This window comes from Phalangium opilio, unplaced genomic scaffold (assembly GCF_054372755.1).
Source record: "Phalangium opilio isolate 3A_F unplaced genomic scaffold, DU_Popi_V2 ptg000002l_1, whole genome shotgun sequence".
Lineage (NCBI taxonomy): Eukaryota > Metazoa > Arthropoda > Arachnida > Opiliones > Phalangiidae > Phalangium > Phalangium opilio.
In genome coordinates this window covers 9,397,465-9,469,553 of record NW_028324144.1, presented here as the reverse complement: position 1 = coordinate 9,469,553, position 72,089 = coordinate 9,397,465, and the positions used below count along the sequence as shown (strand labels likewise).

The following is a 72,089-nucleotide window of genomic DNA, read 5'->3' as shown; positions in this document are numbered from 1 at the left end:
TACGCCGGGAAAGAATCTCAAAGTCGCTGATACTTTGTCACGAGCATACCCTGCTCTAGATCCTTGAGAAATTGAAGACCTACAGGCTAGAGAAGACGTCCAAGTACACAGTATAGTAGCCCAATTTCCAATGTCGCCTGCTCGAAGAGCTCAGTTCGCGGAAGAAACAAGAAAAGACGAAAACCTGACGCTACTTATGAAATATATGAGACATGGTCGTCCCGCAAAACTCCATACGGTGCCTGAAGAGGTCAAGAAAATGCTATCTGTACTGCCAGAACTTAGCCAAGTTGAAGGAATCATATTAAAGGGTCAGCAAATAGTAGTTCCCCATACGTTGCGTCAGTACGTAATGACGCTCGCTCACCAAAGCCACCTTGGTGAAGACCGCACAGTGGGCCTAACCAAAGAAGCTGTCTACTGGCCAGGTATGGTACGGGAGATACAAGCATTAGTTCAGTCATGTCCTACCTGCTTACGTCACCGCAATGCCAATCAGAAAGAACCGCTGGTTCACCATGAAATACCGTCCAGACCTTGGTCCAAAGTCGGCACGGACATGTTTCATGACAAGGATTATCTGGTATGCGTTGACTACTACTCCAAATATTTTGAAGTTGTCAGAGTAACAGACACAACGAGTACAGGCGTGATCCTCAAGCTCAAAGATCTATTTTCACGGTACGGCATCCCCGACACCGTAATATCTGACAATGGACCACAGTATTCGTCAGCCGACTTCGCAAAGTTTGTCAAAGAATGGGCCTTCTAGCACATCACTTCAAGTCCCCGATACCCTCAGTGCAATGGGTTAGCGGAGCGCACAATTCAAACTGTCAAGAAGCTCCTGAGAAAGCCAAACATAGTGGTCAAGATGCTCACGTAGCCCTTCTAGATTTTCGCAATTCTAAAAATCCACAATTAGGATTTTCACCAGCCCAGATGATGTTAGGCAGAACTCTACGCTCCACACTGCCTATCGTAGAAGCTCAACTTCTTCCCCACACCGTCCCGCCTGAAGAAGTCATGTCAAAGCTTCAGCGTTATCAAGACAAGGCCAAAGAAAACTATGATCGCCATACTAAACTCCAATCTCAACTCCATCCGGGCGACTCAGTCTTCATATATGAACATAACGAGAAAGTATGGAACCCTGCCAGCGTCGTCGATCAGCACGACCAGCCGCGGTCCTACGTAGTCAAGACGAACCAAGGTAGAACCTTACGAAGAAATCGCGTTCAACTGCTACAACCACGAAGAGCTCCCGCGTTAGACGTCCCGAACTTTGATCTTCCCACTGACGTTCAAAACCCCAGTCCATTGGCACCTAGCAGTCCGTCCTCCTCTCCGGAAATTCTAAAGCAGTTTGAAGATTACTGTATGCCGAGGAAGAATATCCGAGCTCCCGCGTTAGACGTCCCGAACTGTGATCTTTCCACTGACGTTCAAATCCCCAGTCCATTGGCACCTACCAGTCCGTCCTCCTCTCCGGAAATTCCCAAGGATACAATGAAGAGTACACGAAGTGGTCGCCAAGTCAAGTTGCCTCGTCGTTTACAAGATTATAAACTTTAGATTAGTGACATAAAAAAGGAAGATGTTGAAATATGAGTTAAGTAATGATGTATGATAGTTTCCAATCCAGCATTACTACTCCTAGTGATTTAGGCATGTTCATTATCCACTCCAGTATTAAGTACTCCTTGTACCCCTTAACTTAGAAAATTGCCAACGTGCTAGCCACCACTCCTCATGATGTAGTCTAAGAGATTAGACGTCCGTAACTTCCCATTTGTACCTCTCTTAATTTTTACCTCTCCGAGTGACGTAGTCACGGAGATGTATTACACTGGACGTGTGGGTGTGTCTGTATCTGTGTGTCTGTCACACCCCACGTGGCCGCGTTCGCAGTTTGCGTATCGGAGCAAACGTGTTCCCAATTTCCGGACTGCATTGACAGTTCACGGAAATTTGGAAAATTGCGTTTGTCTCCGCTGGCTATTCTACTTGAGTTCCCACACCACGAGGTTTAGTTTTCGTCTACTCCACATGGACACTAGTCTGTACTTGCTGGCTTCCAAGCACCACCACCATCTTCTGTTCTTTGTCCATTCCACATGGACGCCAGTCAGTACATTCTGGCTTCTTTTCCTTCGTCATCGTTTGGTTTCAAGATATACGCGGCGATCGGCTAGGGTTACGAGAAACGTCTAGCCTCCCAATGGCAGGGCTTCCACCACTGGTTCACGCGAATGCGTTTTTATCTATTGTTATAATGGAAACGAATCGTAAATATGCCCCAAAATTTGAAGAAAGCGGGCAAGAGGGGTACCCTTCACTTTAAACGTCAATATTAGCAAAGTTTCGAAAGATAATAGGAACAACTTTATTTTAAACGATTTATCTATTTTTAAAGTTATTTACTGGCGATTAAAATAATAAATATCATTTATATTTAATTAATTATTTAAGATAAACTTATTTCTATGTAATGACACAAGTGAGAGTTTATATAGACCGAGTAATGAAGATTGCATCCGAATCGAAACACTACACGCATATCAAAGTTAATATAAAGCGAGTAGGATGATAAGATCTCTTACAAAACGATAACATTTCCTTTTTGCAGAATATTAAATGGAAATATTTTAAATATTTTTCGGCATTACGATTCTTTAAGTAGTTGTGTAGCTATAAAGCTCTGTTTCATCTCAATATTCCAAGAAAATCTTTTGATATTAACATTTCAAATTTGGTGTTTACTTTTTAATTCAGCTTTACTACTTTTATATATAGTGTAAACGCATTTTTGTATTCATTAGATAATGTGGATGATAATTCTTCATCTATACACAAGTGTTAAAACGATTGGGTCTGTGAAATAAGATACCCTAGTTATAAACCAGAAATGACCTTGTTTCGCATCCTCTTAAAGGAGGTGTTAACGGTTCAGGATGAGCCGAAAGTTAAATACAGCCTTCAGTGATACATTTTAGGTCATCATTAGAATTATTGAGGATTCAAAGGAAATTGTTAAACGCTTAAGCCTTTGCTAAAATCCTTGGCAATATTTCGCCAATTTGAACTATGTATTTCCGGTTTTTCTCATTGGCTGGTGGACCTGTGTTTAGGAAGTAAATTCGTCTCGGCTCGGAGAGGTTTATTTTAGTTTCCCAACTTGTAATAATAAACAACTGTTATCTTTAAGTGTTGTCATTACGCGAATAGAATAGAACCTACGAGCAGATTATACAAGAGCTACGATAAACCTAACAATAGCAACACTCACTGGTGGGCTCGACCAGCCGAACGCGCTAACCACTGCGCCACGGAAGCTTCAAAAGAGAATGATCGTCACGTATTGTGGACCTTACTTCTAAAACTTCATAACAACGCTCAAGGGTGGGCTCGAATCACCAACCAATCGGTTAACAGCCGAATGCGCAAACCATTGCGCCAAGGAAGCGTATGAAACGAATGATCGCCATGTAATGTGGAAAAATTATGCCTTTTTACGTTATATCTAAGACGTCATAGCAACGATCCGGGTGGGCTTGAATCACCAATCTTTCGGTTCACAGCCGAACGCGCTAACCATTGCGCCAAGGAAGCTTAGAAAAATTATAATTGTCACGTATTGTAAAAAAACATTGACTCACTTTTTACGTCACTACTAAGACTTCATAGCAACGCTCCCGGGTGGGCTCGAACCACCACCCGTTTGGTTAACCGCCGAACGCGCTAACCACTGCGCCACGGAAGCTCCGAAAATGAATGATCGTCACGTATTATGGAGAAACTTACTTCTAAAACTTCATAACAACGCTCCCGGATGTAGGGCCCTGGGAATGGGTAAGATTCGCGAAAATAGAATGTCGAATCGGATATTCGAATCGTGAAGGACGTTAGCCGAATCGAATATATTAGTATTCGTAAAGGTCGAATACAAATAAAGAATGGGAAAGCGTAAGGCAACGTCCGCCGATTTGAACATCGATCAGACGTGGTCCTCGAATCCCCAATCGAATCATTTATGCTATTCGGTTAAATATTACGTTGAATTATAATGTAAATTGGTACACATATTATTATATAACAAGACGGCCCAAGGGCTCGTAATAGTAGCCATATCGTACGAGTGAATAGCCCCTCTATACCCTACCCTAATGAGTTGATAACCCCTCTATACCTTACCCTAATGAGTGAATAGCGCTATCTTTTTCAATGCTTAAATGATTTACCGTGCATAAAATCAGAGTGAATAGCCCCTCGATTCCCTACTCTAAACAGTGATTAAATTATAACCGTATAAATTTACTTATGCTGTAATTCTAATATTCCGGCGAATCGAAGAACAGATAGTTTTTAGTGATAATCCCCTCGATGAGTTTACAACATAGACTTATGCCGATGCACACTTATCGCATCTTATAAATTTCCAACAAGGACTTATGCCCAGAAACTTTTGAAAGAGAAAGTTTAGTTATAGTGATTACGCATTTTAGTGATTATCCCCTCGAATTACCTTAGCAATGCTAAAATGATCAAACGCATAACGCTCATCTATGTTAGCTCTATCTAAACCCACATTTGAATAAACCGCCAAAACGTTCCAGTCAAACATAACATAAATGACGATAGCTACCGAACGAGAACGAAACGGGGAAAATCGTTATCTATTTAATTAGCACATACATAAAAAGAAAATAAATATAAAAACCCCAAACATACAAATTCATAAGTATCCGACCCCACAGATAAAAATTCAAAAGTTTCCGACCCCACAGATTAAGAGGTACCCCACCCCACATCACCCCGACATTTTAGAGATAAGAATAAATAAAAAAAACTCGAAGTTTCTATCAATGGTTCAGTTGGTAGAATGTCTGCCTATTGCGCCAGCGATCCGGGTTCGATTCCCGGGTCTGACCTGAAAAAGTTTTAATTAAAATTAAAACTCTAACCGAGCCCAGTAACCCCTATGGGTGGGTTGTGGTAATATAAAGTTCCTTTTAAGCTAAAATCTGACGATAACGAAGCGACAACCCCGGCCACTACTACTACTACTACTACTACTACTACTACGACGGCTCGGGTCAAACTAAGAGCCTATCGTATACTACGATATGGCTAAAAAAGACTTGGTTTGCCCAAGCCTAAAAAACAAAACGAGAAGAGTTTTTTCCAGTTGACTGAAGCGCGGATATTTTATTTTTCTATATAATACTTTACAGTTCCATTTTCGTAAAATTTTATCATGAAAAATCTGAGATAAGTAATTTTTTATTTCAATTAATTTATAGGAAATAAATCCATTACCAGTAAAATCAGGAGATTGAATTAAATTCTAAAGAGTAGTAAAATACGGATGGGTCAGTCCACGAGACCTCACCGAGTGATGTCACCATGGGTTAACCAATTTTTTACGCATGCTTTAAGTAGCCCCTAAAACTACGTTTGGCGGGTTTTTAGAAGTAAATACCCAATAGTTTTTGAGATATGACTCTTTAACCAATACCCCTGATTTTTGCCTCGTGCGGTTGACAAATTTGGGTCTCTTCACATAAGGTGGAATAACTTTGCAAATATTCAATATACTTTCATGAAAATTTATTTTTTAATGTAGTTTAACACGGGCAATCGACTGGTGTTGCTCAAATATTACTGAAAATTCGCTTTTAGGCGTTATTAGCGCATAAACCGAGAAAATATATTTTCGGGGGGTCCCATTCGCGGCCCAAAATGGCGATGTCAGAATGTGACATTCCCAATTCTAGGAGCTGTTTTCACAAGCCAATGGGCAGGCCTTTCTATTGATACCAAAATATTTCTATATATTTGGTTTTCTCTACGATTTCCTGGCGAAATGCTGATTTCATGATTTCTCCTAAAATTCAGAATATTGCTCTGGCTACCAAATTTAATAAAACGGAATAAAAATTTATGAAACTCCCATAAATTACAATTATATGCGCTTATATGTCTAATAAACATGTAAAGTCTAAATTTCAGTATGCTTTACAGATAGGTATAGAGTATGGCAGGCAGATTTGCTTTGAAATATACAGTGTGGAAGAGATCAGAGTAACACCTACCTTTGTGGAAAACCCCCAAAACCCCTGACGGACTACTTCACTGAAGTACATTTTCGAACTCGTATACAGGGTGTGACATGTGTCATTGTATGCAAATGAGAACGTGCAACAAGTATCATAGTGAATATCGTTTAATGATACGCACTTTGAAACGTTAAAGACCTACGATTAAGCTTAGGAACTAAGGCATCACACTACCAATTAAAGGGCTGTTTGGTAAACCCATCAGTGTAAATGTTCGATGTGCGGCATGTGCCTACCGTCGTGGTGTAGGCACTCTTCAAGACGATTGTCCATGCCTAGAAAACGTAAAAAATCTCAAAAACTATTGGGTATTTACTTCTAAAAACCCACCAAGCGTAGTTTTAGGGGCTACTTAAAGTATGCGTAAATTTTGACTTCACAAATACCTCTATATTAGAAATTGAGAATTAATCCCTTTTTACCTCTCCGAGTGACGATGACGTCACGGAGAGGTATTATACCGGCCGTGTCTGTCTGTGTGTGTGTCTGTCTGTCTGTCTGTTTGTCAGACCCCACGTGACCGCGTTCGTAGTTTACAAATCGGAGCAAACAAATACCCGATTCCCGGAACGCGTTCGCGGTTCACGGAAATTTGGCCATTCATCTACCAACACCATTCTGGCTTCTTTTCCTTCGTCATCGTTTGGTTTCAAGATATACGCGGCGATCGGCTAGGGTTACGAGAAACGTCTAGCCTCCCAATGGTAGGTAGGGCTTCCACCATCGGTTCACGCGAATGCGTTTTTATCGTTTGGTTTTAAGATATACGCGGCGATCGGCTAGGGTTACGAGAAACGTCTAGCCTCCCAATGGCAGGGCTTCCACCACCGGTTCACGCGAATGCGTTTTTACCTCTCCGTGTGACGTATGTCACGGAGAGGTATTACACTGGACGTGTGTGTGTGTGTGTGTGTCTGTCTGTCTGTCACGCCCCACGTGACCGCGTTCGCAGTTTGCGTATCGGAGCAAACGTGTTCCCAATTTCCGGACTGCATTGACAGTTGACGGAAATTTGGGTTTGTCTCCTCTGGCTATTCTACTTGAGTTCCAACACCACCAGCTTTGGTTTTCGTCCACTCCACATGGACACTAGTCTGTACGTGCTTGCTTCCAAGCACCACCAACTTCTGTTCTTCGTCAATTTCACCTTGACTCCAGCTTCTATGCACCACCATCTTCTGCTCGTCGTCAATTCCACATTGACACCAGCTTCTATACACTACCATCTTCTGTTCTTCGTCAGTTCCACATTGACACCAGCTTCTATGCACCACCATCTTCTGTTCTTCGTCAATTCCACATTGACACCAGCTTCTATGCACCACCATCTTCAGGTCTTTTGTCCATTCCACATGGACGCCGGTCAGTACATTCTGGCTTCTTTTCCACCGTCATCGTTTGGTTTCAAGATATACGCGGCGAGCGGCTAGGGTTACGAGAAACGTCTAGCCTCCCAATGGCAGGGCTTCCACCATCGGTTCACGCGAATGCGTTTTTATCTATTATTTGGTTTTAAGATATACGCGGCGATCAGCTAGGGTTACGAGAAACGTCTAGCCTCCCAATGGCAGGGCTTCCACCAAAGGTTCACGCGAATGCGTTTTTATCTATTATTATAATGGAAACGGATCGTATATATACCCCAAAATTTGAAGAAAGCGGGCAAGAAGGGTACCCTTCACTTTAAACGTCAATATTAGCAAAGATTCGAAAGATATTATGAACAACTTTATTTTAAACGATTTAACTATTTTTAAAGTTATTTACTGGCGATTAAAATAATTAAAAATAATTATATTTATTTAAATATTAAAGATAAACCCAAGTACCGAAGTCGTTAAATCATTGCCTCCTATATCTTTCAAGGCCCGTGCATTGCGTTATATTTCCTACATTGCCTCCTGTATCTATCAAGGCCCATGCATTGTGATATATTTCCTTCATTGCCTCCAATATCTATCGAGGCCCGTGCATTGCGATATATTTTTGAGAACAACAACCAAAATGGGAAGCTCCTCTCAGAACCATAATAATTTGTTTTCTCAGTTATATGAAATGAAAATATGGATAATATTTTCGGCAATTCGATTTGAATGGCTCTTTCTGATGTATCATTCTCTCAGCACTGTTCATAATGGACAGGAACGTAGAGATTCGAGACACTAGGAATTACGATAGTGTTTCAAATCCTCTGTATTGAGGGCTTAAAGGCTTGGAGTGAGTCGAAAGATAAATACACATCCTATTTTTTAGTTGTACCATGCGTACCACAATGTTGCCAGGCGTTTATTGAAGGATGCTTGGGTACTTGGTACAGACTGTTACGTCTACCAAGTTTCCTAGCATCCAAGAATAAATAGGATTCATAGAAGCCAGTGTTAAGGGCATGTCATGGGTCAAGTCGTTAAATATATCGACGCAGTTAAATAGCTGATGGCATTATTTTATCCACTTTCCCATTGCCTTCGAGTGGAAGTTCAACTTTGGCACGGACGACAGATGGCGCTCTTAAACTTCTACCCCCAAAAATCGTTGTTGTCTGCTCGTTTTCCCCTCCCGCGTTTTTTCGTTATAAACTTATGATTTAACGAACTGTTAAGATAAAATTTCATATTTCCTAAGACAGATAAGCTTCTACTCCTTTCATATTACTCCCAGTTAGATTTAATGCTTAAAAAATATTTTCAATAAAAACACCGCTTCCACTAGTGGATTTATACTCCTTGTTAGATTAGTGTAGGTGTAGAGAGTAATCATTACAAACGCTAAAAAATATATTTTCAAAAATGAAGAACATAGAACATTTATTCTATATCAAAAAATATTTTGGTGGTAAGATTGGTTTAGAAACATCCAAACGGCTAGATATTGGTAAAAAAAGACATGTGTAAGCTATTTGTAGATGAGATAATTGTTTTACATGTTTTAAATGAGACTAAAACTTCCACTATTGTGTCTAAAAAAGTGTTGGCCATGTATATTTTTTAAATATGACGGAATTGCGGTTGATATGATAGCGCCCTATTTGCGAAAAAAACCTTTTTTTAAACAGTTGAATCATTCTTTGATAGAATTTCGAAAAAGAAGTTAAGTGTTAGATTTGCTCGATTAATTTTGTTCGGCAAATAATATAATTAAGCCTTACGTATTACTGAAGGAGATTGATTTTGCCAACCTTTGTGAGTATTTAACTGTTTAATAATTATTTTGGTTAAGTGGGAGCCTAGCTTATGTGTGATTGGGTTGTGGCTTCCATGATTTGGGCACATTTGCTTTTTGTGTGGCAAGGTATGATTCAGCTTTGATATGGACAAATGTTACAAATCATACTGGTAGACTAAGAATGCGGTTGAGGTATAGCGAGAGAGTAGAGTTTCCACAGCAATTGAGAGATATTGAAAAGGCTTGAACAATAGACTATTTTAAAATTCAATTCCTGCACTTGCAAAGAATTAAAAAAAGCGATAGATGCATATAGTTAGGTTGTTTAAGGGGTAGTGATAGTCATCTCCACTCGGAGAGGTAATATTTTGGCTTTCCCAACTTGTTATCTATTATTATAATGGAAACGAATCATATATATACCTCAAAATTTGAAGAAAGCGGGCAAGAGGGGTACCCTTCACTATTAGCAAAGTTTCGAAAGATAATAGGAACAACTTTGTTTTAAACGATTTAACTATTTTAAAAGTTATTTACTGGCGATTAAAATAATAAATATCATTTATATTTAATTAATTATTTAAGATAAACTTATTTCTATGTAATGACACAAGTTAGAGTTTATATAGAACGAGTAATGAAGATTGAATCCGAATCGAAACACTACACGCACATCAAAGTTAATATAAAGCGAGTAGGGTGATAAGATATCTTACAAAACGATAACATTTCCTTTTTGCAGAATATTAAATGGAAATATTTTAAATATTTTTCGGCATTACGTTTCTTTAAGTAGTTGTGTAGCTATAAAGCTCTGTTTCATCTTAATATTCCAAGAACATCTTTTGATATTAACATTTCAAATTTGGTGTTTACTTTTTAATTCAGCTTTACTACTTTTATATATATTGTAAACGCATTTTTTATATTCATTAGATAATATGGATGTTAATTCTTCATCTATCCACAAGTGTTGAAACGATTGGGTCTGTGAAATAAGATATCCTAGATGTAAACTAGAAATGACCTTGTTTCGCCTCCTCTTAAAGGAGGTGTTAACGGTTCAGGATGAGCCGAAAGTTAAATACACCCTTCAGTGATACATTTTAGGTCCTCATTAGAATTATTGAGGATACAAAGGAAATTATTAAGCGCTTAAGCTTTTGCTAAAGACCTTGGCAATATTTCGCCAATTTGAACTATGTATTTCCGGTTTTTCTCATTGGCTGGTGGACCTGTGTTTAGGAAGTAAATTCGTCTCGGCTCGGAGAGGTTTATTTTGGTTTCCCAACTTGTTGTGTTTAATTTTGACTGTTTATACGCGTTATTAGGACGCTTGTTAAAACAGTTATACATTTTTCCGTCGAAAATTTCACGAGTCATCTCATATTACACTTAAAACAGCTTGATTTTTTGAGGTTTTCAAAATTTCTATTATTATCAACAAATCCAATTTTACGTTTAATTTGTCACTTTTACATCTAATATGGGTAAATTCATTAACGATTTTCATGTGGTTTTCCCCTTTTTAAAGGGAATTTCAAAATTTTATAAGGCATTGTATAGTACACTTCAAGTTTTAGAGGCGGTATGCTGTCTTATCTTTGAGGGCTACACAAACCAGAGCTGTGCTAATTAATTAGTTAGCTAATTAAATTTCTAATTAATTAGCATCATTTACTAATTGAAAATGGTAATTGAATTTGAATTACCTTAGTGCTAATTGAGAAGTAATTCTGATTAATTTGTATGCATCGGAAAGGTAATTATCTAATTAAAATTTAATTAGATTTAGGATTAAATAATTAGCCAGCATCGGAAAGGTAATTATCTAATTAAAATTTAATTAGATTTAGGATTAAATAATTAGCCAATTTTATTTTCAATTAATCTTTTTCGTTAATTTGTAGTAAAAACTAAAAATTGAGGAATTTATTCACGATTCATCTGTTTGAATTTGAAAAAGGGCAAATAATATCGACGAGGAAACCTTCGTGCTACACAAAATTTTTCAGCTCCTCAAAACAATAGAGAATACTGTCGCGTAGGTAAAGTACGAGACGGGTTTTAATCAATGTAAGGTATAAGTTTTATTCGACTTGGCAGATTATTTACAAACGTATGAACAACTCAAAAATACCACGTGGACGGTAGTACGGTACAGTAAAATCAGTTCCCGGTACACACTCTCTCGGAGCTGGGCTTTTCAGCCTTTAGGTCCCCGGGAGAGAAGTTAGGGAAGGAGCCTAAGAGCGAGCTGGGCTTTTCAGCCTTGAGATCTCGCCTAAGGGAAGGTTACCGTAAGAAGCGTCCTAACACTGGATGAATCGCCTTTTATACCCGGTGGTCCTTTGTTCGCAGAGAAGGCGTTCTCTATGGGAGAGTGTCGTTAGAGGCGCTCGATACTTTCGTCGCCAGAGGCGCTAGTTAGTTAAAGCGCGCGTGAATTCAAAACGCTATTTCACCTCCGCGTGACAACTCCCCCGCGGGAAAAAAGCCGTCCCGGCAAACAAAAAATAAAAAATATAACACTAAGAAGGAACCAAAGGGGAAAAAATAACAATAGTAATAATAATAAAAATAATAATAATAATAATAATAAAAAACACTAGTTAAAATCAATGATGGCGTCGGATGAGATCTCTTGCAGGATGCGCTGACGGCTAGTGCGAGCCTCAAATGGGGTAGAACATGGGTCCACGTCGTTGAAACAACGAACGGCGAAGTCACAAACGTAAATTCCACTATCGGTGATGGGTGGCCGGGCCACGGGGATGGTCTCAAACGATGACGGATCGAAATCCAGAATTCCGCGGAGTCTAGCTTCCTCCGCCAGGTATACCAAGACGAGAGCGAGAAAGGAATGACTAGCCGCCAGGTCCACAAGATGGATGCGGGATCGGTTAATGTCGACGACTATGAGATTCCAGTGGTGTGTCGCAAGGTATGGGAAAGCCAATATGCGGTGGGCAAAGAGTTCAGGTATCTGAGTTGTATAACACGTGGCGCGCGAAGGTGAATTTACTTCTAAATAATCGGCGAAACTCGTGGGATATGTGAACGCTGAGAAGTCCGGGAGGGCGGCCGTGCGATGGCGGAGATAAAAATCCAAGATGGATGCAGGAATAACGACCGTGGAAGAGTCTGACGGAAAGGCACTTAGTGCCTGAAGATCCTGAGTATTTAGTGAGATCCCGTATTTGTGGATGTCGGACTCTGGCGTGGTGGCTAAGATCCGAACAGCGGGAATGGCGGTGTTTACTGCGGCAATACGGCGAGCGGCACGGCGAACATCACGACGATTTTGTTTCTCGGCCAGGCGGATGACCCGGGGGTGAAGCGGATCCGTGTGTTTTAGGGCCTTGGTCTCGATCTGGGACAGGTTTCGGCGGCGTTGGCGGGAAGGTTTTGTCATGGCGGAACGCGGGAACTGGACGGGGCGACTGTAAACGTAATGTGGTTTCCAGGTAAAATGGTGATGCTAACGAAAACGTACGAAAACCCTTTCTTTAGTGATATGATAGTCGGTCCGGACTGTTTCGAAGCCGAGAGGATCTTCGAAGGACCGAGGGGGAGGAGTCGATACGGCGCGGCCCCCGCGTGCTGCTAGATACCGTCAGTGGGGGTGTGGGGGGCTGCTCCCGTGTGGGGGAAGGCAGCGGGCCTGAGAGTTTAGAACGGGTTATATTAGCTGGAGCGTCGTCGGCACGGAATTCCCGAATTGAGGGCGTAGTTGAAAACGAAACCCGCAAGGTGGCGGTAGGGCGGGTCATCGCGTCCAGATCTTTTCGCGGGAAATATGGTTTAAGGCGTTCAACGGAAACCACGTCAGATTTGGAACCTTCCGAGTTTGTAATTTCGTAGTTGTTGGCGGCCGTCTGTCGACGGATCCGGTAGGGCCCAACGTAATTATGAAGTAATTTTTCTGACAGACCCGGTACACGGCGTGGAGTTTTGAGGTACACTAAATCGCCTTCTGAAAATGTTATGTCGCGGCGTGATCTATCAAATCTTTCCTTATCTTTTTGCTGGGCTATGGCGTGACGAGATGCTGCTAAGTCGCGAGCCCGCTGGGCGTACAAAATATTTTCAAACCCAAATTGACTCTTGATAGTGTTGGCCGGAAGTTGGAGAGCCGCGTCAAGGCGAAGGTCGGCTTCGTAACCATGAAGTAAATAAAACGGAGTGTATTTGGTTACGTCGTGAGTGGAACTGTTATAAGCAAATACCAAAAATGGGAGGAAACGGTCCCAGTCACGATGGTTTCCAGCGACGTAGTGGGCCATCATATCCGCGAGCGTTTTATTAAACCGTTCGGTTTGGCCATTGGTACGAGGGTGGTACGCTGTAGTCCGATGGTGATCGATGGAAAAGAGTCTATTTATCTCGGCAACCAGTTTATTCACGTTCTCGGTGCCTCTGTCTGTGATTATTTCTCGCGGCGCGCCGAAGTGTAAAATCACGTTTTGAGTGAGGAATTTGGCAGTCTCCTCGGCGGTGCCTCGGGGTATAGCTTTGGCCACCACCATACGGGTGCAGTAGTCGGTACACACGAGTATATGGGCGTTACCGTCGTTCGATTGAGGAAAGGGACCTAGTTTGTCCAGGCCTATTCTGGAGAAAGGCTTCGACGTAGGGGGAATTGGTTGAAGCAATCCGGCCGGCTTGAAGGGGTAAATTTTCTGCTTCTGGCAGGGTTCGCAGGACTGGACGTAGTGGGTGACGTGGGCTAGCATTTTGGGCCAGAAAAAGCGAGGACGAATTCTTTCCCAGGTGCGTTTTGAGGCCCAGATGACCGGAGGTCACGTCGTCATGAAGAGCATACAGTATGGCGGTGCGGATTTCCTTGGGTGCGACTAGAGCCAGTTTCAGGGTGGTATCCGTTCGTACGCGACGATGTAGGAGTCCGTCCACTAGTTCAAAGCATCTGGCAGCTCGGATGAGTGGCCGGGAGGCGGTAAGGGGTCGGGACTCAAGGAATTCGATGATTGCCGCTGTGTATTTGTCCTTAAGTTGTAGGGCACGGATGTCGTACCGAGAGAGGTCCAGGTCGCCATTGTTGGGGGTTGAACTAGCGAGAAGAGAGTCATGGATGTCGGGTGCTGGTTCAAAGGGGGAACGGGAAAGGGCGTCAGCGTCGAGGTGACGTCTCCCATCCTTGTACTTGATCACCGGATTAAACTCTTGAAGTGTCAGTGACCACCTGGCAAGGCGACCATTGGGGTTTTTCACTGACGTGAGCCAACACAAGCCATGATGGTCCGTTACGATGTTTAGGTCCCGGCCATAGACGTATGGGCGGAATTTCTGAGCCCCGAAGACAATGGCAAGACATTCTCTCTCCGTCGGGCTATAATTCTGTTCGGCCGAGTTAAGTAGACGGCTTGCATAAGCGATGACTTTCTCCTGGCCATCAATACGTTGTTTTAGTATTGCGCCAATCCCGTATGCGGATGCATCCGTGTGAATCTCGAACGGTGTCTCCCAGTGAGGGTGGGCCACGATAGGCGAAGAAGTGAGGCAATCACGTAGATGTATGAAGGCTTTGTCTTCCGCCGAGCCCCACACAAAGGGCGTGTCTTTCCTTGTGAGTTCGGTGAGTGGTTTGGCGAGATTGGCAAAATCTTTGATGAAACGACGATAATAACCTGAGAGCCCCAGAAATTGCTGTACCTGCTTCACTGTCTTAGGTTTTGGAAACTTGGCTACAGCTTCCAAGTTACGGGGATCCGGGGAGATACCGTGTCCATCTATGACGTGACCGAGGTAGACTATTTTTGGTTTGGCGAAATAGCATTTGCTAGGTTTAATTTTCAAGTTGGCACGCTGGAGACAGTTCAAGACCTGGTCCAAATGGCTTAGATGGGATTGGAAGTCTTTAGAGTAGATGATAATGTCATCTAAGTAAGCCATCGTTATTTTCCACATTAGGTGCCCGAGAGTCTTGTGCATGAGCCGTTGAAAGGTCGCAGGACCATTGCATAGCCCCATACCCAAAACGTTGAATTCGAATTGACCATCTGGCGTGACGAACGCTGTTTTCTCCTTGTCGGCTTCCTCAATGTCAACTTGAAAGTAACCCGAGGCTAAGTCCAGAGTAGTAAATAGGGTAGCCCCAGCCAGGCGATCGAGGGTATCATCAATGCGAGGGAGGGGGTGAACGTCTTTCTTCGTGACGAGGTTCAGCTTCCGCCAGTCGACGCAGAAACGCCATGTGCCATCTCGTTTCTTTATAAGGATGACGGGAGCAGCCCAGGGACTACAGGATTCCCTTATAGTTCCGTTGGAGAGTAGTTTATTGACTTCTGTTTGTAGCACTTCGCGTTCTTTAAGCGATTTGCGGTAAGGGTGGGACCGGACCGGGGCTGCGTCACCCGTGTGAATTTGATGTTTGATGAGGGATGTACGACCTAAGTCACCTTCAAACTTGGAGAACACATCTGCGTGGTTACGTAGGAGTGATGTTAATTGTTCTTTTTCGGACGCAGTCAGGTTCGGGCCGACTTCAAGGTTGGGTGGGATATCACCTACCCCCTTTTTGTCGTCGGGTGCGTCCAGGAGATTTACTTCTAGTACTTCATGAGCGCGTGCTATGGTGGTGTTGCGGTTGAGAATGACCGGGCGGCGATGTGGATTAGCCACGCGAATTAGTGCATGTCCATTCCGGAATGAGGCCAGGGTTTTGCATACCAAAAGCCCATAACGCTGGAAGGAGGATGCTAGAGGTTCGATCATCAGAGCGCCATTGACTTGGGGAACAGTGACTTCCACCGCTACTTCAGACGAGGCAGGGATGGTGATGTCTTGGCTAATGCGAGCGAGGTGAGAATGGTCGAATAACGCATCTGGTAGGGGAAAGGTCTCATTGCCGATAGACACGGAGCGGGTACGAAAACTAAGTTCGACTTTATTCTTGTCACAAAATTCTAACCCGAGTAGGAGGTCGTAACCGAAATTGTCGATGAGTAGAGCATCGATTTGGTGGGTTGTAGTCCCTAACCGGACATCCACTGTGGTAGTGCCCAGTGGGGAGATTAGAGATCCATCTGCTACTCGTAGCTGTAGAGAGCCAGCAGGTCGGCTTATGAGGCCCAAGGTGCGAGCGAGGGCTGGCCTGATTATATTCTTCGTACTACCGGAATCGATAATTGTGGTGATAGGTTGATTGTTTATATGGGCGGAGACTGATACTAAATTGTGACTGGGACTGAGTAAGAGAGGGAATAATTCTACACTGGACGGTTGTTCTCCCTCTCTTAATACCGCCGGTGGCCGTTTCCCGGATGACGGGAGTTAGGGTGAGGAGACGGGCTTCGATCCCTGTTCCAGTTATTTGACGGTCTATTAGATGGATACGGAGAGGGTGAGCGAGATCGACTGGTGTTGAACTGTGGGCGGGACGAGGAACGTTCGCGTTCATGGTTGTCTCGAACGTTAGTGGCTTGAGGGCATTGCGCAGCAAAGTGGTCACGCCCACCACACAAATAGCATCCAGGATCACGACGAGGATAACCCGGGCTGGAATCCCGGCGACGAAGTTCCTGGCGGAGCTGTCCGACCTCTCTTCGTAGGTCTTGAACCTCTTTACGAAGGGCTTCGACTTCTTGTCCAGTACTAGGATGCAGAAGGGCCGGAGTAGTATTAGGTGTGTCCAACTTAGCGGTGCGGGCAGTCAACGTGGTGAGTAATTCCAAAATTTTTCCGTCGTTGGAGCCGTAAGCAGGGGTGAGAGGCATAGTGCTCACCGTTCGGAGGTTATCCAGGAAAGCGGACGTTGTTGTGGGATTCATCAGAGTTAGCTTCTCCTTATATTCCGGAAGGAGGCCATTGAGGAGAAAATTTATTTTTTCTGCCTCGGACATGTTAGGATTTGCTAGCGAGCAAAGGCTGATGGTATTCCGATAGTAGGTGACTGGGTCACCACCAGGCAGTTGGCGATGCGCCAATAATTCGGTGAAGACAGCGCGTGAAGTTCGTCCGAATTCTCCGGTCAAGCATGTTTTCCATTGGTGCCAAGTGTTGAGAGGGTTTGCGGCATGGTTCCGGAGTTGGGTGGAATACCAAGGGCGGGCAGCTCCAATTAAGACCGAGGGCAAGAGGGAGATGCGGTCGGCGTCAGTTTTACCCTTGGTACGTTCTTCGAAGATAGTTATAAAATCGTGAATGTCTTGTCCATTAGGGTCGAAGCTCGGTAGATCTCGGTTTAGAGTTAGGGCCGCTAGGGCCGCTAGGGCGGCAGAAACCGCGGCAGCGATGTCAGCTGGGGTAGCCATGGAGGCTGATGACGTCTGGGATTTGAGTCGACGAGTTGGCGGAGCGAGCGCACAAAATTCAGGCTCTAGATTTAATGCTCGTCTTGAAAATCGTATTTCTTCGGGCACCCTAGGAGGGGCTGCCAAAGTTGACGGAACCGGAAGTAACGGATATTTGTCGGGGCTAACGGGAGAACCCGGAGCGGAATATATTTCCGTGTCGGAAGAGGAGCCGCTAGATGGCGTTAGGGCGCGGCTCATCGGCCGGTAGAGCGAAGCGGGTGACGGTGAAGTGCCCCGCGCCTCCACCACTTTGTCGCGTAGGTAAAGTACGAGACGGGTTTTAATCAATGTAAGGTATAAGTTTTATTCGACTTGGCAGATTATTTACAAACGTATGAACAATTCAAAAATACCACGTGGACGGTAGTACGGTACAGTAAAATCAGTTCCCGGTACACACTCTCTCGGAGCTGGGCTTTTCAGTCTTTAGGTCCCCGGGAGAGAAGTTAGGGAAGGAGCCTAAGAGCGAGCTGGGCTTTTCAGCCTTGAGATCTCGCCTAAGGGAAGGTTACCGTAAGAAGCGTCCTAACACTGGATGAATCGCCTTTTATACCCGGTGGTCCTTTGTTCGCAGAGAAGGCGTTCTCTATGGGAGAGTGTCGTTAGAGGCGCTCGATACTTTCGTCGCCAGAGGCGCTAGTTAGTTAAAGCGCGCGTGAATTCAAAACGCTATTTCACCTCCGCGTGACAATACTAGTACTAGTATTCTCTCTTCCCGAATGAAATTCCCCCACAGTGAAGTCTAACAAACTTTGGTGAACCCTAACTGCCCCATTTCGAAATTTCTACTATTTTTCCTTCTTGAATTAATAGCAGTGCTAATGGATTGGTTACTCAGGAGTCCATTATAGTAACTGTGGCAAGAAAATGAAGAAATGAGACAAATCTTAACATGACGGAAGGCTTGAGGCTTATCTCATTTTTCGAGAATAATTCAAGGCTTCCGTACCCATTTTTTGAGGGCGTTAAATCGTTAAACTTTGCATTTCCAAAGTAGGAAATCCATGGGCACTTTTATAGTTTTATAATTACTTATGGTTTCTTTTTTACCTTAATTAGACTAGTAATTAATTAGAAATTTGTAATTCTAATTAATTAGCTTGATAAATAAGTGCCTAATTTCTAATTGAATTGAATTTGTTTCTATGTCTAATTTCTAATTGGCTAATTAATTAGGTCATAAATATTTATCTAATTGCTAATTCTAATTCAATTAGTTGTCAGCTAATTAGCACAGCTCTGACATAAACTTATATATTGCCTACATCGTATAATTTTATTCTTACTATTATTATCATTTGAAATTAAAAGTTCTTAAATGTTTATTAATACAGTAATACTAACTGGCAACACTAGTGCCTTTCCATAGTCGTTTTATATAAGAGCTGCTTAAGATAACAAGTATTCGTGTGCTTATCTTCTCAAAATGAAGAAAAGGTGCGTTTGTGTTTAATTTTTTTTGAATATTGATAAAATACCGCTTTTATGGGACCTTCACTCATACCGGAAGTAGTAGTGCGAGGACCGATAAGGGGGCGCTATTATCAGTCCGTATGCAACACAAAATAGGCGATGTGTAATTTACCGCCTTTGTGGGGACCACCATAAAAACTAATTTTAAGCAATTTAATTAAAAAAATAAATACGGTCCCCACAGGATTGGTGTGTTTTCTCGTCGCGGTCCTCATAAGTATAGTAATGCAAACGCACAAAACACTATCAGAAAGCAAGGTCTGCTTCCATAAAACACCTACCAAAAATGTAAGCGACATTTAAAAATGTTTTGAAGGTAATGAATTTAAAAGGTTGAGTTACATTATTTTCCTAAACTATAAATGTAATGCTCCACAGAAGAAATGTTTCATTAAACTTAACATTAAGGACATAAAATGTAAACAAACTTTTAAAATGTTTTCAATTTAATGAAGTTAAAAGGTTTTCAGCAAGCTTAATTTGAATTGTTTATCTCTATTATAAATCTAATGCTCTTCAGAATAAATGTATCATTAAACTAAACATTAAGTACATATAATGAAAGCGTGTTAGGGACTATGGTAAGGCTGGTTTTCACTGGCCGAAAACGCGGGAAAAAAAATCAAGCTTTTTTCAGAGGCAAATTATCTCGTTTTTAGGTTGGTAAGCGCGGAATTGGTTTTCTATATTTTAAGAAAATTTTACTGAAATTTATGCAGTGGCTAATAGGAAGAGACGAATTCTTAACGACGTAGACGTGGTTTTGGTCAGCACCCGAGAAGTGCTTTTTGTGCCATTTTTACCTCTTCAAGTGAAGATGTCGTCACAGACGTATCTTTGTGTGTCTGTCACCGCGTTCGCAGAAAGCAATATTAGCTTCTATTCCATTATCATCGTTAGCGTTAAGATTTACGCGGCGATCGGCTAGAGTTACGAGAAACGTCTAGCCTCCCAATGGCAGGGCTTCCACCAAAGGTTGCGGGTTTTATGTCATTTATAGTGAATGAATCGCCTTATATAACCGAAATTTCCAAAAATTATTACGCTTGAATTGAAACGTCAACAATAACTATGTTTAAAATGATTTTAGGAATAAAGTTTCTTAAAACGATTTAACTACATTTAAGCTAAGGTATCGACGATTAAAATAATTAGTATCATTTATATTTATTTATTTATTTAACGAAAACCTCTTAATTGCGTCTCGACTCGGAGAGGTTTGTTTTGGTTTCCCAACTTGTATTGAAGTGAAGGCGTATGAATTGTCGAGTTTGATTTTTAACTATAGTTAAGTTCCGCTTCGTCGTTATTCATATGATAAAACTGAGACTTTTCGCAAAATTAATGGGTTGCTAACTTGCTAATAGTACAATTTACAACATTTAAGCTAAGCCATGGTCTCCACAATGCAGCTCGCGCTAATAGTTCAATTTCAATGAAAACGAAAAAAATGGTGAAAATGTCTTTTGGTTCAGTGAAACTTTGGTCGGTGAAAACAAGGCTAAAAACCTATTTTCACCGACCATGGTAGATTCAGCTTTAAAGCGGTTTCGTCTTGATGATATAGATATGGATTTTATACTTACGTTATTTTCATGAAGTAATCAGAGCGAAACGTCGATTTAACAATCAAATAATATCATAATAACAGTAAATATGGCCCTTTCAATAGAACATTTCCGATAACTTAGTATAGTTACCTACCAACTGTCCATCTTACATATTTGTTTTGCGTGAATGCAAAATGAAGAAGCGCAACTTCAAAGCCATATTACCCGTTGGTGTATATAACTGTTGGCTCTGTTTAGCAATTGATCAGTTCTAAGAAATATTTGACAATGATTATCACGTTTTGTTTGGAAACACGGCTACATTACCTTATTTGATTATCCTATTTAGTCTTGTTAAGTTACTTATGTCTCTGCTAAGCGTCCCTGAAATGAGTTCAAAACGCGAGTGTTTATTAGACTTTTCGCGGCATATCGAGTCCACACGTTGAGAGTATAAAATTTATTCTCGTATTTTCTGTAGAAAGGATGAGTTCAGAAAATCCTCTTGATATGGATAGGCCTAAATACTAGGAGTAGAAAACAAATTTTCTCAAATTTGTAGATATAATTCAAGTGGAGAATGCTAACAATTAGACTGATTTACTTAAGTTGGGATTAAATTGACTGAAATGTTTTTAAATGGTTATCAGACTTTAAATGTAGACTTTTACTATAATTTTATTTTAGAGCAGTTTTGAAGACAAACTTAATTGGAAATGATTATTAGTGCACCATACACTTTGGCAAGTTAAAGACAAATAATAATACTTTTCTTTGAAAATAAGTAATGATTTACACGTTTTAGGTTTTCAAAAAAAACGCACTTCCATGTGTCAATTACGCCAGCGATAGGTAATCAATTTCTACTGAATTATGGGCACTTATTTCTTGATTTCATAATATTAAAATTCTGATCCATGGTTTTATTAAATATAATTTTTCAAAATGAGTACTGCTACTTCATGAAGTTCTTAAATGGTTATATTTAAGTTAAAACACTGGAGCTTTCGGATCGTGGTCCCTCTGCAGCCGTTATTCCGTTCACAATGATTAACTTGCATTAGTAGAACTAGTTTTAAATTTAGAAATATTACATTTCTTGTTGTTTATTTATACCAGAAATAAAGAGTTCAATGGATCCTTAATTACGGTGTTAACCCACGAAGTAAGTATTTCCTTGACCTTTTGTTACTTCACCTAAATCATAGATTTCGCAAGAAATGTTTTTCAATTATTTAAAATCCAATGTCCCCGATACCAGCTCTTGCCGATACCAGTTTTCATCCATTAGCCAGACATGCTGCTGTCCTTAAGTTTTTAGCGCGTTAATTTGACTTTCTTAAATTTAAATATTTCAGAACGGTATTGTTGATGACATTGGAGGAAGAGACGATATATTTCATTTCCTAACCAAAAAGTAAGATACACCTGTCATTATCAACAGGTAGGACTTAAAGAAAAAGGCAATAACACTGTCCGAATTCTTAAGATATGTTTCCACGGCTTGTGTTTAAGTTTCAATATTCTAATTATATAGCATAGGCTTATGAACCGGTAGAATATTTTATTCAAATCCGAATATACTTGGCAATGTACTTTTAAACTTATAAGGGACGCGGATAATTATCGCGATGCCAGATTGATACTCAATTTAGTACGTCACTGTTGCCCGAGTTCACAAGAGTATATCGAAAATCTTTGTACTCAGTGAAAACGGAGAGAACGTTCATTGCTGCTTTTTCTTACTCCTGGCACTAACACCATTAACAACAAGTTGGGAAAACCAAAATATTACCTCTCCGAGTCAAGAAGAGTACTCACAAACTTATTTATCTCCATGTGGAATTATTTCTCTTTTTTATGAGCAATTGCAGAAGTTAAAATTTATGAATTATTAAAGCAGTATTCAAAGCTTTGCGAAAATACATTAAAGCATACGACATTTTACATCCAATAAGGTTATGTCATGTACACATGGAAATCAGTCAATGGGGGAAAAACAGGAAATGATGAGTATAAATAACATTTATGTGTTTGTAAAGGCCCAATTGTCTACGCCTCAACAGCATTCCCTTTATGATCACAGCTACATTCACGTCTGGATTCTCGTGTAAACACCATCCTCTCGTTTCACCTCAACTATATTCTTAGTAGATATAAAAATATTACGACCAGACCTTTCACTGATCTGATGACCACCATGATGGTTTCTTCTATTATAAAATCTAAACCAGATTATTTAAATGTGTATTTAGCTTTCGGGTCACTCTGAAACGTTAATGTCTCTTCATTACAGACACCCATATTTTATTTCACTTTTGGGCCTCAATTCTCTACTCTTTAGTTCACTAGGCCTATGTAACACGGACACAAACAGACAAAGACATAGACTGCTGATTATCTCTTTCCGTATTAATTTTGAGTTGAGAAACTAGATTATCATAAATATTAAAATAAATACAATTATTATTATGTATATTTTCTTTGTTAGTTGTTCGCCTTATTGAGCGTTACATCGTTTTAAAAAAGAATAATTAGACATTCTTGAGAGACTTGACTAATATTGACGTTTGAAATGAAGGATACGCCTGTTGTTTCGCCCTATATATATAAAGGTTTTAAATCTTAGAAATGGATAAGAACAGGGAAATTGCGTGAACCTTTGGTGGGAGGCTAGGCGTTTCTCGTAACCCTAGCCGATCACCGCGTATGTCTTAACCTTATGGATGATGTTCGAGATTGAAACCAGTAAGTTCAGACTGGTGTCCAAGTGGAATGGACAAAAGACCAGAAGATGGTGGTGTTTAGAAGCCAGTAAGTACAAACTAGTATCCATGTGGGATGGGCAATAGACCGGATGATGGTGGTGTTTAGAAGCCAGTAAGTACAAACAAGTATCCATGTGGGAAGGGCAATAGACCGGATGATGGTGGTGTTTAGAAGCCAGTAAGTACAGACTGGTGTCCATGTGGGATGGACAAAAGACCAGATGATGGTGGTGTTTAGAAGCCAGTAAGTACAGACTGGTGTCCATGTTGGATGGACAAAAGACCAGATGAAGGTGGTGTTTAGAAGCCAGTAAGTACAGACTGGTGTCTATGTGGGATGGACAAAAGACCAGATGATGGTGGTGTTTAGAAGCCAGTAAGTACAGACTGGTGTCCATGTGGGATGGACAAAAGACCAGATGATGATGGTGTTTAGATACCAGTAAGTACAGACTGGTGTCCATGTGGGACAGACGATGGAGTAACCGCCAATGTAAGTGGAATAAAATTTTCCAAATTTCCGATCCGGAAATTGAGAACAAGTTTGCCCCGATTTGTAAAACTGCGAAAACAGTCCCCTGGGGTGTAACAACAGATAGACACACACACAGACACGTCAAAATTAGAACCTCTCCGTGACATACGTCAGTAGGAGAGTTAACAAGTACGAAAAGTTGGGAAACCCAAAATATTACCTCTCCGAGTCAAGAGGACTACTTACAAACTTATTTACCTCGATATGGAATTATTTCTCTTTTTTTGAAGTAAAATTTACGAATTATTAAAGCAGTATTCCAAGCATAGCGAATTTACAGTAAAACACACTACATTTTACATCCAAAAAGGATGTGTCTTGGACACATGGAAATCAGTCAATGGGGGAAAAACAGGAAATCAAGTGTATACATTTTGGTGAGATATAACCTTTATGTGTTTGTAAAGGTCCAATTGTCTACGCTTCAGCTGTTTACCCTATATTCTCATAGCTACATTCACAACTGGTTTACAGTGTAAACACTATCGTCTCGTTTCACCTCAACGATATTCATAGTTTGCCAACATGAATGTTAACGTTAAATAACATCAAAGCTGATTTGTTGTTAGACACACTGAAAGTCAATGCGCACAATAAAAAGAATGAAAACTCCGTAGCTACAACCCGATTACGATTAGCCCTTTTACTGATCTAATTGCCACCATGATCTTTTTTTTCCATTATAAAATCTAAACCTGATTATATAAACGAGTATTTAACTTTCGGCTCACTTATCACAGACATGAAAATCAAAACCCATAGTTTACTTCACCTCGGGCCTCAATCAGTGGCGTAACTACATGGGAGCAGAGCCCGCAACTGCGGGCGGGCCCATGGCTTTTGGGGGCCCTTTCGAAATTTTCCTTAAAGACTGATTGTCCCATATTTTTTAAAGTTCCCTACAATTTCTCAAATCGTCCAATAAAGTCCTATAATTTAGTGATTTCAAAGTAATTATTTATGATCCCCGCTGTATGACGTTTTAAACGCAGAATTAGTGATATGTCGTTTGGTCAGATCAAAAAATCGCGGAGCTCGCTCAGGAATTCTCGATCTTCAATTGTCACATAATTGAATTTATACGATTTTTTAATGTTTTTATTTGAGATGATGATAATTACTTTGCATTCTGAGCTGAACCCAAAATAACACAATTGAATTTCGCCTCTGACCTTTCATTTAAATATCTAAGCCCACAGATTGAACAGAATTATAGCACAGACCTTTAAAATATTATATAAAAAAGGACTTGGTTTGCCCAAGCCTAAAAAACAAAACGATAAGAGTTTTTTCCAGTTGACTGAAGCGCGGATATTTTATTTTTCTCAGTGGCGCCGCCAGGGGGTAGGCTGGGTAGGCTACAGCCTACCCGTAAATTTCAGAGGGGCCCCGAAATTAGGTTCCCATAATATTAAAATACCATTATTACAATAAAATGGGATATGGGTTAACACTTTCGTGTTAAAAGTTTTTGACTAGCCAATATATATATATATATACTGATGGTATATTTTTTTGAATGGTCTTAAGGCGGTGTTTATCACGATCCAAGAATTTACGTGTATTTCTCCAGAAAGCGAAAATAATTTTAAAAGCAAAAGTATATAGTATCACTATCTCTATATATTTAATATAGTGTGTTACAATTTTAACATAAGTAAATTTTTGAAAGTAAGAATTACGGCCCAGGTAATTGTTTTGTAGGTCAGGAAAACGAGGCGCTAACCACTTGAATTTTCTGTACTCCAATTATGGTTTAGGTTTGCGTTATTGTGGGGCTACTCACTCAAGTTTTCTCTTTCTGTCGCACTTTTACAATTATAAAAGAAGGTAAATTATTAATGTACAGATTACGGGAAATCATTTTATCACAGTTAAAGATAGCGCATCGAGGGACCAATCAGTCTGTTTTTCTGTACTTCAATTAAGGGTTTACTTATGCATTACGATTAATCATTTTTGTACTGTTAAAGGGTGGACAAGTTTCCTATTTGTGTCGCACTATTATAATTATAACAGAAGAAAATGAATTGAACTTAGGATTACTAGTAATCATTATATCACACTAAAGGGTAGCGCGTCGAGGGGCTATTCAGTGAAATTTTCTATTTGTTACGATGTGTCTAAAATTATGAGCCCAGCCCTTGGGTCATCTTGTTTGTTTCGCGCTCTTTACATAACCTTCTCTCCCGTTCCTTCTGGTCCCATAAAAGTCTGACTCCTTTAAGTAAACCGATTTTCCCTTTCCTCACCGCATCGACAGTGCACAGTGACCTCGTAGGGGGCTTTACTAAAAATCCCCTTCTCTCTCCGACTCCGTGTTTTTAATTTTTTCGCAAAATGTAGTTTATATAATTATATGTCTATTGTCTGATAATACTGAACTTCAATACATTAAACTTCTCTATATGAATAATATGATAAAAATAGTTGTTAATACACCACTTCGACACTCTGTTGTGCGCATGCCCGATACCCCGCGCTCGAAGCGCCTCAAGGGGAAAGACTGGAAACTGCTCTTTGTTACCCCTACTAGCAAAAGCGCAACCCCACGCGGTTTTTCCCTGCCCATCTTAATAAGTACTAGTTCGCAGTAGTCCGCTGTGGCGCCCTAGGTAATGTCAAAGTGGTGTATTTAATATTATCGTCGCTGTGCAACTAAATTTTTCTCTTGAAATTTTATAAGGGGCCCCCAAATCTTCCTTAGCCTATCTGTAAAAAAATCCTGGCGGCGCCACTGAATTTTTTCTATATAATTTTAAAGACAATCCGTATTTTACTACTCTTTAGAATTTAATTCAATCTCCTGATTTTACTGGTAATGGATTTATTTCCTATAAATTAATTGAAATAAAAAATTACTTATCTCAGATTTTTCATGATAAAATTTTACGAAAATGGAATTGTTGTTGAAAAATCTGAGATAAGTAATTTTTTATTTCAATTAGTTTATAGGAAATAAGTCCATTACCAGTAAAATCAGGAGATTGAATTAAATTCTAAAGAGTAGTAAAATACGGATTGTCTTTAAAATTATATAGAAAAATAAAATATCCGCGCTTCAGTCAACTGGAAAAACGTTTTGTTTTTTAGGATTGGGCAAACCAAGTCCTTTTTTATACAATATCTGTTCCTTCAGTCTTTATTTGTATTAATCTATTATAAAACAATTTTTTTGCCTGAAATGCGAAATTTTTCACTTCTAGGACGAGGTTACAAATGGTTCTACACTTCTACTAATTCTTATAAGATACGGCTCACAATTCGTTTTAGAACCCGAGCTTTATAGTCAACTTCAAAACCAACCTCCTGCCACGATTTTTAAACTATCGAAGCCGTATCTTTTACAGTCCACTTTACGATTGCAATTATCCATGACATTGCGTTCACTGCCCTTGTACGTTTACAGTGAGTGGCACCGTGGCCAGTTATTTAATTAATAGCGATTTCCACTGACTGCTCCAAAGAGTGCTCTCAGGGTTAGGATGACGTAACTGCCCTCAGCGAGTTTTGGAGAGAATTGTTTCGTCAGTGGAAGACGATCAAGAGGTCCGAGCGGGCTCTGAATAATCAAAATTGACGCCGGAGACGAAATTTTAATAAAGTGTGTATATCTTGACGCAAATGGGCTGAAACCAATTAATAGACTTAACATTTCAATTAATTTACAAAAAATCTATTTTGAGTAATGATCGACAACGTCTCTGATATAATTATTGGTTTTAGGATGAGGCGTAATATCTTTAAAGTAATGATAAAACCTCGTATTCTTCATCTTCAGAACTTTCAGAAGATGATTCCAGAAATAAATAAGCATTAGCATAAGTCTATAATGCCTCTAAGTAGAGAAATGGCTGCTACTCCTATGACAATAGTGTTTGTCTGGCTCCCTTTAATGAATTCTCTCCGTATCATCTATCACCTCAATTTCAATACAAAATTGTACTGCCTAGCCTAGCGTTTCTTTTATCCCTTTTAGAATGTTTCAGGACTGAAACCGCCTCTTTCTCTCTCGAGAGAGAGAGATTTGGGGTTGCTTAAGTAAAATTCGTTCTCCCCAATGCCTGCCTATACGAAACGTAAAAATCTCCTTTAATCCATTGGATGATTTTTTATAATGTGACCAATTTAGTAATCGTCTCGACCGCTTGGTGGCTGCACCGCGACAGAAATTTCAAAATTTTCTCTCTTCGGATCTTAGCGCTATACGAGTTCTGACGTCACAGTAGCCTGCGGAAGATGCCCAGTTGTAACCCGTATTTGTGTACTTAGAGGCATGATAAACTTATGGCATTAGCGAGAGCCTGTCTTCTATGAGATACCGCGTGGTCCGCCATTTTAATTTTATTACGTCATACTCGAGCACCGTCGCTCCGTCGAATTTTTCAGAGCACAAAAGAGCAATTCTCGGGCAGTTTTTGGGGTCAGTGGGAAACGCGATTCTGGGCGAGTGTTGCACTCGTGTTCCCAGTGGCGGACGAAAACGCGCCGAGAGTGCACTTACAGTGCTCTAGTGCAGTCAGTGGAAATCGCTATAAAATACCTAGGCCACAGGTCCAGTTTTAAAAAAATCCTTATTTCCAACACTGATCCATATATCCTTCTAGCTTTTACAATCACCCATTGCATAGACTCACTCAATAGTCTGCCTAAGCATGGATTTATAATAGAAGCTTACGCTTCCTTGATATTTCACTCACCTTGAAACGCGCACAACATTAATTCCTCGTCTGAAATAGTACCAGCTTGGCACGCGCGTTTGTGACGTAGAATTTGAGGCAAATTCAGAGGGGGGGGTTGAAGTTTTTCACGTGATCGAGTTCTAATTTTTAATAGCGCGCGAAATTATTTTTAGAAAAGCGCACGCGCACGCGCGCCGAAAGAAAAAAGTTTGCCTCAATTTCTACGTCATCAGCCCCACAGTCCCCACCAGCGCGAATTTTTATGACATAAATGTGTTTAAAATCAAAATGCCTTACTGAAGGCTACAGTGAAATATCCATGAAGCGTAAGCTTCTATTATAAATCCATGGCCTAAGTAAGGCAACTTAAGCCTTGGTCGAAACTAACATCTTAAATATAAGTTAAAAAGGTATCTTAAGTATAGAATTTCAACCGAGACACATAATTAAACGAAAATTAGACCCGCCAGAGAAGTTTTTGATAAATATAGTGTTATATTTATTGAAAAATATCAAGTTAAAGTTTCAAGGCGGTGAAATGGCAAATTAGCGTCGTCTACTGTAGAGTAATGAACAGTTAGCGTAGTCTGCTGTAGAATAATCTTTTGAGGTACTAACATTTTTAATTAAATTAACATACCTAGACTTAATTTTGATGAAACTTGAAATAGGCACACCTTGAATAGTTACTTGTTAATTTGAAAGTATTCCGAAACGTACCTTCGCTTTAGTTTTTAAATGATTCGATGTGCTGGAGCACCAAAAACGCCATGTTATTCCTATGGGAAAATCGGCGAAAATCTGTGAATTTTCATTTAACATTACGGGAGGGTGTGGGATCTTATCTAGAAGGGCCTACCGGCCCTCTAGAATGTTCAATTATAAAAAGAAGAGTTTTGAAAATCTGTCATCTCTGAAAACATCTCCGCCTACCTGACCCTTTTAAATAGCTTGATTTAGTCATTATCAGTCACTTTTAAGTCTCTTTTTGCTAACAGTTTCATTTAATTAATAGTCACTGTTTCTAAATCTCCGGTTGAGCCCTTCAGTATTTGTTTAGATCTAGGTGCTATTAACGCTTATTTAAAGTCTTACGTTCTCAATAAAATAAAATTATCCACACTCTAAATCTAATCATTTATGAGTCCTGTATAATCCTATAATTTGATTAACCTTGTCCTGTATAATCCTAAAGTCTTCTGTTTGAAGAACTTTTAACATTTTTGTTGAGTAATCCTCTGAGTTCAGAACTAAAGTTTTCCTCCCTTTGTCCGCTTGCACGATTTTTGTCTCTTTTTAGTACTTTTAGGGTATGTTGTTCATTCTTGCTCAGATTGAAGACATTCGCGTTTTTTGAAAAGTGGTTCTTTATTATGAGTGTTATGTCCTGTTTTGTTTGATCATTTCATTTTAATTTCCGTAACTGTTCTTCCGAATGCGCACATATTTCTAATAAATCCGTTTTTGGTTGACAAATACCAAAGGTTAAGCCTAGAACAGATGAAATGAAAAAAACGGGTGTAGTGTATGAAATTAGATGTAAATGTGATGAAAAATACACAGGACAAACAAAACGACAACTGAAAAAAGACAAACGCAACATAAATATGCTGTTAAAAAATACGACGAAACCAACGGACTGGCGACCCATATAAAACAGAACAACGACCATCAAATTGATTGGGATTTAACTCGGGTTCTATGTCAAGAAACTAATTGGTCTAAACGATGTTTTATGGAATCAGTATATATTAGGGATAAAGGAAATTTAAACTTAGAACAAGGTTCAGTATAAATTTTAAATTTTTAATAAACATATAAAATTTACTCCATGAAGTAGCAGTTCTTAAAAAAATTAACAATATTAAAAATAAATACTACATATACACCAATCTGTAGTTATTGGCTTTTAACAACATCATCTACTAGTCTTCCATCCATACCAAATAGACTCCAACCTTGCATTATTGGTTTCAACCCCATTGTCATCGTTACGGTTAAGATATACGTGGCGATCGTCTAGGGTTATGAGAAACATCTAGCCTCCCAATGACAGGACTTCCACCAAAGGTTCACGCAATTAGGGTTTTTCTTATCGCTTTCTATAAATCTATAGCCTTAACTTACAAAAAAATGTGAAAAGGGTGTTCTCTTGAAATAAAACGTGAACAATAGCGGTGTTTAATATTATTTTAGGAATAACGTTTCCTATAGCTACCTAACTAAAATTCAGGTAAATTACTGACGTTTAAAAGAATTCATGTAAATTTCATTTATTAAACTATTGAATAAAAACTCTTCGCTGGGAACGGCACCGGTCAAAGTTTACAGAGTAATATAGACTGCATCTGAAGTCAAAACACTATAGGCATTTCATAGTTAATATATGAAGCGAGTAATAAAATCATGAAAACTCTAATCAAAGTTAGTTTATAATAACGAAAATTTAATAAAAAAACAGAGAAGGAAAGTCGATTTAGGATAAATCTAACTATCAGTAATAACAAGAATGTAATTGATATAACCATTCTGGAATGAAGATGTAGACTCAAGCCCATAAGAGGGTGGAACTTCGAACACCTAGAAAAATATGGGGGTTTTCACAAAATGGAATCCCTGTATCAATAAGCCGCTAGAGGCCGCTAGCTCGCCACTATATAATAGGTAATAAAATAGGCCTCTCGGTTCTCTCTAAAAATACCAACAGAGAAGTTTGTGATATAGATCAATAAAGACTAAATGTTTACATCTCTCAAATCGTCTTCGAGTATTCACGATAAGACTAGGTAGTATTAGATTAAGAACTAATACGTTATTAAAAGCAGTTAACAAGTTAAGCTAGGGAACAAGAAATCTTTACATGGTGCCAGAATTCGTCTTATTCACGCGTTTTTCTTTCACACGGCTTCCGCGTTGTTAAGCCTCGGTTCTCTTAACGTCGCACTTTGTTGCTTTTCCGAGGAAACGGTATGGTTGAACATGTCAAATCTCCCCCGGAGCTACGGTTACGGTCGGGGAATGCCCAGCACGCATGGCGGGTATTTCTCCAGCGCTTTGAACTTTATGAAATGGCTACGGAACCTGCTACTGCTCGCTCCGATAAGCAAAAGCTTTCGTTGTTTTTAACGATTGCTGGCCAAGAAGCTATTGACATATATAACTCGTTTACATTTGCCACTGCAGCGGACCGCACTTATGATAACGTGGTCGCTTTGTTTAAGGCTTACTGTACGCCTAAAGGTAATGAGTCTCATGACCGTTACGTGTTCCGGTGCCGTCTACAAAAGGAAGGAGAACCCATCGAACAATACGTCGTGGCGTTGCGTCTATTAGCCCAGTCCTGTAATTATCAGGCACAGGAAGACTCGATAATAAGAGATCAAATATTGGCGGGCGTCCATGAAGTCAGGGTTCGTAAACAATTACTAGCTGAAACAGATCTAACATTAGCAAAGGTGATGGCGATTTGTCAAGCGTCAGAGACTCTGGATCAACAAATGAAGTCTTTCACGGACCAGGGATCCTCAGCGACAAATCCGCTAGTAAATTCCGTTAACAAAGGCAAACAAAGAAAGCGCGGAAACAAAAGGCAGCCTGAAGGGGGCAAAAACCAAGACCAAGGGAAATCTTCCGGGTATCGACCAAACGAAAAGTCCCAGGGCCAAGGGATAATACGAAACTGCTATCGTTGTAAGGGCAGCCACGAGCGACTTAAGTGTCCAGCGTTTAATAATCAATGCTACAACTGTCACGGTAGGGGTCACTTTGCCAACGCTTGCAAAACTAAAGCCACAGGCAAGATACACGACGTACAAGCAGAAGGTGAAGATGATTTCTTTATCGGAGCGGCTGTTGATGGAAACCACACCGCTACCAGCTTAGAGACTTCCAGGGATTGGATGGAACAATTATCCGTCCAAAATATAGTTGTACCCTTCAAAGTAGACACGGGGGCCCAAACGAATTTGTTCCCAGTTGACGTTTTCGACCGTTTAACGCCAAGGCCCACCGTAGAAAAAGGCAAAACAACTTTAACTGCGTATGGCGGATCTCAAATTGCGTCATTCGGATCGTTTGAAACTGACATAACGTTCAAGGACCGTATCTACAGAACTAAGTTCTTCTTAGTTAAAGCCAACTTAGTCCCGATTCTCGGACTTCGTACCTGCGAGGAGCTGGGTCTCGTAAGCCGCGTAAATACGGCCGAAGTAACGGACGATGACGGCCAGGAAGAGTTTCGTCGTAAGATACTGCAAGAATTCCCAAAGGTATTCACGGGTATAGGTTGTTTGAAAACCACCTGCACTATACAACTCGAACAAAATGCCGTCCCGGTCGTTGTACCTCCACGGCGAGTACCGTTTGCACTCAAAGAAGGCCTAGCGAAGGAGCTTCAAAGGCTTGAGGAGCGTCAAATCATCAAGAAAGTGGATGAGCCCACCAGTTGGGTCAGTCCTTTGGTTATTATTGAGAAGAAAACCAAAGAAACGGTACAGGGGCAGGTAAAGGAAGAACCTAAGCTGCGACTATGTCTCGACCCACAACTACTGAACCAGAACATCAGAAGAGAGCACTATCAAATTCTAACAAAGGAAGAAATACAAGCGGAATTGGCGGGAGCGTGCTATTTCTCGAAGTTAGACGCCGCGTCTGGTTTCTATCAGATACCGCTAGACGAAAGTAGCCAATTGCTAACAACGTTCAATACACCGTATGGTCGTTATTGTTTTCGACGATTACCGTTTGGTATATCATCCGCTCCCGAAATATTCTATAAAGTCTTCAGCCAAATCTTTGAAAATGTCAGACAGGCTCGACCAATCCACGATGATGTTCTGGTATGGGGCAAAACGTTAGAAGACCATGATCGTCAGTTACGAGCAGCTCTACAACAGTTGGAAAAACCCAACGCAACGCTCAATCCCGATAAATGCGTATTCCGTGCAACGGAACTCAGCTACATGGGAGAGATTATATCTAAGGAGGGCATGAGACCAGATCCAAAGAAAGTAGAAGCTGTCAAGAACATGTCCACTCCGCGAACGAAGGCAGAAGTACAGCGAGCTCTGGGACTAGTCATCTTTGTGGGTAAATACATCCCAAACTTGTCAGCCAACACAAAGTATCTCCGAACTTTGCTGAAAGCGGACACGGATCCACAGCTGTTGCCTCAACATGAGGAAGAATGGCAGTATGTCAAGGACGCTTTGACAAGCAAGCCAGTCTTACAATTCTATGACCCGAGCTTGCCTACGAAAATTTCAACAGACGCCTCCACTAGCGGAATTGGAGCGGTCTTGCTACAGCAGACCAGTGATGGATGTTGGAAGCCTGTCGCCTACGCCTCCAGAGCGCTTACCGCCGCTGAGACGCGCTATGCACAAATAGAAAAAGAGTGTCTAGGCCTCGTGTACGGATGTCACAGGTTTCACACGTACGTGTATGGCAGACAGTTTCTATTAGAAACAGATCACAAGCCACTTGTTGCGATGGTCAAGCGCGTTTTGGCGGAAGTATCACCTAGACTGCAAAGATTTTTCTTAAAACTAAACACGTACCAATATACCATGAAGTTCAAACCAGGGAAAGAATTGGTAGTCGCCGACGCTCTTTCCAGGGCAAGTCTACCTATCGCGGCAGAAGAAAATGATCTATGCGAAAAAACCACTGAAGAACTACAAGTTCACATCAATTCGGTCATCAGATCGCTACCAATCAGTCAAAGTATGATGGAATTGATAAAAGAAGAAACTAAACTTGATCCAGTTCTACAAAAGGTCAAAGAGCAAATCAGACAAGGTTGGACAACGGTGGACAGAGACACCGCAAGTTATGTGACGATGAAAGCAGAGCTAACAGAAGCGGACGGGCTGATATTAAAAGGGTCCAGGATAGTGGTACCAAAGTCGCTGCAAGAGCGTATGCTTGGCATCATCCATGATGGACACCAGGGTATCGAGAAGTGCAGGCGAAGAGCAAGACAGGCACTCTACTGGAACAATCTAAACCAGGCCATCGATAACTATTGCAAAAGCTGCTCTACTTGCAACAAATATCAATACGCCCAGTCACAAGAGCCGCTAATGATGCGACAGCCGACGCAGAATCCATGGGAAAGAGTCGGTACTGACATTTTTCATTGTCACAACAAGGATTGACTCTTACTCCAATTACTGGGAGGTGGATGAACTACAGTCGCTTGGAGCCACGACCGTCGTAAAAACGTTGAAGAAGGTGTTTGCCCGACATGGGATACCGCTAGAAGTTCTGTCGGACAACGTACCATTCGATTCATATGAATTCCAAGAGTTTGCCAGGTCGTATGGTTTCAAACACGTTACATCTAGCCCAAAGTACCCGCAATCCAATGGGTTGGCTGAAAAGGGAGTCCAAATCGCTAAAAGGTTGCTAAAGAAAGCGCTGGATTCCAACCACGATTATGAGTTGGGACTGCTCAGTTTTCGGAACACCCCGCAAGACCACGGGAAGTCGCCCGCAGAACTGCTCATGGGACGTCGCCTGAAAACACGCCTTCCCGAGTACCGTCCTTTATCTGAGGGGTATGAGGAATTAAAGAAACAGAGCCAAAGGGTTAAAGGGAAAGAACTTTCCAGGTTTGACAAGGGAATGAAAGTTCGAATTAGAAATCAACAAGGCGTATGGGATCGCTCAGCAATCGTTCTCGAAGAAACAGCGCCGAGATCCTATCTAGTTGAAACAAGCGATGGAAACACTATGCGACGTAATCGACGTCAGCTTCGCCACGTCTTAGAACCAGGTCTTCTGAAGACAGCCAGCGAAACGCCAATACGGCTCAGCCTAACAGCAAACCAAACAACGCCAGCTAGAGCCGTCACAACCCTAAATCAAAGAAATCCAACGGATTTACTTCCGGAAGTTACGACGCAGAGTTCGCCAGCTAGCACAACAACAGAAGTTTATACACCACCGTTAGATATGGCTGCGAACCGAAGTCCAGAAAAGGACAACACAACAACACCGAAGATAGTCAGAAAATCTACTCGAGTACCCAAGCCAGTAAAGAGACTCAATCTTTAGAAGTTAATTATCCAATTCAGTTTAAAAAAATTAATCAACCAAATGTAAAATGTTAAATATTCCTAAAATGTTAAATATTCCTAAAATGTTAAATATTCCTAAAATGTTAAATATTCCTAAAATGTTAAATGGCAATAAAGACTAAATGTTTACATCTCTCAAAACGTCTTCGAGTATTCACGATAAGACTAGGTAGTATTAGATTAAGAACTAATACGTTATTAAAAGCAGTTAACAAGTTAAGCTAGGGAACAAGAAATCTTTACAATCCCGACCCTACATTCCAATTAATTCCAACGGTAGTTATATCTTTAAAATTATGGATATCAGCGGTCTATTTATCCAGTACGAAGTTGAACTCTTTTTGAAAAAATATTGCATTTTATTTTCAGAAATTTCGTCGTAAGATTTTGCGCAGCAAACAAACCTTTCTATTTTTGGACCAATGTACGTTTAAAATCTTGGGCGATGCGTTAAATTTCATAACAAAGTTTAAAATTAGCAAATAATAAATCTCAATCTAGTTTCGGTCTACGCTATAACACTTAGCTGAAATCAATTTCAGAACGTGGACATGTTTTGGAAGTGGAAAGATGGGCGTTACCATTACGGACAATTTAATGCGTACTTTCATCCGAGTTATTTCCATTCCGTAAATATCGTCACAGCTTCTTCGAGACCCGAACAGGAAACAAAAAAAATATATCAAATTTTAGAAGTGGATGGCAATGTAAGCTTTTAAACAAATTGGATGACTAATTTCATTAAATTGATCAATGATAGAAGTATTATCTTTCACTTTTTAATTTCATTGTAGACCGTATTTCTCTTGCTGGTTTCCATTTTCATCATATCTTGTTGTTTGTCGCTAAGAAAATCCGTCCTCTTGCATTTGTATAATTCAAAACGAAGAAGACCAAAATTACCAAATGTTATCACGAAAATCTTCACTAATTTTTTCGACAACGTCTGGAACTTGATGTCAACACTATTCTATGAACGTAAAGTATTGGTACTTATAGTAAAAATATTTATAGCCTCTGGCATCTCCACACCGAACTCAAAATAACGCGATATTTCCTCGGTGTGTTATTTCAAAATGTGAAAATTGCTGGAATATTTGTAGTAGAAACGAGATCGTAGTACAATTGTACTTTTTCAGTACATTTTAAAGTCTTCAGTACGAAAAGTACATTTTAATGTTTCAAATTAAACTCCATTTTTTAACATTAGCGTCTATGGGACGAAAATTACGCCGCTAGATGGCGCCAAAAGCCGTTCGTAGAGGGGGACGGAAATTTTAATACCTCCAAGGGGGGAAAAGTCCTTTTTCAAAAGCCCCCCCATTTGGGTAGTAGGTTTTACTATTGGTGAAAGTACATTCCCAAAAATCTAAGAAACAACACTGAAGACAAAGTGTGGTTATCCGGCAATTAGAAACTCTTTAAGCCATGAATAGTGATTACTCGAAAAAGCATAGAGACTATAAACCCCAAGGAGTAACAGGTTCTCCGCTCTACAAGCGCAAATAATGATGTTGTTCCTAAATTGATACATGAGAGCTTCCGGCCCGTTTAATTTTGCTTAGCGGAAGTCGCCCTGTACCAGGAGAAAGGGCCACAAGATGAGGCATTCCTTCCATTCCTTGGGGTTTATAGTCTCTATGGGAAAAGTAATGTTTTTGGGAGTGTAGAGCCAAACGCTTTTTCCTATTCTTTCTTCGCGAGCTGACTAAGATCTTGACGTAAAAATTTAACTTTGAAACTCATTTCCTCCGAGCGTCTCTCACTCCAACAAATGATTCTTTATTACTATGAAATAAGAAAATTACCATTTTGCACACTCACTTGACAATATTTTTCAGCTTATCCGAGGAAAAAACAAGGCAAACCGTTTGAAGAAATAGTTCTGTCTGTTTGGTTATTAGCGTCTTCAGTGATCCTGGCATATGTTGGCGCCACCATGCGAGGTCAATTTTCTGAAGTAAACTACTTAACCCTGGATAAGTTTACTGACATTTTTGCTAAAGATGGCACTGGACCGAAACTACAAGGTTATATCACTAACCGATCATTTGAACACGCTTTCTACCGGCAATGGGTGAAGATTTATTCTGTTTAAGTTCTGCCTTTTCCTTTAATTTCAATGTTCGCTTATTGGAACAGGTAAAGGAAAACCCCTTGGTTAAAGGGGTTCGGGATGCGATATTTATTCCTTTTAATAGCAAATGCATTGTGAAATTATTGAACGAGAAGCGTGGCGCCTTCCTCATCAAAGAAAACGATTTAGAATCAAACATGGAAGTGAAATCATACATAGCGAACTATCCCAACAAATGGATTTACTCAGAGTCAATTCACATTAAACAAGAACCACCATACTCTGAATTCAGATACATACCGCTTTCGAGTCAGAGGAACGACATCGCCAAGATAGAACTTCTTCGAAAAGTGTTAGTTCCGCTATTCTAAATAGATTTGTTTTGAAATTGTATTAACCAATTTTCAGATTGTTATTTAACACGGAACACCGATTCTTTCGCTGGACAACGGCTCAAACAATCGCGATGTTGGACCTCATTACTTGGAAAACACCCAAACCGAAAATCAAGTCGTTAAACTTCAGCACCGTTTCACTGCCTTTCGCATTTTGGGTCAAGGGTATAGTCGTCTCTTGCGTCGTTTTGGCATTGGAGATTTTTTCAGAGTGCATGATGAAAAGATGGGAAAAGAAGAAAATTAACCCTAGCACTCTGATTGATCAGTTTATCATGTATCCTGCTCATTAACCAACGCTATCAGTTCCAAATCTCTATTAGTATGTGCGCTTTAAAAAAATTTAAATACGCATTGTGTTGAGAAATAGTAGAACTAAAACGTTTTCTTGAGAAACTATCCATTCGATTACCCTTTTGCATCACGTTTCTCAAAATACCTAGAAGTAGAAAACATTTTCTCTGAAAGTTTGAACACTGATGATTTAGCCACATCGTTTGATGACGGGGTGCACAATATACTTTGGTATCGGTACACGATCAACAAAAATATCATGGATATATACGATGAGGCACTACCTCCTATATAAGAATCAAGGCCCGAGTATGGGAATTTTTTTATCTTCGAAATGCGGCATTTTAATTCGCGGGATTTAGACGCAGCGCGGCACTCGTTTCCAGACTTTGACGTCACAGCTATCACGTGTAGACGACGCTCTCGGCCTACGGAGAAATAGCTGGGATTGTAGATAACGGAGTAAATTTGAATCTAAACTATGATAAACTAAAAATATTGGAACTTAAAAAAGTTAGTAAAAATATGGGAATTATATTTAAATCCTACTGGAGAAAACACATGCACATTGAAGCTATAAAAAATTATAATATCGAAAATATTTCCCTTAATAACCAAGGCTTAGCGTCGGCTTCATAAATAATGTCGGTATCCAAGCAGGGCCGGGCAAAACCACGAGAGCAACCCCTCAAAAAAGAGCGCTTTCCCCGCGAGGGCCGCCGATTCCCGACCAGGGTCCGATACCCACATATCCCCATCTTTGGAGTTCCAACATTTTCGATTTATAACTCGTTCTACTTTTCACAACAATTCTGTGAAATTTAATTTCCACTGTTTTACCATCCCTCTTTACTTTATACGACTGATTCTTACATCCCACCCACTACCATAACACAGCATCCAGGCATAGTGCAAAGGCTTAAGAATCATATGAAAAAAAAATAATTGAACAATGCTACAGAAAGATTTGATAAGATAATTTTGAATTTTAATAGATTAAATTATATTAATAGAATAGAATAAATTAAAACTGATGCAATGCGTTTTAATAAAATTATTTTTCAACTTTAATAACACCTGTTTTTTAAGCTTGCCTATAATTATAAATTAAAAGTATGAAACTGGTATTGAATTAAGTCTATTAATATTAAACATGAAATAGTTCTAATTAACCAATGTTGGCCAAATAGTCAAAGTCATTGTGCTAATGCGAACGGGCGTGATTTGAAATAAGAAATCCTGAAAAGAGCTCCACCTCACGGGGAAACCGCACAATTATATACAAGTTCAAATCCCCATCTGACGAGGGAGCATACTCGGGCCTTGATTCTTATATAGGAGGTAGTGCCTGGATTGTTGCAATCCATAGATAAGGTGGACGACCGTACCAATGGATACAATTCATATAGATCATCTAGGCCCTTTTTCAAGAGTACTTATATAGAAGGTAGTGGATGAGGCTAAAAAAACGTGTTAGTGGCGACTGTCGTAGTATTTAGTTTGTTCCTTCGTTTGGCAATTAGGGCAATATTTATAAATATATGATTGTTTTGAGCAAATCTTAGCGTCTTTTGAGTCCCCTAGTTGCTGTTGACTCGTTTACAGTTTGTGGGTCTATTTACTCAAATATTTAAGGGTTTGCCTTACGAGAATTATTTTTAACACTATTCACTAAAATTTTCTATTCCATGTCGCAGTATTACAATTGTAACAGAAGTAAATTTTTGAATTAGATATAATTCGCTTGAGGTTTGTTTTCGATAGAATTCCTAATAAAAACCGGAGTATGGCTTTAATATTAGTCTAGCCCATCTTGTTATCTCTAAAAGCCATTATTTGTTTCATTAGTCTTGTCAAGAAAGAGGCCACCAACCAGTTATACGCGATCACGCGAAATGATTTTTATTGGATATGCATATGAGAATTGTCTTTACAGCACAATACATTTAAAAATTCTATTTCGCAGAAATTCCAAACTTTTTAAACTATATTGAAATATTTGAAAACCTACAATTAATTTTTCAAAACGACGTTTTTGACTCTTGTTGAGCTTTCACTTGAAATACTCTTAATTTAAGCATTATTGTATTTACTGAAATTATCTCATCAAAAAATAATCAGATACATTTATTATTCCTAATGGTTGAATAACATTGGCTTCGTGAAATGGTATCGATCTTGCTTGTCCTATCAATTATAAAGCGCAGCTTGAATTCAACGGAAGCTGACAATTTTTAATTCAATTATTCTAGCCGATCAACAGTTGTAAATATTCGAAAGGCCATCAACAGCAGCTTAACCTTAAACATTTTATTAAAATTAATGTAACCCCTTCTATTCATATTTAAGAAGCGAAATTTAAACTGAAATAGATATATTTGGATGATGTTTAACCCAATCGACCTATTAATGCTGACAGATAATTGTTTTAATCTTTTTATAAAAATTAAGATATAATACTAACTATAAATATCGCTTTGGTCCCATTGAACCGAATTCCCATTCGACAGAAAGGTTTTTTTTGTGGTGTCCCATTCGACCGAACGTAGCCAAGAGGTGCGTTTTATTTATAATATAGTACCATTGGACAGAAATTGTATTGAACTGGAAGAAGACCTAGTGTGTGGCTTTGCATTAAATATATTTTAATATCACGACTTATTTTTGTTGAAACAAATGTGAGTTGAAAAATATTATTGCACTTATTTTAACGTTTTACCTACGGTGAACCTCACCTAACCTAGCCTAGCCTAAACAATCCAAACCAAACCAAACCAAAAAACCTAACCTAGCCTAGCCTAACCTCACCTAACCTAGCCTAACCTAACCTAACCTAACCTAGCCTAACCTAACCTCACCTAACCTAGCAAAAACAAACCAAAAAATAACCTAACCTAACCTAACCTAGCCTAAACAAACCAAACCAAACCTAACCTAACCTCACCTATCCTAGCCAAAACAAACCAAACCTAACCTAGCCTAAACAAACAAAACAAAACCTAACCTAGCCTAAACAAACAAAACAAAACCTAACCTAACCTAACCTAGCCTAACCAAACCAAACCTATCCTAACCTAACGTAAGCAAACCAAACCTTACCGAACCGAACCTAAAGTACCCGAAACCAAAATATTAATATTCTAATTTAACACTTGGAGGCATTGTTGGAACTACCATTATCGAGGATGCAGTGTTAAAAATGGTTCATTTAACACTTTCAGGGGTGTTGTTTAACAACTTGAAATTAAGACGAAAGGTGCTAAATTACACCTTTAGTTTTAAGAGTGTAATATTCCTTTTTTGCACTATTTCACAAAATAGGCCTTTCTATAAATTATTTCGCGGGAGGGTACGAACGCCCTTCATCTCTGCTTTTTCCCCCGGCAACATTTTCTTTTCGCGGGAGGGAAGAATAGCCTTCATCTCTGCTTTTTCCCCCGGCAACATACGGATTTTATGTAAAGGCCTATTTACGCCTTTTGAAGAATATTAGAAGAACACATTTTTAAAATATGATTCTTAAAAGGTGTAAGATAAAGCTTTATAATTTGTAATAAATGTGTCGGGGCAAAATATTTTTAAGACGCAAAGTGTTGAAAATGGGCCATTAAAAACTTTCATAGGCGTTATTTAACCACATTAATGGTGCTGATTTTGGACCCGTCAAAATTAAGACTAAAGGTGCTAAATCACACCTTTGATTTCAAGAGTGCATTTTTTACAATTTAATGTTTGCACTGAAACTGATTAATTAATAACTAAAAATTTAAACGGTATATATTGGCCAGTTTTTATTAATGCGAGGCTGAATTCTAATGTTAATTTAGTTCATAATTGAGTGCGATATTTTATCATAATGATAGCGTAAGCACATTTTTACCATTTACAAAGTTGAAACTATTTTTGATTTTTGGCAAAATTCGATGTGTTCCGTGACGTATAGTAAACTACTAGCTTTTAAGAAAATTTCGGTGATGACGACGGTCACTGCTCGTAACAGCATGAAGAAGAGCAGTGGAAAGGAACGCTGACGCTACTCAGGTCAAAGTCAGCCGTGCTTTCCAACGTTCTCTTCCACTAGACTTGTTCAATTGAGTATAGGTACTTGAGAACTTGCGTTTCGAAAATTGGTTCCATGCTGCAATAAAAGCATCCGTCAAGAGCTTAAATCGGCTTACTGTAAGAAATTCATACCAACATCAGTTGGAGGTTTTCGTTCATTTGCGGTGAGCTTCTCAACCAAGAGGTGTTGAAAATGAGGTGTAAGTTGTCGAAGCTGACTACGTGCTGCGAAAATAAAGACCTCCGTTTTCGGCCAAAAAGTTCGTCATATAAAGTTTCACATCATCCAAGTCAACATGATGTCCTCTACGATTAGAACTTTTTTCCCCAAATGTATCGAAAGATATCCATCAAGTGTGAACAAATCCGCAGTACTACCGAAATTATTCTCCTGATCGAGTGCGTCTAGCCATTTCTTAACAACTGGGTTCTTGGTTGCCTATAAATATGCACCAATGACGTCAGAAGCTTAGAGATACTTATCAAGGAAACACCTATTCACCAAATATTTCAGATAGTCGAAAGTTTGGCTTCCTTGAGCACGAAAGGTGGAATTTCCGATTTAAACGGTATGTGAATTTGCAATTTCATATCATATTTTAGCACGTAAGTGGTATTATGTTTCACTTTCAAGTCTCTACTTTCAAAATTTCAAGATTATAATATAATTGAACCAAAGTTTCTATTTTTAAAATCCATTGGAAAATCACGAAAACTCACTTTCGATATATCAACAATGTTGTCTTGTCGAACGTGTTCGCCTGCTTGATGACATCACTATGACGTGAGGGAAAAAAGCGCGGGAATTCTATAAGCGCGCTGTCTAAACTCTGGCTCTGATAGCGGAGAGCGTGGCACCATCTCGCGTGTGTGACGTCAAAAGCAGGAAAACGTTTTAGCCTTTCTTAAAAAGTGGATTTCAAATAATTTCATATTAAGCATGACCAAATGCATATTGCCAAATAACCAGAAATCGGAGAATTAAAAGCTTGATATTTTTGAATTCACAGAAATTAATTCTATCTTTTCAGAGGTTTTTCAAACGAAGCTTCTCATACCCTTTAATCAAGTTCGAGAGAGTGTCGAAGCACTTGTAACTTTCCGTCGTGAACTCCGTACGCAAATAACAACCCAAGAAAAACAGAGTGAAAGTCACTCCGATCAGCCACGACGAAGCGAGCAGACGACACGTAATGTGGGGCAAAATGGAGGGAATCGCTAAGGAACATAATTATGCTATCTTTAGTTATGGGAGCACATTCTCTGGAAATAATTGCTTACGTTAGGCGCAAAAGAGCAACGTGTTCTCAAAGACATTTTCCAGCGTTCCTCGAGCCATTTTTTTGACTACTTTCTTGGTGGGCAACGATTTGTATTTCTTGGAGTGAATGGCGAGCAAAAGTGACAGAAGGACCAAAGTTGACCCCATTAAAATCAACATCTAATTTAATTAAGAATGGGATTCAATGAACTAAATATTGAGTTGATTGTAATTGCAAAGTTTACTGGAGTGTCCATATTTAAGAAGGACAAGGAAGTGGACTTGACTTTCTTCGGGGCGTTGGACACCATGATCGTCCTGGCCGTTTCGAAGGCCGGAGTCGGACTGAAATACTTCTGTTGCCCATCGAAAAATGATCGTGATTTTGTCATCATGATAACATTTCCATTCTAAAAGAAGAATAAAAGTTATTTAAAAATTTTTGCATCTGCAATCTTAACGTTTGGTCTATTTTTTCTTTCACTTACGTTGTAAAAATCAGGCTCAGTGCATGATTTTGAAATTTCACTAGCGCCAACTTTGTCCTTCGTAAATTAACCTAAAACCAAAAGTTTATAAATATCCATCAGTTAGCAATATTTTAATGCTTGTTGTTCGAATAGTGGTTCGAATGTATGGAGGGGTTGAAATGGCTAAGGCCAAATCCTAATCGGCGAGAAATGATCTTGGAAACAACTGGCTACGTATGCCTTCCAGTTTAAGGGATTTCCTTGAACCCAGGCTTTGGCTACTGTGGATTCTGTCCACCAAATAATTCTTTCCAATTTGGAACCAAATGTGTTCTTAACTTAATTAGTGAGGCGCGCCCCAATGAGACACTATGTCAATTCTAGCCTTGGGAGGCTTAGGTTCTCTTTACCTTCTTTGTTTCGTTTAAGGTCCTTGAGAGGAGCCACTCTAGCCTTTGCAGCTACAAGGGATGTCCCTATTTTTCCCGCGCTAGTCTCATACCTGACGTGCAGCGTACGCCTTGAGGCTAGCGTCACAAAAGCAGTGGAGCTCTAATTTTACTATGTCACCCTCATTTTCCCAAAAATAATATCTGTTTACACTAATTTTGCTTAAAGCTGGCAATTCGAATACCCAAGTTTCAAATTCAGTTGCCAACGGTTCAGGAAGTTCTTTATCCCATTCTAGTTTTTCTTCCCATACTTTCTGGATGATAAATTTCGCTCTAATATTGAACGGAGCCAACAATCTGATTGGATCAAAAATTTGAGACACAGCGCTTAAAGCGCAACGTTTTGTCTTTTTAGCGTCCTTTAAAATTTCCATCAGCACCCTTAAATTGAACGAGAATGCGTCAGAGTCTGGGGCCCATTTTAAACCCAAGATTTTTGATTCTGATTTGCCTATTTCTGATTCAAAGAGATTTACTTCTCCTGGACTTGTTTTTTCTCCCCAAAGTTTCCCTAATTCAACACTATTAGTCACCCACTTCCTAAAACGCATGTAGGCCTCTAACATTAATTTGGCTGCATCCTCAGACAGTTTGTAAGCCTGATCCACGCTAACCTCTCCACTTGTCAAATCATCTACATAAATATCATCGTTCAATTTTTGTTTGACAATTGGGTCAGCATTTTTAGCTTGTTCCAAATGATATTTAATAGTGCATGCAAGGAGAAAGGGACTAGAAGTAACCCCGAAAGGCACTCTAGTCATCCTATAGATTTCAAATTCATTTTCTAATAATACCCCTTTATTTTCTTTGACCCAAAAGAACCTTATGGAATCTCTGTCGTTTTCATTTATAGCCACCTGCAGGAACGCCTTCTCAACCACAGCTATTTTGTGTGTACGAAATCTTATAAGTAACAGCAGGAGGTCCGGGTTCAAGTTGGGTCCCGAAGAAAGGCATTCATTTAAGGAGGGGCTCCCTTTAACGTGAGAGGATGCATCCATGACTATGCGAAGTTTCGTGGTTGACACGTGGTTTCTGACCACTCCCCTATGAGGGATATAATAGGTACCAGGGACTTTATTATCTATTTCGGTTTGGGGAACTTTTTCTGCAACCCCTGATTCTACCTGTTCGTTTATACACCTTTTATATTCTTGGTAGTACGTGGGGTCCTTTTGAAACTGTTTAACTAATCCTGACATTCTTTTTAACGCTGTCATTTTGTTATCGGGGAGTGATTCCTTGGTATTTTTCCATGGAAGCTTCACTTCATACCTTTCTCCATTGAATCTAATGTCTTTGAAAAACAAGTTTACGGTGTCATCGTCCCTGGTGTCCAAATTTTCCCTACTATCTATTCCAATAGATTCTAGCAGAAGAAAATAGGGGAAGTGGGTAGCTTGGGCAACTTCGCGAGGCGTCCCGTTTACGGATTTTTCGCGCCATTTCCCTCCCCGTGGGGGTGAAGAGAGATAGGATTTTTACGCGCATTAACACACGAGTGACGTAATTCTGTGGACAGTACGGTCCTACGCCTTCCAACTGACTAGAGGCGTCTGCTAGAGGCAGTGAGGCACTCAGGCAGAATGGCAGAGGCTGGAATCGAGTGGTAAGTACTAAATTCATAACTTATTTTAAAATATGTCTTTATTTTTAAATACAATGGTATTTCTAAGTTCCAGGGAAAAAATTAACTTGTCCGAAGTTTTAAACTGTGATAGGGAAGAGTTCAAAGTAATAAAGTTGTATCCAAGTTGTTGTAGTTTGATTTTTAACATTGGGATTGGTTTGGGTAGATCTTGCTTTTCCTTTCAACACAGCTTTTTTTTTTCTTATCGGTAGTTTCCTTGTACGTTAAATCACACTGCGTACTCTTAACGACATTCATTTTATTAAATAACCGAATTTTCGTCCTTAATTAAACCAATATCCGCATTAACCCGTTGCCTGACGTAACCCTAACTCAAACTGAAGCACAGCAGAAATATAAGCAGACTACACAAGTTAGTTCCACAGTTCGCTACATGGTGGCGTTCGCAATGAAATCTGGTACTATTTTATGCTTCGCGCCGATTGGCCAGATTCAAATTTTAAGGGTGGTAGGGGAATCGACCATTGTAAGTGAGAATCACTGGACGACTTGTATGGCTCAAGGCTACGGCTACCCACTTCCCCTATTTTCTTCTGATTCTAGGTCAAAGAACTTTCTAAGAGTTTGATCGATGCCCCTTTCACTAGAGTTTATTAGCATGACCGTACCATTATTTGCTTGTGAAACCCGTGGTGTATTTTCCTTTAAAGCAAGTCCTAAGGACGCCCATCCCAAAACTGTTTCCATAGCGGCCAGAAATGGTGAAAACCTTTCAATAGTGTTTCCCACAACAAGTTGCCAGAAAAAATCCGCTCCTATTAAGATCTCTATCTCGGGATTCCCCTTTTTGTAAGCCTTGGGGTCATCTGACATTTGCAATCCCCTATCTAACATAAGTTTTTCTAGTTCCAAACAATCTTCGCTTGTTATTGAATGGCAAAGAAAGGGAATTTCAACAGCTTTGATTACAATGGCTCTCTCTGGGTATTCTCGGTTTTCCAGAATGACCTGAACTACGTTTGTTTTGTACTCTGTTGGGGTTTTACTCATGAAAGGAAATATGTCAATTATTTTATGCCCTATAATTGGTAATTTAAGCTTTCTGGATAGATCCGATTTAATATAGGTTTGCTGACTTCCACCATCGAGTAAACATCTGGCCCTTTTTTCTTCTAGGGGGTGTTTAGGATTTTTAACAATAGCTAAAGCTGTTTGCAGAAGGACTAATTCTTCTACTGTTCTAATTGGAGCTAAATTTGTTACTACTGACTGATTTTCGTTAGCCTCAAGGGTTTCGCTTGGGCCTGGTTTTAAATGTGATTCATTTTCTTCACAAATTACGAAATTGTGTTTCTTACGGCATTTTTTACATGTTCGAAATTTTGATCTACAAGTTTTTGCGTCATGGCCAAATCTAAGACAAATGTAGCACCTATGACTATCCCTTAAAATATTTTGTTTCAGCTCTAGGGTAAAATTCCGGCATTCTGTTGATTTATGGTTTGTATTGTTACAAAAAATACAATAGACGCCTTCAGTTTGATTGTTTCTCCCCCTAGATCCCGCTGTAAGGGTAGCTGCGCTAGCAAAGAACTTGTTTTCTACTTTGGTCTTAGGCTTATGTTCTGTTTTAACATGGGATTCAAGTTTCCCGCCATTTTGCCCCGAGGATGAACCTAAAATCTGAGCCATCTCCCTACTTTCTATCTGCTCTTTTATAAATTGTAACAATTCATTTACATCCAACTTACTGAAATTAGTAGTAATTGATTTTTTACGTAGGCAAAACTCGGTCCTGATATCATCAGGAAGGCATCTTAACAAGGTTGGGCATAAGAAAGAGGTATTTTCCGTGGTATTTTCACCTAGGGATTTTAAACTACGTAAGCTTATTTCGCATGTATTTAATAAACGTCTAAGGGTGGGCATGTTTTTAGAACTTGTCACCGGCTGAATATCCCTTAATTTTTGCATGTATGAATGTGAGGCAATGTATGATTTATCAAATTTTTCTTTTAACAATGTTATAGCTTCATCATAAGCTTCTTCTGAATCAATTAACCCGTCTACAGCTTCAAAAGCTTCCCCTTCCAAATAAGACATTAAATAAACAAATTTATCTACCTTGTCAAGCCTCGTACTATCGTGCACTGTTACTTTAAATCGTCCCCAAAAACGGTTCCATTTTGAGTAATCTCCGTTGAATTTGACGATTGTCAATGCGGGTAATTTCACTTCCACTTTTTGCGAGGTTGAAGAGTTGCTTTGAAGTTGACTACTTTGGTTTACTCCGGGCAAGAGTACGTTTCCTCCAGCGTTGCCCGTAGATCCTGCTGTTAAGGATGACGTTGACGAAGGGGCGATTCCACCTAATTTGATGATCATCCGATTTAATTTGAGTTTTATACCGATGATGTCTTCCTTGTATTTTATAGCTTCATCTTGGTCCTTTTCCAAGTCGGCTTCGTCAGTTATTAGGGGTTCAACTTTGTTTTCCGCTTGCATCAGATCTTCCTCCTTTTGTATTAAGATCGCTAATCCATCTTCAAGTTCTTCGACGTCAGGAACGGCAGTCGATTTGATCAATTTATTTAGATCATTAATTTTTCTGGTTACGGCTGCTCTAGTGCTTTTCCTGGCGGCTTTTGCTAATTTTAGAAGATCTTGGATGGTTGGCGCTGGACCCGTTGCTTGAGCCGCGTTGATTCCACTCGACACGTTCTGGTTTATGAGATCGTTGTTGTTTGCCATCGTTCGCGATTTATTTCGTTAATTAACGAAATCCCGGTATGTAGGCACCATGAAGATTATTTGTCCAAGTTCGCGGACCCTTTTGGTATCTTCTGACGTTCTGTGGTTCAGTTTAGGAGAGCTGGGAAATTACCTACGATCCGGACTGAAACAGATTGTAGGCTAATCGCACTGTTTTACGATGGTTAATTTTAATTTATTAATCAACGAACTAAGTTTGTTTTAAAGAGAAAACTGTTTATTTTTCATGCTGAACTTTTTTCTAAATTTTACTAAAGTTTTTTCTACTCCTATGTTTGCGGAGCTACCACTAATAGGGGATTGTAAAAAAGATTAGGAGGGGAAACAAATAGGGGGAAGGCACTAAAAAGTGTTTCGTCACGTGGTGCAGCTGCTTTGAACCTTTGAGCAGACGCTCCTTTAGGTGAACTTTAAGAACCAAGGCTGGGGATTAAAAATATCGTTATGGATTCTTATAGTTGCCAGTTGGACCTTTATTTATAAAAAATTAACATCAATGTAATGCAAACGTACTTCATATTGAAAAGAAAAACTCCCCTTCAGTTTTAAATTAAAACTTTTAATTATCTGCAGCGCCCAAATCCAAATCCACAATTTTTTTTTTTTTAGTTAGGCCTTGTCCCAAAAAAAAAAAAAAAAAATTATGGGCGGGGGAGGGGGTGTAGTAGGACGTTTTAAATATGTCCAGCCTTCTTTTTAAAGTTATCTGGCAGCACTGAAAACACTTTCACGTGACCTATTTCTTTTTTACAATCCCCTATTTATGTGGTTACCACTAGTTTATGTGGCCTACTCTAAAGATAGTTTTCTTTAGACTGCCTGTCCAAAGGCAAAAAGGGGTTTTTTGTCGCTCTTACCTCCCTTGGTAGGTATTTTTACAAGGGAGAGGTAGAGGGAAGGGGAAGGCATTTTCTGGGGCCTTTCCCCTTTCGTCATCTTTTTGCGAGATATTTCTCTCCTTTTTTTCTTTTTGTAATACAGTGAAATGATTCAAATGAATAACAAATTATAGTTACATGAATATTGAAAAACAAGTTATACATGAATATTTTTACAGTTTTTACCTCTCCGAGTGACGATGACGTCACGGAGAGGTGTTGCACTGGACGTGTGGGTGTGTCTGTCTGTGTGTGTGTCTGTGTGTGTGTCTGTCTGTCACACCCCACGTGACCGCGTTCGCAGTTTGCGTATCGGAGCAAACGTGTTCCCAATTTCCGGACTGCATTGACAGTTCACGGAAATTTGGAAAATTGCGTTTGTCTCCGCTGGCTATTCTACTTGAGTTCCCACACCACGAGTTTTAGTTTTCGTCCACTCCACATGGACACTAGTCTGTACTTGCTGGCTTCCAAGCACCACCACCATCTTCATTGGCTTCTTTTCCTTCGTGATCGTTTCGTTTCAAGATATACGCGGCGATCGGCTAGGGTTACGAGAAACGTCTAGCCTCCCAATGGCAGGGCTTCCACCATAGGTTCACGCGAATGCGTTTTTATCGTTTGGTTTTAAGATATACGCGGCGATCGGCTAGGGTTACGAGAAACGTCTAGCCTCCCAATGGCAGGGCTTCCACCACCGGTTCACGCGAATGCGTTTTTATCTATATTTATAATGGAAACGAATCGTATATATACCCCAAAATTGAAGAAAGCGGGCAAGAGGGGTATCCTTCACTTTAATAGTCAATATTAGCGAAGTTTCGAAAGATAATAGGAACAACTTTATTTTAAACGATTTAACTATTTTTAAAGTTATATACTGGCGATTAAAATAATTAATATCATTTATATTTAATTAATTATTTAAGATAAAAATTATTTCTATGTAATGACACAAGTAAGAGTTTATATTGAACGAGTAATGAAGATTGAATCCGAATCGAAACACTACACGCACATCAAAGTTAATATAAAGCGAGTAGTATGATAAGATCTCTTACAAAACGATAACATTTCCTTTTTGCAGAATATTAAATAGAATTATTATAAATATTTTTCTTCATTACGATTCTTTAAGTAGTTGTGTAGCTATATAGCTCTGTTTCATCTTAATATTCCAAGAACATCTTTTGATATTAACATTTCAAATTTGGTGTTTACTTTTTAATTCAGCTTTACTACATTTATATATAGTGTAAACGCATTTTTTATATTCATTAGATAATATGGATGTTTATTCTTCATCTATTCACAAGTGTTGAAACGATTGGGTCTGTGAAATAAGATACCCTAGATTTAAACTAGAAATCACCTTGTTTCGCCTCCTCTTATAGGAGGTGTTAACGGTTCAGAGTGAGCCGAAAGTTAAATACACCCTTTAGTGATACATTTTAGGTCTTCATTAGAACTATTGAGGATGCAAAGGACACTGTAAAACGCTTAGGCCTTTGCTAAAGACCTTGGCAATATTTCGCCAATTTGAACTATGTATTTCCGGTTTTTCGCATTGGCTGGTGGACCTGTGTTTAGAAAGTAAATTCGTCTCGGCTCGGAGAGGTTTATTTTGGTTTCCCAACTTGTTAACATTTTGTTTGCGCGTACAATTTCAATAATTTACACTGAGATACTGATATAACTTCTTGATAAGCGAAGAAAGTGTTAAGTCAAATTTAGAGGATTTGTTTATAATATTGAAAATTTATTTAAAAAGTAAGTCAGGTTACTAAAGTAGAATAGAGCTGCGGAAGAATTTCTTTTATCATAGGAAATATTTTTTATGGGATTGTTAAGACAATAGATCGTTACCGTATCGTTAAAACAATTAAACTTTAGCGACAATAAACGCTTTTCTTATATTTTATTCGTCTTACAAAGATCAGTTTCTACACGCAATATGAGGACCACTCAAGCCAAGAGACACTACCATTCTTATCATAAATATGATATATGCAGAGTGGAACAGATCAGACGATCATTTAATTTGAGAAAAATTTTACCGTGCTATAGAGGAAAAAAGCGTTTTGTTAAAGGTATAATGAAGGCTTAGACCTATAATGAATCTCTGACTCTGCGTTTGCTTGATATAAGAATGACGAATCTGATTTCACTGTACTAAAATAAGGTGCTCGTCTTATCCGTTCCACCCTGTAATATGCTCAAATATAATGGTTTGCAGAGAAACTATCCAGGTAAAACATGGTAACATTTCATATTATCAAGTTGGCTTGGTGATTATAGTATGTATCGAGCCCGGGACCACCACCTGTCTAATTTCACGAATAATATTTGAGTCACGCCAACAATGTGAGCGCAACATTCGAAGAAGAAAAGCTCGGGTAATGCCTATAGTTTTTAGCCACATCGTAGTATACGATGAGGCTCTTAGTTTGACCCGAGCCGTAGTAGTAGTAGTGAACGGGGTTGTCGCTTTCGTTATCATTAGATTTTAGCTTAAAAGGAACTCTACCAATAGGGGTAACTGAGCTCCGTTAGAAATTTTATTTTATTTAAAAATTTTTCACATCGCACCCGGGAATTGAACCCGCGTCGCTAGTGCAGCAACTTGATAGAACATTCAAGTTTTCATCATCTCTAAAGTGTCGGAGATGGGGGAGGGTACCTCTCTATCGGTGAGGTCGGATACTTTTGAATTTTTATCTGTGGGGTCGGATACTTTTGAATTTTTATCTGTGGGGTCGGATACTTTTGAAATTTTATCTGTGGGGTCGGACACTTCTGATTTTTTTTAGGGTCTTTGAATTTTTTCTTTTTATTTATGTGCTAATTAAATAGTTAACGATGTGGCTACTATTAAGGTCCTTGGGCCATCTTGTTTTATTCGACCTGACCTATATATTTTCACTTAGTTACTCGAATTAGGCAAGAAAAGAACGAAATAGTGCAGCGAAAAATACAACGTTAAACGTAACATAGAGATTCAGGTAGGTCTGGCGGAAGAAATTCGCACTATTACCCAAACGCCTGAAGTGTAAAATGTGTCGATAAATGCTGCGGAAAATGTTCTCTAATGGTTCTCTCAAGATTTTGTTCAAGTTAAACAAGTCTTCATAATTTTAATTTAGATAAAAGAATATTTCTGAGCAGTTTGACTAAATGGATTTTTCTACACACAAAAAAAATTGAGTGTTTCTTCGGAGTGAAAATGGTGTACTTTTTAAATACACCTATATAACGCCTAACATTTTCACATGAATAACAAAAACGGTGTTATATTGGTATTTTAAAGGTGACCATTATCTACGACAAAAAGCTTAGATAATAAAGGTGTAAAATCTATCTGGAATTACTCCTTTTTTTCGGAAAGGGTGTTATAAGGGTAGATCTCAGACTTTAAATTTTATAAACTAGTATTTTTTAGCACAATTCTGTAAATTTTTAATTGCTAGTTAAACTGTCTCATACAGTACCTTACAATAACGCGAGAGCGGCGAGAGAACAATTTCGCATTTTTTCATTGATTTATGATTATGATTATGATTAATATGAAATACTTTTGTGGGTAATTAATATTTAGCGAAATGGAAGTTTCAAAAGAGTGTAATTTGAGGAAACACTTTTATACAAATTAAAAACACCGAAAATAGAGTTTCGTCGCCTTGAGTTTTTCCGGACAATTTCGGTAATAAAAACTTTTAAAACACCGTTTGAAATTAAACACGGAAATTAAATAATAATTCTGCGGGATAGAAAATCAGTAACTTGTTTCTTAAATGAGGTCTTCAGTATATGTTTTAATTTTGAAGTCAATCCAAAGATTATTAAGTCAAGGAAAAAGACTTAATTGTTCGTATTAAATTAAATATAACAGCATTTTTTAAAGATGATATTTTCTTAAGAAAATATTTTTATCCCTGAGTAAAACGGAGCTAGGGAATTCGTGATCAGGTGGTATGGTAGCTTTAAAAAACCTGCTAAATGTGTTATGTGACACTTTTAAAAGCGTTACGCGGCATTCTTAAAAGCGTTGCGCGGCATTCTTAAAAGCGTTGCGCGGCATTCTTAAAAGCGTTGCGCGGCATTCTTAAAAGCGTTGCGCGGCATTCTTAAAAGCGTTACGCGGCATTCTTAAAAGCGTTACGCGACGCTCTTAAAAGCGTTACGCGACACTCTTAAAGGCGTTACGCGACACTCTTAAAGGCGTTACGCGACACTCTTAAAGGCGTTACGCGACACTCTTAAAGGCGTTACGCGACACTCTTAAAGGCGTTACGCGACACTCTTAAAGGCGTTACGCGACACTCTTAAAGGCGTTACGACACTCTTAAAAGCGTTACGCGACACTCTTAAAAGCGTTACGTGACACGCTTAAAAGTGTTACTTTAAGCTCGCAAAGGTGCTGAAACGCATCCTGTAAGGAATTGCACAACACACATAAAAGAGTAACAATTATCTTTTAGTACGAAAGACGAGTTGAAAAGGTGTTAAACTGCACGCATGTTGAACAATTTCCATTCTTATTTTCGACACCCATTGTTCAAATAAGTGTGTTTAAATCCTTTCAGCTAAATATCTAATGAACAGTTTCGAAGTCCACCTCATTTGACATTACCCATAAAGTTCTATAATCAATAATTGTTTTTACGCATTGCGTCCCGGCTTTAACATTTTTAATCCAATCAAACAAGGTTAATTTATCTTTAAGTGCTCACGACGCCCACTGCGTATATGGTCCAAAGTATTGGTTATCGGTTGAAATAATAGTTTAGAAAACCCGTATAATAACATAATTTCTTCTGCACTAAAATTTCGTGATTCTGCGGATGTAAATTTGAACTACAGACAAACCTTTCATTAAAAATCCATTAATATCTCAACAATTTACTGGAACAGGTTTATTTACCATAATTTAAATATAAATTAATCTTTTTAAACATCATGTTACAATAATATCAAAGGATATGTTATGGATTACGGCTTTTTTCACCTTTCCCTTATATTTAGATTAGCCTTCAAATCGTTCGATGATGTATCACCTTGCAACTCTGCTATTTTCAGAGAAATTTTTGCAAAGAACACTTTCGTTAAGTGTAGCCTCTTGAGGCTATTTACCACTTTTCGAAAACCGCCTGAATTGCAGGAGTTTGGTCGAATGGGACCTCCCAATCATGGTTTCGGTCTGTGTGAAATGTGGACCCATACAAACTACTTTTAAAGGTGTTAAAAACACAAAATATTTGTGTGTGTACAGTGAAAAGTATATATAGCACCTTTACTGTGGTAAAAGTGTCAAACTGTATAAAAATCACGCTGTGTAATACAGCCTTCCTACATTATTTCGCCTTTTGCACAGTATTTCCCACTTCAGTAGTTCAAATTCACGCGATTTGAAGAATATTGGGAGAACATACAAACACCTAAAGAATAATGTTTAAAAATATTGTTTTTAAAAGGTGTAAGAAATAGCTCAATGAAGTGTAATAAATGTGTCAGTGGGAAATATTTTTAAGATGCAGTGTTAAAAATGGTCCATTTAACACTTTCAGAGGTGTTGTTTAACAACTTTAAATTAAGACGAAAGGTGCTAAATCACACCTTTTAATTGTTTTAAGAGTCCTTTTCTGCACTATTTCACACTTCAAGCCAAAATTGACGCCTTTTGAAGAATATTAGAAGAACATACAGACACTTTAAGAACACATTTTAAAAATATGGTTTTTAAAAGGTGTAAGATAAAGCTTTATAAGGTGTAATAAATGTGTCGGGGGAAAATATTTTTAAGACGCAAAGTGTTGAAAATGGGTCATTTAAAACTTTCAGAGGCGTTATTTAACCACATTAATGGTGCTGTTTTTGGACCCGTCAAAATTAAGACAAAAGGTGCTAAATCACACCTTTGATTTTAAGAGTGTACAGTATCAATCCTCAATCGAACACTTCTTGCCGCAATGTGCAAGGTAAGCTCGTATTTAAATAATTCTGGAAAAAAAATCTATTCTAATTATTAAAATCGACTCGGTGGAGCCATAGTCTAAGCTCGTAATAGCCTTGAACCTTATGATGCAACCATAAATTACGCTGAAGACAGATGTTGCTTATTCTTTTTCAATCTTATCCCCAAACTTTTGCGGGGTGTAGTGTTTACAATACCTCTTACTCAGTAAAATGCTAGGTAGACGTTATAGGGTTGTAAACGTGGATTGAGTCTCACAGCACTGCGAAACTGTTTGGCCTAACATGGGTGGATAGAAACATTTCGAATACGTTCGAACGTTTCGGACCCTTTAACAGCCCTATGGAAATTAAAGCGGTACATTGAATCCGAAATAACACGAATGTAAGAAATATGGTTTTATAAACAGTGGCTACCATGGATTTCATACGAGAAGAATGAAAAGGGAGAAATTTCGGCATTACAAGGAGCAATGGTCAAACTTTTGGATCACTTTAAGGAAACACTAAAAATCAAGTAATCATTGACCTCACTATTCAATTAGAACCCTTAAGGCAGTCGGGAATGTGCACTGGTGCACTCATGTATGACAAGTTTCTAGGTGATTAAAATTGAGGGGATTCGGCACATGTTGGCGATCCAACCCTATATTTGCCGACTAACCCGTGTCCGCCGGAAGTCATCTGACCCCATCGCCCCTTCCCTCATCCCACCATAAACCTCATTCCCACCATGAATAATCATGTCTTGAAACTTGACTAACCGCATCCTTATCCTTGTCGAAGACCTTTATAGGAACCCTATTTGCATTTAGAGCAGAGCTGTGCTAATTAATTAGTTAGCTAATTGAATTTCTAATTAATTAGCAACATTTACTAATTGAAAGTGGTTATTGAATTTTAATTACCTTAGTGCTAATTGAGAAGTAATTCTAATTAATTAGTATGAATCGGAAAGGTAATTATCTAATTTAAATTTAATTAGATTTAGTATTAAATAATTAGCCAATTGGATTTTCAATTAGAGAGTAAGGATGACGGTATAAACCCAAAAATTTTACCCCCCTTCTTTCCCCCCTTTCAGGGGGGGAAATTTTTGGGTTTATACCGACATCCCTGGGGTGGGGGGGAGATGGGGGGGAATTGATGACGTCACGTGATGGTGTTGCGGGGGAGGAGAGGGGGGAATTGATGACGTCACGTGATGGTGTTGGAGGGGGGGGAATGGGGGTTGAATTGATGTTGTTGGCGGGAAATTTGAATTGTTGAGCCACCTGGTGGTGGTTTTCTTGATGACGTCACAGCTAATTTTTGATGACGTCAAGTGGCTGGTACCTGTAGGGATAGGCTTATGCTATTGTAGATCCTGGTAGGCTTATGCTATGGTAGATTCTGAAAGGTAGGCTTATGCTAGGTTATTCTAGGCTTATGCTAGTTGTAAAACAATCGGATTTTAAATCAAAAACATTTAATTAGCGTGATAATAACATACATAATTAAGTTAAATTAATAATAAATTGGTTAAATATTTAAAAAACCTCCTCCTTAAACTTGATTCAAGCCATATCTGAAGATGTTTTTTTCCTATACCGGACTAATAAAGCGCCGTTGGTTGGAAGTCGAACCCTGGAATGGAAACTCAAATGTTGTTGAAACAACACAGAGCTGGACGCATTACCACCAGGCAACCACACGGTTTGTTAATAAGCTCCTTTTACACTTTTTTTTAGTCGCCGTATATGATTTTGAAATTGTTTAGCAATTTTCATATCGTTAATTTTTCGATTTGCGGTAAAAGCTTTTAGGAAGGCTTTCGTACTTTTCTTCTTACTTCTATGAATAAGATAGAGGGCGCTATACTGCCCGCATACGCTACTTTCTAACCTCTGAAGTTGTCGTTTACCAAAAGTCCATTTTCTGCAGTTTAAAGATAAAAATCTTCTTATACTAGGCAGAAATGGTGGCAAACCGTAGCTATCGAAATAATACCCTACACGAGCTCCGTCTATAAAGACCGATACCCAGTGAGACCCCTTTTCATAGTGCTGATCTAAATTTATAATTAACGATGCGGGATATCTGGTAACCTTTGGTAACCTATTTGATGCGAAAACACCCAAAAAGTTGGGCGTATCTGATAAAGCGAGAATCAAGTCTACGGTGGTGGTTGCTGACATTTTAATAATCTACAATTACGTTTCTATTTTTATCGATTTGAATCATGCTTTGAAATTCGGCGTATACAATGCAGACTGCGGCTTCCGACAAAGGTTTAGCGAATCCCATGTCCAATCTTAATTGTCCTTGCTTAACGGGGTTCCAGTGGTTTGTTTCACTAGCAGATAGGTCAGGTGTCAGATCAAAAGCGTAGAGGGTTAACCCGTTGGCAAACTCGTCGGGAGTAATATCGTTACCGTCGTCTTTATAATGAATACCCGTGCCCGCGAACAATGTTTGATAAGCTTGTATATACAAGTTTTTACCGAAATCGGGAGTCAACGGTTTCGAGGGTATTTGTTCGTTATCGAGGTACAGAGACAAAAAATTTAAATCCCAAGTTTTAAAGTTAAAGGGATTCAGAGCGTAACTGCCCTTGAACGCCGCGTTGGAAACTATTCCAATAATGACGCGATTAGGCTGAGGGCCTAGATATATATTGTTAAAACTCTCGGTGCTACTTCCGGTAGAGATAGTTTTAGTTTTAAGTTCGGTGCGCGTAAAATTATATTTGGCAGTACCGTTATTAAGCGCGGCTTCATGCGCTAACAATATTTTAGGACTGAGCTTAACTTTACGTACCGCTAGTGCTGCGTCTAGTATCTTGACTTTACAGTTTTTGAGAGTGGCTGTTTCTTGGCACATTAAGGCAAACTCGTCCTTGTTGCGAGTAAACACGACTTTAAGGTCCACACCGTTTAAGAGATATTCGGGAATATTAAACACGTCACTAAACACTGGTGTAAAAAATTCAATCACGGCCGATTTAGCAGTTTTAGCCATTCGGGCGACGAAACCTTTATTTGAAAAGTCGTCGAACTTTCCGGCTTCGTCCTTTTCCCATCCGGCCATCATGAGGTGAGATTTTTTAGCCGCGGGTCCGTAATTTGAGACAGTTTCGATAAAAGAAGTGAAGGCGTAGTTTTGAGCGGCTGAAGAAACTCGGGTATTGTTCAAGAAAACATCGCAAGTTCTCCACAATGCGTGGCCAGCATTGTTCACGAAAGCTACCACGGCGGCATCAGGAAGATCACTTCCATCTTCGTTGGTGATTTTGACTTTGTTGTAATGCATGGTGTGGGCTACATCGATGTAGTTATCTCCATTGCCCGAGATGAGGTATTCGAGGGTAGAGCTATCACCAATGGCCGCCAAGGGTTTGGCCCATACACCTTGAGCATGTTCGACACTAGTTTGAATCGGCACAGGGGCAAAAATGTCCAATTCACTCTTAAGAGCTTGGAGAGAAAACATGATTTTTTCAGGAGCTAAATATATCGCGTGGCGTCTGCTTTGAATGACGGTGATAAACTGACAGGCGTTTAACTTTGCGTCTCTTTATCTTTAATCCTGAACCTTGCTGAGCAGCAGTCATGTTCTCATAAGTTTCCTGCAATCTCTTTTTCGCTGCACTTTTCACATTCTGACCTTGCATTACGTCACCAAGAATCTTTTGTCCCGTACTAATGGCTCTAGGTGCCAGATACTTTGCACCTCTAATTAATAAGGGGCGAGCCCATCTAAATAACCCTTTCAGGGCGCTTCCTATTCCGTGTCCTTTTTGGTGTGGTGTCCCGACAAATACTTTTGACACCCCTCCACCCCCTACCTGATCTAAATAATACCTCCTATACTCGCAACGAGACTCTAATGTTTGGGGTTTTGGCATGGTCTAAAGTGTAGTTTACAGGTCGACGTTCCAAACTCGAATGACGCGGCTTGGCCTAAACTATTCCTTATATCAATGTCTATAGTATCAAAGTAACGTTTAGCAACTTTAACGTAATGGGGAGAGTTAAATGATTTAGTTATAGTCGAACCGTGAGGTTTTTCGCTGTCTACGCCTACTATACGAAGTAGCGGGGCTACCGTATCGCCTATAAATTCATTAGCTACTATATCGGAATAAATAAACAATTGGTCGGGAATATAATAATTTAAATTAGCGGGAACAGAGCTTCTATACGATTGGCTGGTTTTATCTGAAGGGCAAGAGAAAGACGTACTTTGGCCTTTTGGGGTTTTAAATCCTAATATCCTTTTCAAAGTGGGAGAAAGAGCCAAGATACCGTTAGGTTGAATAGTTAAAGAAATGTAATCAGAGAGGGGATCCGAATCAAATTTAAACTTTGAACCGTATTGAAAGCCGTTTAACCCTGAAGCTATTTGTTTAAGTAGGGCTTCTAATGATTTGTAATAACCCCCGGGAACTATAAAGGCCTCGGCTTCAACAATAGGCTGTGATTTTCCGTCCCGACCTTTTTTATTTTCATGCGAGACCACCTGCACATGACCTTCCTCACTGGGTATGTTAAAAAAGGACATTGGATACAAAACTTCTACTAGAGCAACCTCCCAGTCATCCCCGATCAGCTCTATAGCCTGGGGCAACTTGGTAGTGTACGAAGACGTCTTGTTGTTGTCATAAATTTTCATGCTAGCGTTGCTCGGTAGCGTTAGGTAAAAGGGAGACTGCATCTTTAGCCGGAATCCAAGAATTCATAGAAGGGGGATAGCCTAGCCACTTTACAAAGAGCTCCTTTTGTCCTCTCCTAGTCCGCTTACGAATTACTTTCTCGATCTTGTACGTCTCGGGTCTAGCTACCGACTGAAGTTCCATCCCGTAAAACACCCCCTTTATTGGTTCCCCGTTTAAATCTTCTAGTTTGAATACAGGAGGGCGTCTGTCAATTTTCCCCACTATTTTAAAAACCTCTATTGTGTAAGTTCGCTCGTACCCTTTTTCAAAAATCATCTTATTCCTACTTACTCGGACGTATTCGCCCACCTTTAATTTTTTCCCGTAAACTTTCTTTTCGCTAAAGTACTTTCCGTATACATTTTTAAAAACCTGAAGGACATTGGTGCCAGTAACTTCCAAAGGAGTCATTTTTATCGCGGAATGCACCGAGTTATTGTAAGCATTTATCAGGTCATCTAAAACATCTATATATCTATTGGTATTCTTTTCTGTAAAATACCTGTACATGCGTGACTTTAGAGTTTGATTTAATCTTTCCACCATACACGCTTTTATATCGTCATTCTCAGTTGTGAAAAATATAACCCCTTTCTCCTTCAAGTATCCTTGTAATTGGGAATTTCTAAATTCAGTACCTTTATCTGTTTGTAGTTTCCTAGGAACCCTCTCTCTAAAGACAGACTTAAAAGCCTCAACCGTTTCAACACCGCTTTTGGATTTTAAAGGTACGGCCCAAGCTCTTCTGCTAAAGCAATCTATTACGGTTAATATGTATTTGTACCCGTCGTTGTACTGACTCAAAGAACGCATATCGTTCAAATCCGCCTGATATTGATCTCCTATGTTAGTTACAACCACCTTGTTTCTTTTAAACTTTCTAAAAACTCTCTTATGTAGAGTGTACGCGTCTTTTCCCTTTAACCAATCTAGTACTTGATTCTTACTAATACCCTTTAATTTCACTGCTAAATATAATTTTTCAGCACCCCCGAAACTGGCAGGGTGGGAAGGGTTAAAGTAGATACCTTCTAAAATTTTGGAGATTTTACGTACGCTGCCCATCTCGGAGACTCGGTTTTAAGTTTTTTAGCTGCTACCTTGACACTAACTTTGGGAGCTCTAGTTCTTTTGATTTTAATTTGTTGGGGGTATTGTATACGAGGCTAGAGGGGAAAAGCTAGAAAGTAGGTTTGTAAATGCGTAAAAACCTCTAGGTTTTGGGTCTTTGTTAGAAGAAGGCTTGACAAATTCTAAAGCTATATCTCTAATATTGGAGCCGGGTATTATTGCATCATTAACTATAACTTCCCCACTATCTGTCCACCTAAGCTTTTCAGGGGTAGTGGACAACTGATCAACGATACTTTGTACATGCCCTATATATTTAAGGGGGATATCGTCTAACCAAGCCAAGTTATAATAGTTGGAGGTCGGTTGGGGGACCGTGGGTATAGGTTGCCTAGCGATATTATGTAAATTATTATATCTCTGTACAGTCTGTTCGTATAAGCGCCATTTTGAAGCTTCGTCTAAATCTTTACGAGCTAAAATAACATTCATTTCATTGTCCAATTCCGAAACTACTTGTTGTTGGGGGTGGGGAAAGGGGTCGCTTTTAAAGGTAGAGCTAGGGACAAGGACCATTTTCTGAGCGTACTGCATTTTTACTGACTACCTCCTGTTATAGCGCCGATAATAGAGGAAACTAGAGGGAAAAGGAAAGAAAAGAAACTACCACCTTCCTGAACTAATATATCACGTTTTGTTTTCCAAGATATTCTCTTATTAGCAATTTTTCTAAGTTTTGCGGAATGCCTAGCTAATCTAGCTTTTTGACTTTTATTTAATTTAACGTTACCGTGTAAAGTATTTTCAACACACTCGGCGATTGCGTCAATTAAGGGTTTCTTGGCGTTACGTAAAATGATTCTACGTTGTTTTCGAGGGGATTTGGCAATAACGGAGAGCAAATTTCTTTGTGACCGAACGGCATAAGGCATAGTGACTAAATGAAGAGATGGCTAAACACCCAGCTACTATTATAATTATTTGGGGATGTAAACTTCGCAAGGGTTGTCGGGAAATATTCCTGTCCTAAGTCTATGATTCTCGGGGCATCTTTGGTGTAGATCGAATAATAAATATCCGAAAGGTAAACTAGTAGCGTTACGGTAGGCGTCGACAGCGAAACGCCATTTATCGGCAAACATTTGTCTAGCTATTATTGAACTTTGCAATTTGTCTCTAGGAGATTTCATAAGTATAAGATAATGAGCGTTCAAAGAAATATCTCTAGAGTCTTTGGATCGATGGAATACGTTTTGGACGATATAAATCACGCTCAAGTTGCGATGATGCGTTCCCTTGGTAAAAAGAGAACCAACTTCTCCTTTGTTCTCGGTCATCAAGTCATCGATGATTAAAAGGCAAGGCTTACCGCCGGTATATTCTGATAAATCTGGCATACCTTGTTTGAAAACCACAAATTTTCTCAAACTTTCGAAAAAAGGTTGCCATTCACCGTAGAACCAATGTATTTCGCTTATATTAGGGGCACACATGGCTTCCCTGTTCTCTAATATTTTTAAAACTAATTGAGTTTTCCCGCTTTGAGACGGGCCTGCTATCACCATGTTAAAAGGATGGTAGAAAGGATACATGACCTTACACTTTGACTTTCAACGAACTAATGAGATAAAGATTGTAAAGTGTTTGTATATATATATATATAGAAGAGATCGACACGAAAATGAACAATTGCAATTTCGAAAATACATGGGATATTTAAGGAAGCATTGACGAAAAAATTAGTTAATCACAGGACATTTCACCGAGACGAAAATGACTAATTGATAATATTGATCAAAAAACAATATGGCTAGACTTTATATACATGCCGACTAGATAAATAAATATATAAATAAATATCACCGGGACTGACTAGATAAATAAATAAATAAATAAATAAATAAATAAATAAAAAAGAAGAGACCCCTCACAGAAACAGATACTGTCGAATGTGCTCAAACTCGATAACCGGAAGGTAGCGTGCGGAAATCTTCAATCAATCTGACCTTATCCACCACAGTTCTGTAAACCTTGGACTGGTCGACACTTATAACAGTGTGATCAGCCTTTCGGCGTATTTGCTTGGGGATTGGTACTTGGATTGGTTCCGCCGGCGGTTCGTAAATGCCTATAAGCCCCATTAACCTATCCATGTTAACCAAATCTTTGGTGGTATGGTTAAGTCGGAACCCCTTAACCTTCATCTCGACGGCTGTCGATCCGGTATCAGGGTTCACAACTCGGTATGCGTAGTTCTTACATCCACCACTCGCATATTCTTCGATGTAGGCCTGGGGTCCGTACTTTTCAAGCTCATTGGTCATTTCACCGAGGAAATTCCCAGTTTCGATTTCTACGCCCCCTGGTGTGTAAACGTACAGTATCGAATCAGTGTCTGTATATAAACCAGACTCACCCAAGCACTCTAAGTAGGAATAAAGCTTAATCCGAGCTATGGCCGTGGTGTACGCCGCGATCGGAACACTGACATTTTTATTAATTGGGTCAATCTCGTTGATATAACACCACTTAGCAACGCAAATGTCGTCGCTATCTCTTTTTACCAAGGGAACGCATCATCGCAACTTGAGCGTGATTTATATCGTCCAAAACGTATTCCATCGATCCAAAGACTCTAGAGATATTTCTTTGAACGCTCATTATCTTATACTTATGAAATCTCCTAGAGACAAATTGCAAAGTTCAATAATAGCTAGACAAATGTTTGCCGATAAATGGCGTTTCGCTGTCGACGCCTACCGTAACGCTACTAGTTTACCTTTCGGATATTTATTATTCGATCTACACCAAAGATGCCCCGAGAATCATAGACTTAGGACAGGAATATTTCCCGACAACCCTTGCGAAGTTTACATCCCCAAATAATTATAATAGTAGCTGGGTGTTTAGCCATCTCTTCATTTAGTCACTATGCCTTATGCCGTTCGGTCACAAAGAAATTTGCTCTCCGTTATTGCCAAATCCCCTCGAAAACAACGTAGAATCATTTTACGTAACGCCAAGAAACCCTTAATTGACGCAATCGCCGAGTGTGTTGAAAATACTTTACACGGTAACGTTAAATTAAATAAAAGTCAAAAAGCTAGATTAGCTAGGCATTCCGCAAAACTTAGAAAAATTGCTAATAAGAGAATATCTTGGAAAACAAAACGTGATATATTAGTTCAGGAAGGTGGTAGTTTCTTTTCTTTCCTTTTCCCTCTAGTTTCCTCTATTATCGGCGCTATAACAGGAGGTAGTCAGTAAAAATGCAGTACGCTCAGAAAATGGTCCTTGTCCCTAGCTCTACCTTTAAAAGCGACCCCTTTCCCCACCCCCAACAACAAGTAGTTTCGGAATTGGACAATGAAATGAATGTTATTTTAGCTCGTAAAGATTTAGACGAAGCTTCAAAATGGCGCTTATACGAACAGACTGTACAGAGATATAATAATTTACATAATATCGCTAGGCAACCTATACCCACGGTCCCCCAACCGACCTCCAACTATTATAACTTGGCTTGGTTAGACGATATCCCCCTTAAATATATAGGGCATGTACAAAGTATCGTTGATCAGTTGTCCACTACCCCTGAAAAGCTTAGGTGGACAGATAGTGGGGAAGTTATAGTTAATGATGCAATAATACCCGGCTCCAATATTAGAGATATAGCTTTAGAATTTGTCAAGCCTTCTTCTAACAAAGACCCAAAACCTAGAGGTTTTTACGCATTTACAAACCTACTTTCTAGCTTTTCCCCTCTAGCCTCGTATACAATACCCCCAACAAATTAAAATCAAAAGAACTAGAGCTCCCAAAGTTAGTGTCAAGGTAGCAGCTAAAAAACTTAAAACCGAGTCTCCGAGATGGGCAGCGTACGTAAAATCTCCAAAATTTTAGAAGGTATCTACTTTAACCCTTCCCACCCTGCCAGTTTCGGGGGTGCTGAAAAATTATATTTAGCAGTGAAATTAAAGGGTATTAGTAAGAATCAAGTACTAGATTGGTTAAAGGGAAAAGACGCGTACACTCTACATAAGAGAGTTTTTAGAAAGTTTAAAAGAAACAAGGTGGTTGTAACTAACATAGGAGATCAATATCAGGCGGATTTGAACGATATGCGTTCTTTGAGTCAGTACAACGACGGGTACAAATACATATTAACCGTAATAGATTGCTTTAGCAGAAGAGCTTGGGCCGTACCTTTAAAATCCAAAAGCGGTGTTGAAACGGTTGAGGCTTTTAAGTCTGTCTTTAGAGAGAGGGTTCCTAGGAAACTACAAACAGATAAAGGTACTGAATTTAGAAATTCCCAATTACAAGGATACTTGAAGGAGAAAGGGGTTATATTTTTCACAACTGAGAATGACGATATAAAAGCGTGTATGGTGGAAAGATTAAATCAAACTCTAAAGTCACGCATGTACAGGTATTTTACAGAAAAGAATACCAATAGATATATAGATGTTTTAGATGACCTGGTAAATGCTTACAATAACTCGGTGCATTCCGCGATAAAAATGACTCCTTTGGAAGTTACTGGCACCAATGTCCTTCAGGTTTTTAAAAATGTATACGGAAAGTACTTTAGCGAAAAGAAACTTTACGGGAAAAAATTAAAGGTGGGCGAATACGTCCGAGTAAGTAGGAATAAGATGATTTTTGAAAAAGGGTACGAGCGAACTTACACAATAGAGGTTTTTAAAATAGTGGGGAAAATTGACAGACGCCCTCCTGTATTCAAACTAGAAGATTTAAACGGGGAACCAATAAAGGGGGTGTTTTACGGGATGGAACTTCAGTCGGTAGCTAGACCCGAGACGTACAAGATCGAGAAAGTAATTCGTAAGCGGACTAGGAGAGGACAAAAGGAGCTCTTTGTAAAGTGGCTAGGCTATCCCCCTTCTATGAATTCTTGGATTCCGGCTAAAGATGCAGTCTCCCTTTTACCTAACGCTACCGAGCAACGCTAGCATGAAAATTTATGACAACAACAAGACGTCTTCGTACACTACCAAGTTGCCCCAGGCTATAGAGCTGATCGGGGATGACTGGGAGGTTGCTCTAGTAGAAGTTTTGTACCCAATGTCCTTTGTTAACATACCCAGTGAGGAATTTCATGTGCAGGTGGTCTCGCATGAAAATAAAAAAGGTCGGGACGGAAAATCACAGCCTATTGTTAAAGCCGAGGCCTTTATAGTTCCCGGGGGTTATTACAAATCATTAGAAGCCCTACTTAAACAAATAGCTTCAGGGTTAAACGGCTTTCAATACGGTTCAAAGTTTAAATTTGATTCGGATCCCCTCTCTGATTACATTTCTTTAACTATTCAACCTAACGGTATCTTGGCTCTTTCTCCCACTTTGAAAAGGATATTAGGATTTAAAACCCCAAAAGGCCAAAGTACGTCTTTCTCTTGCCCTTCAGATAAAACCAGCCAATCGTATAGAAGCTCTGTTCCCGCTAATTTAAATTATTATATTCCCGACCAATTGTTTATTTATTCCGATATAGTAGCTAATGAATTTATAGGCGATACGGTAGCCCCGCTACTTCGTATAGTAGGCGTAGACAGCGAAAAACCTCACGGTTCGGCTATAACTAAATCATTTAACTCTCCCCATTACGTTAAAGTTGCTAAACGTTACTTTGATACTATAGACATTGATATAAGGAATAGTTTAGGCCAAGCCGCGTCATTCGAGTTTGGAACGTCGACCTGTAAACTACACTTTAGACCATGCCAAAACCCCAAACATTAGAGTCTCGTTGCGAGTATAGGAGGTATTATTTAGATCAGGTAGGGGGTGGAGGGGTGTCAAAAGTATTTGTCGGGACACCACACCAAAAAGGACACGGAATAGGAAGCGCCCTGAAAGGGTTATTTAGATGGGCTCGCCCCTTATTAATTAGAGGTGCAAAGTATCTGGCACCTAGAGCCATTAGTACGGGACAAAAGATTCTTGGTGACGTAATGCAAGGTCAGAATGTGAAAAGTGCAGCGAAAAAGAGATTGCAGGAAACTTATGAGAACATGACTGCTGCTCAGCAAGGTTCAGGATTAAAGATAAAGAGACGCAAAGTTAAACGCCTGTCAGTTTATCACCGTCATTCAAAGCAGACGCCACGCGATATATTTAGCTCCTGAAAAAATCATGTTTTCTCTCCAAGCTCTTAAGAGTGAATTGGACATTTTTGCCCCTGTGCCGATTCAAACTAGTGTCGAACATGCTCAAGGTGTATGGGCCAAACCCTTGGCGGCCATTGGTGATAGCTCTACCCTCGAATACCTCATCTCGGGCAATGGAGATAACTACATCGATGTAGCCCACACCATGCATTACAACAAAGTCAAAATCACCAACGAAGATGGAAGTGATCTTCCTGATGCCGCCGTGGTAGCTTTCGTGAACAATGCTGGCCACGCATTGTGGAGAACTTGCGATGTTTTCTTGAACAATACCCGAGTTTCTTCAGCCGCTCAAAACTACGCCTTCACTTCTTTTATCGAAACTGTCTCAAATTACGGACCCGCGGCTAAAAAATCTCACCTCATGATGGCCGGATGGGAAAAGGACGAAGCCGGAAAGTTCGACGACTTTTCAAATAAAGGTTTCGTCGCCCGAATGGCTAAAACTGCTAAATCGGCCGTGATTGAATTTTTTACACCAGTGTTTAGTGACGTGTTTAATATTCCCGAATATCTCTTAAACGGTGTGGACCTTAAAGTCGTGTTTACTCGCAACAAGGACGAGTTTGCCTTAATGTGCCAAGAAACAGCCACTCTCAAAAACTGTAAAGTCAAGATACTAGACGCAGCACTAGCGGTACGTAAAGTTAAGCTCAGTCCTAAAATATTGTTAGCGCATGAAGCCGCGCTTAATAACGGTACTGCCAAATATAATTTTACGCGCACCGAACTTAAAACTAAAACTATCTCTACCGGAAGTAGCACCGAGAGTTTTAACAATATATATCTAGGCCCTCAGCCTAATCGCGTCATTATTGGAATAGTTTCCAACGCGGCGTTCAAGGGCAGTTACGCTCTGAATCCCTTTAACTTTAAAACTTGGGATTTAAATTTTTTGTCTCTGTACCTCGATAACGAACAAATACCCTCGAAACCGTTGACTCCCGATTTCGGTAAAAACTTGTATATACAAGCTTATCAAACATTGTTCGCGGGCACGGGTATTCATTATAAAGACGACGGTAACGATATTACTCCCGACGAGTTTGCCAACGGGTTAACCCTCTACGCTTTTGATCTGACACCTGACCTATCTGCTAGTGAAACAAACCACTGGAACCCCGTTAAGCAAGGACAATTAAGATTGGACATGGGATTCGCTAAACCTTTGTCGGAAGCCGCAGTCTGCATTGTATACGCCGAATTTCAAAGCATGATTCAAATCGATAAAAATAGAAACGTAATTGTAGATTATTAAAATGTCAGCAACCACCACCGTAGACTTGATTCTCGCTTTATCAGATACGCCCAACTTTTTGGGTGTTTTCGCATCAAATAGGTTACCAAAGGTTACCAGATATCCCGCATCGTTAATTATAAATTTAGATCAGCACTATGAAAAGGGGTCTCACTGGGTATCGGTCTTTATAGACGGAGCTCGTGTAGGGTATTATTTCGATAGCTACGGTTTGCCACCATTTCTGCCTAGTATAAGAAGATTTTTATCTTTAAACTGCAGAAAATGGACTTTTGGTAAACGACAACTTCAGAGGTTAGAAAGTAGCGTATGCGGGCAGTATAGCGCCCTCTATCTTATTCATAGAAGTAAGAAGAAAAGTACGAAAGCCTTCCTAAAAGCTTTTACCGCAAATCGAAAAATTAACGATATGAAAATTGCTAAACAATTTCAAAATCATATACGGCGACTAAAAAAAAGTGTAAAAGGAGCTTATTAACAAACCGTGTGGTTGCCTGGTGGTAATGCGTCCAGCTCTGTGTTGTTTCAACAACATTTGAGTTTCCATTCCAGGGTTCGACTTCCAACCAACGGCGCTTTATTAGTCCGGTATAGGAAAAAAACATCTTCAGATATGGCTTGAATCAAGTTTAAGGAGGAGGTTTTTTAAATATTTAACCAATTTATTATTAATTTAACTTAATTATGTATGTTATTATCACGCTAATTAAATGTTTTTGATTTAAAATCCGATTGTTTTACAACTAGCATAAGCCTAGAATAACCTAGCATAAGCCTACCTTTCAGAATCTACCATAGCATAAGCCTACCAGGATCTACAATAGCATAAGCCTATCCCTACAGGTACCAGCCACTTGACGTCATCAAAAATTAGCTGTGACGTCATCAAGAAAACCACCACCAGGTGGCTCAACAATTCAAATTTCCCGCCAACAACATCAATTCAACCCCCATTCCCCCCCCCTCCAACACCATCACGTGACGTCATCAATTCCCCCCTCTCCTCCCCCGCAACACCATCACTTATCAGCGTGATTTATATCGTCCAAAACGTATTCCATCGATCCAAAGACTCTAGAGATATTTCTTTGAACGCTCATTATCTTATACTTATGAAATCTCCTAGAGACAAATTGCAAAGTTCAATAATAGCTAGACAAATGTTTGCCGATAAATGGCGTTTCGCTGTCGACGCCTACCGTAACGCTACTAGTTTACCTTTCGGATATTTATTATTCGATCTACACCAAAGATGCCCCGAGAATCATAGACTTAGGACAGGAATATTTCCCGACAACCCTTGCGAAGTTTACATTCCCAAATAATTATAATAGTAGCTGGGTGTTTAGCCATCTCTTCATTTAGTCACTATGCCTTATGCCGTTCGGTCACAAAGAAATTTGCTCTCCGTTATTGCCAAATCCCCTCGAAAACAACGTAGAATCATTTTACGTAACGCCAAGAAACCCTTAATTGACGCAATCGCCGAGTGTGTTGAAAATACTTTACACGGTAACGTTAAATTAAATAAAAGTCAAAAAGCTAGATTAGCTAGGCATTCCGCAAAACTTAGAAAAATTGCTAATAAGAGAATATCTTGGAAAACAAAACGTGATATATTAGTTCAGGAAGGTGGTAGTTTCTTTTCTTTCCTTTTCCCTCTAGTTTCCTCTATTATCGGCGCTATAACAGGAGGTAGTCAGTAAAAATGCAGTACGCTCAGAAAATGGTCCTTGTCCCTAGCTCTACCTTTAAAAGCGACCCCTTTCCCCACCCCCAACAACAAGTAGTTTCGGAATTGGACAATGAAATGAATGTTATTTTAGCTCGTAAAGATTTAGACGAAGCTTCAAAATGGCGCTTATACGAACAGACTGTACAGAGATATAATAATTTACATAATATCGCTAGGCAACCTATACCCACGGTCCCCCAACCGACCTCCAACTATTATAACTTGGCTTGGTTAGACGATATCCCCCTTAAATATATAGGGCATGTACAAAGTATCGTTGATCAGTTGTCCACTACCCCTGAAAAGCTTAGGTGGACAGATAGTGGGGAAGTTATAGTTAATGATGCAATAATACCCGGCTCCAATATTAGAGATATAGCTTTAGAATTTGTCAAGCCTTCTTCTAACAAAGACCCAAAACCTAGAGGTTTTTACGCATTTACAAACCTACTTTCTAGCTTTTCCCCTCTAGCCTCGTATACAATACCCCCAACAAATTAAAATCAAAAGAACTAGAGCTCCCAAAGTTAGTGTCAAGGTAGCAGCTAAAAAACTTAAAACCGAGTCTCCGAGATGGGCAGCGTACGTAAAATCTCCAAAATTTTAGAAGGTATCTACTTTAACCCTTCCCACCCTGCCAGTTTCGGGGGTGCTGAAAAATTATATTTAGCAGTGAAATTAAAGGGTATTAGTAAGAATCAAGTACTAGATTGGTTAAAGGGAAAAGACGCGTACACTCTACATAAGAGAGTTTTTAGAAAGTTTAAAAGAAACAAGGTGGTTGTAACTAACATAGGAGATCAATATCAGGCGGATTTGAACGATATGCGTTCTTTGAGTCAGTACAACGACGGGTACAAATACATATTAACCGTAATAGATTGCTTTAGCAGAAGAGCTTGGGCCGTACCTTTAAAATCCAAAAGCGGTGTTGAAACGGTTGAGGCTTTTAAGTCTGTCTTTAGAGAGAGGGTTCCTAGGAAACTACAAACAGATAAAGGTACTGAATTTAGAAATTCCCAATTACAAGGATACTTGAAGGAGAAAGGGGTTATATTTTTCACAACTGAGAATGACGATATAAAAGCGTGTATGGTGGAAAGATTAAATCAAACTCTAAAGTCACGCATGTACAGGTATTTTACAGAAAAGAATACCAATAGATATATAGATGTTTTAGATGACCTGGTAAATGCTTACAATAACTCGGTGCATTCCGCGATA

General features: G+C 39.4%; 1 protein-coding gene and 2 long non-coding RNA genes across 5 annotated transcripts; 1 reads left to right on the top strand and 2 right to left on the bottom strand.

Moving 5' to 3' along the window:
* Window positions 1-35,732: 35,732 nt before the first annotated feature.
* On the top strand, window positions 35,733-42,341 carry LOC149718710 (uncharacterized). Of its 3 annotated transcripts, none has more exons than XM_089851323.1 (6): window positions 35,733-36,110; window positions 36,229-36,393; window positions 36,481-36,664; window positions 37,528-37,763; window positions 37,829-38,115; window positions 38,172-42,341. In XM_089851323.1, the coding sequence occupies exons 2-6, from the start codon at window positions 36,238-36,240 to the stop codon at window positions 38,449-38,451; spliced, it is 1,143 nt and encodes a 380-aa protein (XP_089707449.1). In that variant the 5' UTR covers window positions 35,733-36,110; window positions 36,229-36,237; the 3' UTR covers window positions 38,452-42,341. The 3 variants fall into 3 exon arrangements, with proteins under 3 accessions (XP_089707449.1, XP_089707450.1, XP_089707451.1); XM_089851324.1 differs by having other exon boundaries at window positions 36,188-36,393; XM_089851325.1 differs by having other exon boundaries at window positions 35,733-36,393; window positions 37,528-37,632; window positions 37,693-37,763.
* On the bottom strand, window positions 42,326-43,144 carry LOC149718709 (uncharacterized). The gene is made up of 3 exons (XR_016374249.1): window positions 43,017-43,144; window positions 42,647-42,953; window positions 42,326-42,590 (listed from the first exon to the last, which is right to left on the bottom strand). It is a non-coding gene; the product is annotated as an uncharacterized LOC149718709 (long non-coding RNA).
* An 888-nt stretch (window positions 43,145-44,032) lies between these two features.
* Window positions 44,033-48,649, bottom strand: LOC149718708 (uncharacterized). Its single transcript, XR_016374260.1, has 3 exons — window positions 48,416-48,649; window positions 44,264-44,334; window positions 44,033-44,185 (listed from the first exon to the last, which is right to left on the bottom strand). It is a non-coding gene; the product is annotated as an uncharacterized LOC149718708 (long non-coding RNA).
* Window positions 48,650-72,089: the final 23,440 nt, after the last annotated feature.

Excerpts from the sequence above, each read along its gene's own strand:
- LOC149718710 (XM_089851323.1), top strand. The coding sequence starts at position 36,238 with ATGTTTTGGAAGTGGAAAGATGGGCGTTACCATTACGGACAATTTAAT. Across the intron at positions 36,394-36,480 it reads TTTTAGAAGTGGATGGCAAT|ACCGTATTTCTCTTGCTGGT; the intron begins GTAAGCTTTTAA and ends ATTTCATTGTAG. Across the intron at positions 36,665-37,527 it reads GTCAACACTATTCTATGAAC|CTTATCCGAGGAAAAAACAA; the intron begins GTAAAGTATTGG and ends AATATTTTTCAG.